The sequence below is a fragment of the Hyperolius riggenbachi genome, chromosome 7 (assembly GCF_040937935.1).
Source record: "Hyperolius riggenbachi isolate aHypRig1 chromosome 7, aHypRig1.pri, whole genome shotgun sequence".
Lineage (NCBI taxonomy): Eukaryota > Metazoa > Chordata > Amphibia > Anura > Hyperoliidae > Hyperolius > Hyperolius riggenbachi.
Genome location: NC_090652.1, coordinates 25,240,206 through 25,312,294, shown reverse-complemented (window position 1 = coordinate 25,312,294; position 72,089 = coordinate 25,240,206). Strand labels below are relative to the sequence as shown.

The 72,089-nt window shown below is 44.5% G+C and overlaps 2 protein-coding genes across 2 annotated transcripts; both read right to left on the bottom strand.

Moving 5' to 3' along the window:
• Nucleotides 1-14,632: 14,632 nt before the first annotated feature.
• On the bottom strand, nucleotides 14,633-33,096 carry LOC137525435 (indolethylamine N-methyltransferase-like). Its single transcript, XM_068246518.1, has 3 exons — nucleotides 32,881-33,096; nucleotides 16,971-17,178; nucleotides 14,633-15,151 (listed from the first exon to the last, which is right to left on the bottom strand). Exons 1-3 carry the CDS (start codon nucleotides 33,029-33,031, stop codon nucleotides 14,728-14,730), a joined length of 783 nt encoding a protein of 260 aa, XP_068102619.1. The 5' UTR covers nucleotides 33,032-33,096; the 3' UTR covers nucleotides 14,633-14,727.
• Nucleotides 33,097-48,639: 15,543 nt separating this feature from the next.
• Nucleotides 48,640-59,272, bottom strand: LOC137525949 (indolethylamine N-methyltransferase-like). The gene is made up of 3 exons (XM_068247158.1): nucleotides 59,161-59,272; nucleotides 58,032-58,239; nucleotides 48,640-49,063 (listed from the first exon to the last, which is right to left on the bottom strand). The coding sequence occupies exons 1-3, from the start codon at nucleotides 59,270-59,272 to the stop codon at nucleotides 48,640-48,642; spliced, it is 744 nt and encodes a 247-aa protein (XP_068103259.1).
• Nucleotides 59,273-72,089: the final 12,817 nt, after the last annotated feature.

Below are 72,089 nucleotides of genomic sequence, written 5' to 3'. Positions count from 1 at the left end.
CGTGGCTCAGAACGGGATGCTGCTGTGGATTTTCTGCCGGTGGTGGTTAGGGCCTGGGGTTGAGTGGTGCGGCTGGTGGTAGTCGTGCCACTGACAGATGGAGCAGCAGCCTGCGGGTCACGTATTCCATGCCCACTGCTGCTCCTGCCAATCCCTGAAATGCTCAACCTGCGTGCCAGACCCACTGACTCCTCCTCCTCAGAGTCAGAGCTGACATGCCCCTCCGGTCGCTGGTAGTCCGGGTCCTTCACCTCATCATCAAACTTCCCTTCATCAAACTGCTGGGATGATGAGCCCGCATCAAATTCCTCTTCTGCTGACACATCATGGACGGGCTCCCCCCCAACAATTACTGTCAGCATCTCAGACTCTTCTGAAAAGCCAATTTTGCAGAGAATATTTTCTCTAGGGCTAGGGCTGGTGGTGGTGGTGGCCTCACTGTCACTGGCTTGCTCCTCGTCATGCGCCATCTGCTGCATCACAGACGCGGCGTCCTTCTCCTCCAATCTGCGCCGCTGACCCTGCTTGAAAATGGACGCAACACGGTGCTGCGTCTCTGCAGCGTGACTGCCAGTGGGTAGCGGCGGAATGCCTGATGCGGCAGAACTGCTGCCAGAGGCCGTAATGTTGCTCACTCTCCTTCCGGCCTTTCCCCTCCCCCGTCTCACACTGCCAGTGCCAGACATAGTACTGTACAAGACTCACTGTCACTGATGAGTCGACGTCACAGATGATGTGTGTGGGGTACTTGGTGCACTTTTATTATTGGCGGCGGGCTTGGAAATGATCAGCAGATTGACAGACAGGAGTACAACAACTAAACACACTGACACTGCTCACTCAGTCAGCAGCAGCACAGCAGCAATAATCTGTAGTACTAGCACTGTCTGCAACTACACAATACAAAACCACAGTAGCAGTAGTAATAGCAGCCCAGCCAGCAGCAAGGAGCCTGGAGTGTGTGCACACAGACACAGCACACACAAAGACACAGGACCTAGTAGCAGGCACAGGCAGCGCAGCTGCTGCAGCTGAAAGACTGACTGACAAGACTGACTGACACTAACAAATTACACAGACTAGCTAAGCTAACTACAACACAGTACAACAGTAAAACCAGAAGGTGTTTTAGTGTTAAAACGCTGGGTTATCACTTGGATAATGTACTTGCTTCAGCCAAACACACTGGACAACCTATCACAGTGGCAGTCACAAAGCAAGGACGAGATTCTTAACATGGCCCCCTCCTTATATACAGGAGGGACTGGCCAAGGTTCTCCTCTGTGATTGGGTGCTTGGGCTTAGGCTGGGAGCGCTCTGATTGGCTGAATGACGTCATGGACATAATGTCCATGGTTACAGCACCCGGATTCGGATATCCGACCGGTATCCGCGGGTATCCGGGTTATGAGACCAACTATCCGCATAGAGCTATCCGGATTCCCATCCAGCTATCCGGAATCCGGATCCGATCGGATAGGCCTAAAAAGTTCGGATATCCGAGTCTATTCGGATATCCGGTATCCTGTTGAGCAGCACTGCGTGTATGCCCAGCATACAGGAAGCAATTAATCATTTACTTCACTTACAAATGATAGTTTATGCTCTGTTTTTATGCTAGTAGTCATTTCGACTTTAAAGGGGGTGGTAACATCCAAAAATAAAAATTGCCCAAAATAGTTGGTGTCCCAAATATATATGTAAATCCTTATTTTTCTAAAATACTTTCCTATATGACCACCATTTTTTTTTACTTTTAACCTGGTCTGGGTGTATTTGCCTTACTTTCAGAAACTGTGATGTGGCAGCGGGATTGCAACTTTGATCCTGTTGCATCCTCTGCATCCCCAAGTGCAGAAGCACTTACTGCACTTGCTGCAGTGTTTCTCCAAACCAGCTTATCCCCAGTCTGTTAGTTTTGTGACAGACAGATAGAGAGCATTTAGTTTTTTAAACAATACCACAACTCATTCTTCTTCCTACACTTCTGCCTTCACATCGACAAACAGAATTTACACTATAAAAGCTGGTGGAAAGCAGTGTGGAGTGCAATGGCTAGCAGTGGTGGGCCGAAATTTCGCTTCAAAGTTCGCATTTACGCATTGTAATCGTAATGTGAAATTTCAGGGAAAACCGTAATTAATTTCGTATGTAATAGTAATATTTCATAATTTTGCATAAAATTTCTCATAATTTCACGAAATTTTGTAACGACTTTAACCCATTCGCGTTCCGTCGTTTTCACTTGAGAATTGTTCACCTCTAATTCATTAGCCTATAACTTTATCACTACTTATCACAATGAACTGATCTATATCTTGTTTTTTCCGCCACCAATTAGGCTTTCTTTGGGGGGTACATTTTGCTAAGAGCCACTTTACTGTAAATGCATTTTAACAGGAAGAATAAGAAAACATTTGAAAAAATTCTTTATTTCTCAGTTTTCAGCCATTATAGTTTTAAAATAATACATGCCTCCATAATTAAAACTCACGTATTGTATTTGCCCATATGTCCCGGTTATTACACCGTTAAAATTATGTCCCTATCACAATGTATGGCGACAATATTTTATTTGGAAAGGTGCATTTTTTTCCGTTTTGCATCTATCACTATTTACAAGTTTAAAATCAAAAAAATATAGAAATATTTCATCTTTACATTGATATTTAAAAAGTTTAGACCCTTAGGTAAATATTTACATGTTTTTTTTTTATTTACATGTTTTTTTTTTATATTAAACATTTTATTTGGGTAGTTTTGGGAGGGTGGGATGTAAACAATAGGTTTATAATGTAAATGTGTGTTGATTTTTTTTTTTTTTTACTTTTAGTTGTAGTATTACTTTTTGGCCACAAGATGGCAGCCATGAGTTTGTTTACATGACGTCACTCTAAGCGTAACATACGCTTAGAGAGACGCATGGGGGAGGTAACAGCCAGAAAAGGCGCAGCTTCCGAGAGAAGCTGTCGCTTTTTCAGCGGGTGAGAGGAATCAGTGATCGGGCACCATAGCCCAATTCACTGATTGCCTGGCTAACGAACCGCGGGCCGGGAGCACGCGTGCAATTGGCCGCGGGAGCGCGCTATGGTTCCTGGACGTAGTTTCTACATCCAGGAACTAAAATAGGTTAATGGTTAATAGCAAAGCCCCCATACATGCTATTGCTACCAACATTTCTACATATGTTAAGGAGAATATTGAGTACAAGTCAGAAAAAATAATTTTTCAAAAAGACCTTGTAGTTTTTAAATATGCAAAGAAAAATGGTTTTTAAACTGTCATTTTTTAGTTAAAAAACAACACTTTTTCTTTGCAATTTTAAAATCTATTTTCTCAAAAACTATAAGGTCTTTTTGGAAAATTCTTTTTTTGACTTGTACCCACTATTCTCTTTAACATACGTAGCAATTTTGGTGTCACTACCATGTATGGGAGCTTTGCTATTCACTGCCAAATTCGGCACAAAATTATGTGCAAATTACGCGAAATTTTAGGCGAAATTACGAATCACTACGAAATCAATTGAATTTACAAATCGTAATTACGTATTAGCGTAAATGTGAAAATTTACGCAAAATTTTGCATAATCGTAAATTAGCTGTTTACAATCATCACTGGTGGCTAGAGACGGCGAGACAGGGAGGTCAACTCTCTCAGCCCCATCCTCCTCCTCCAGCACAGGCAGGTACAGTTCCACCTTTTGCATAACTGTGCATGCTCATTCTTAGCTATCATTCACCAAGCTTTACTGACAGTATAGTGTTTGTTTAGCTGTGTGTTTTGAAGGGGGTGATCTTTATCCATCTAAAACATTTTTCAAATGTTTGCCATTATATCTTTTTACTTGAATGCTATAAGTAAAGGGGCCCATACACCTAACGATTTTCCCGCCGATATACAGCCGATTCGATCACAGTGATCGAATCGGCTGTGAAATTGCCGCACACACCGCTGACCGTTTTCCGTCCGAAATCGATCGTTCCCGTCGATTCCCATCGTTCCGTCCATGCAGAAGATTTTTCTCGATTGCCGGCGGGTCGGGAGTGCGTCGATAGCGGCGTTCGAATGCCCGACAACCGACACAATACAGCGGGTATACATTACCTGTTCTGCTGGCGCGACTCCCCTGGTCCCCGCTGTCTTCTTTCCGTGCTGGGTTCCGGACCACTGCAGCTACACAGAACTTCCTGTCCTGGCAGGAAGTTTAAACAGTAGAGCGCCCTCTACTGTTTTAACTTCCCCTGGACAGGAAGTTCAGTAGCTGTAGGAACGGTCCAGAGCCCGTAGCGGAGAAGAAGACAGCGGGGACCAGGGGAGTCGCGCCAGCGGAACAGGTAATATATGCAGGGGGGGGAGGGGGCGGCAGCAGCGGCAGCTCCACAGATTGGGATCGGTTTCAGGCTGAAATCGATTCACAATCTGTTTGCAGTAAAGGTGGCCATACGATCCCTCTCTGATCAGATTCGATCAGAGAGGGATCTATCTGTTGGTCGAATCTAATGGCAAATCGACCAGTGTATGGCCACCTTAAGAATGAGGAGGTACTGATGGAAGCATTACTAATGCTAGCAAAAGTGTTCCCATTTTGGTAGGATTCCAACCCAGTGATGAGCACACATTTTGCAAAGTTGTATTTTCGCATAGAAATTCACAATTACGATGCAAAATTGTAATGAAAAATTTCAGGTAAATCGTAGTTCATTTTTTCTGTAATTGTATTGTAATCAGGAGGAACCATATTTTGCATTTTTTGCATGATTTCCACATAATTTTGTGCTGACTTTAGCAGTTAATAGCACAGCCCCCATACATGCTATTGTCACCATTGCTACATATGTTAAGGAGATACAAGGACAGATACAAGTAAAATTAAAAAAAAAACTTTTTAGGTTTTGAGAAGTGCAAAGGAAAAATGGTTTTAAACTCAGAAAAAAAAGACAGTTCAAAAAACATTTTTTTTCTTTAAATTTTTAAAAACGATTTTCTTAAAGAGACTCCGTAACAAAAATTGCATCCTGTTTTTTATCATCCTACAAGTTCCAAAAGCTATTCTAATGTGTTCTGACTTACTGCAGCACGTTCTACTATCACCATCTCTGTAATAAATCAACTTATCTCTCTCTTGTCAGACTTGTCAGGTCTGTGTCTGGAAGGCTGCCAAGTTCTTCAGTGTTTTGGTTCTGTGATGCATCTCCCCCCTCCAGGCCCCTCTCTGCACACTGCCTGTGTATTATTTAGATTAGGGCAGCTTCTCCCTTCTCTCTTATCTTTTACAAGCTGGATAAATCCTCCTCTGAGCTGGCTGGGCTTTCACATACTGAGGAATTACATACAGGCAGAGCTGTCTGCACTCTGCAGGAAGAAACAGCCTGACACTTCAGTGGAAGATAGCTGCAGGGGAAAGAAACACACAAATGATCTCTTGAGATTCAAAAGGAAGGGTGTATACAGCCTGCTTGTGTATGAATGTATTTTCTATGTGTGGACATACTGTACATCAATCTACTTCCTGTTTTGGTGGCCATTTTGTTTGTTTATAAACAAACTTTTTAAAACTGTTTTTAATCACTTTTAATGCGGCGGGGAGCGGCGAAATTGTGACAGAGGGTAATAGGAGATGTCCCCTAACGCACTGGTATGTTTACTTTTGTGCGATTTTAACAATACAGATTCTCTTTAAAAAATACAAGGTCTTTTTAAAAAAAATGTACAGGAGCTTTGTGATAAACTACTAAAGTCGACATGAGATTGCTCAAAAATTATGCAAAAATTAAGTGAAATTATGAAAGGATTACACTATCAACTGAATTTACAAATCATAATGACATATGGGCATAATTGCAAAAATGTACGCAAAATTTTGCATAATCGTAATTCGCTAATTAGGATTATCACTAGTGGAACCTACGCCTCAATTGCTCCACCGAAAGAAAGTGTGATGATGATGTATAGGGGGCGAATTGAACACGCCAAATGTACGCCGCAAATGCGAACAGCGGATGTTCGCAGAATACTGCTCACCGGCGAACAGTTTGGTCCATCTCTTCCTGTGAATATATTCACTATCCTGCAGTGCAACATCCAGATAAGAAACAATAGATCCATGCATATATTCAAGTAGAAAGTAACTCCTGATTCTCTTGGGTTTATCCATTTTTTTATTTAATTCAATATTTTTTAACCACCCTGGCGTTCTGATTAAATCGCCAGGGTGGCTGCGGGAGGGTTTTTCTTAAATAAAAAAAAAACTATTCCATGCAGCCAACTGAAAGTTGGCTGCATGAAAGCCCACTAAAGGGCGCTCCGGAGGCGTTCTTCCGATCGCCTCCGGCGCCCAGAATAAACAAGGAAGGCCGCAACGAGCGGCCTTCCTTGTTTTGCTTAGATCGTCACCATAGCGACGAGCGGAGTGACGTCATCGACGTCAGCCGACGTCCTGACGTCAGCCGCCTCCGATCCAGCCCTTAGCGCTGGCCGGAACTTTTTGTTCCGGCTACGCTGGGCTCAGGCGGCTGGGGGGACCCTCTTTCGCCGCTACTCGCGGCGAATCGCCGCAGAGCGGCGGCGATCAGGCAGCACACGCGGCTGGCAAAGTGCCGGCTGCGTGTGCTGCTTTTTATTTCATGAAAATCGGCCCAGCAGGGCCTGAGCGGCAGCCTCTGGCGGTGTTGGACGAGCTGAGCTCGTCCAGACCGCTCAGCAGGTTAATATTTTTTTTTTAAAGGGGGGAAAAGGCAATAACAAGTATGATAATCAATATGCACACAACATCTTGGGGTTGATCCATCAATCCCATGGTAATATTACCACGCACGTACATCACACTGCAATATTACCTGTAGTTATGTGCGGAAGTACCGAGAGATACGCTCATAGACCATAGAAAAGGTCGATCTACTATGGTACCGAAGGACATGCTACTAGCGTATCTCGCGGTACTTCCGCACACAACTGCAGGTAGTATTGCCATGCGCTGTGCGTGCAGAGTAATATTACCACGGACTGATGATTCAACCCCCTTATCTGTTCTTAGTTCAAGCAGAAAGAAATATATAGATTTGTAATGCTTATAATAACCGTATAGATATACTGTACAATCTATTGGTAGGTTCAGGAAGGTAAGAAGGGGTGGGGGAAGATATGAAGTATGAAGGTACAGATATCTCAATTAACCTCCTTGGCGGTAGTCCTGAGCTAGGGTCGGGGGCAGCAGATCTTCCTGGCAGCATGATTTTTTCCAGGTCTGAAAGGGTGCAAAAAAATTGCACCGCTTTTAGACGCTAAAATCCGGAAAGAATCATAACGCCAAGGGGGTTAAAGGAAACAAATCAAAACTTAACCCATGTCATTTATTCATAATCAAACATTAGAGGGAGGGACTATAGGAGTGTAGTGGCGCTTTATAACAGCTAATTAACCACTCTGTGACCGCCTAACGCAGGATGGCAGCGGCAGAGTGGCTCATAAATTCCTTGGTCACGTCATATGGCATGATCTCACGAGGAGTGAGATTTGCAGGGAGAGAGTGCTCACTTAAGCATGCGTTCCTTGCAGTAAACATAGCGGGGTTGCCGCGATCAGCCTGCCAGCTGCAATCGGAGCTGGCAGGCTGAATTTAACGCAAGAAAAGCAAATATGTATGTACACAGTACTGCGATGTAGCGCAGTGCTGTACAGAGGATGTCAATGGCCTCAATTCATTAAGTTCATGCTGGAGATAATAAGGCAAGAGAAAACTTACCTCCACACAGTAAGAGAGTTATCTTATCTCTTCATTCCTTACGTTACCTCTTCTGTAGTTAATTTACCTCCTCTGTAGTTATTTTCACACGCAGTTAATTAACAGCCTGTCTTTAACTCTGGAGTTATTGGCCTCAATTCACTAAGATCATGCTGGAGATAATAAGGCAAGGGAAAACTTACCTCCACACAGTGAGAGAGTAATCTTATCTCTTCATTCCTTAAGTTACCTCCTCTGTAGTTATTTTACCTCCTCTGTAGTTAATTTACCCTCTCTGTAGTTAATTTACCTCCTCTGTAGTTATTTTCACACGCCTGTCTTTAACTCTGGAGTTATTTTAAGGATTGGAGAGTTAACTTAAAGACAGAAGAGCTAACTTTAGGCTTGCCTGAGGTCAGGGCCGGATTTACCATAAGGCACACTAGGCACGTGCCTACAGGCGCCTGATTGGGCAAGGGCGGAGTTTTATTTGCCCCTTTCAAGTTTAAAAACCTTAAAGTGCGATCCTCCATGACCGCGCCGCTCGCCCCGCCCACTTTCGTCATAATGATGCTGCCGCCTCACTCTCCCCACACACAGTGACTGAAAGACAGGCTGAGGGCGGCTCTTGCAAGCACAGCTCTCTCCGCCCACCGCCGTATTCATGCCTGGCCTGCACGCAGCGCTGCAATTGACAAGCCTAGAGCAGCAGCTGCGTGCATAGGCTCTGCTGCCGCTGGGATGGGAGAAACCATGTGGGCACCTGGCAGGCATCGCTTACCTGCCAGTGAATTAAGCCTGCCTGTGCCCAGAGCCCTGAATGAGAGGGAGAGAGATAAGTACAGCGAAGGTAGGGAAAAAGCTCCGCCCCCTCTCTTGTCCTGTTCAGCAGCCACCAGCCAGCATGTTCACTAGTGTCAACAATGTGCAACGTGGTTTGTAGGTTTTCACTCTTCTGACTGATGTCACCGTTGTCTGCCCGCCCCCACCCCCCTCCTCTCCCTCTTCATCCATCCATCACCTGTGACTGTCAGGGAGAAGGGGTCAGGCCCGGGCACACTCAGTTCGGGGGTCGGGAGATTGCTGAGAGTGCAGAGCAGCTTTAGCTCCTGCTGCCTTCTCCCGAGATGGATTCCTCCTGCTTCGCTCTAGCCTGACAAAAAGTGTCACATGGTAAGGGAACTTCAAAGCTGCCGTGGATAGTACTTTCTGCAGTGAAAGTTAGCTAGCTATTTGAATGGGGGAGGGGGAGTGAGGGTTTTGTTTTGTGTGGGGATGGGGAGAGTGTGTGTGTGTGTGTGTGTCTGTGACCTATGTGTGAGGTGTCTGTGTGATCCGTGCGTCTGTCTGTGTGATCCGTGCGTCTGTCTGTTTCATCCGTGCGTCTGTCTGTGTCATCCGGGCGTCTGTCTGTGTCATCCGGGCGTCTGTCTGTGTCATCCGGGCGTCTGTCTGTGTCATCCGGGCGTCTGTCTGTGTCATCCGGGCGTCTGTCTGTGTCATCCGGGCGTCTGTCTGTGTCATCCGGGCGTCTGACTGTGTGATCCGTGTGCCTGTCTGTGTGATCCGTTTGCCTGTGTGATCCGTTTGCCTGTGTGATCAGTGTGTCTGTCTGTGTGATCCATGGGCCTGTCTGTGTGATCCGTGTGCCTGTCTGTGTGATCCGTGTGCCTGTCTGTGTGATCCGTGTGCCTGTCTGTGTGATCCGTGTGTCTGTCTGTGTGAGCCATGCGTCTCTGTGTGATCCGTGTGATCAGTGTCCGTGTGATCGGTGTGTGTGTGTGTCTGTGATCTGTGCGTTTGTGAGAACGAGAGAGATCTGTGGGTGCAACCTTCGTGTATGCGTGAGTGGCGTAAGTAATAAAAGGGTGTCTGGAAATTTGGGCGCCCAGGGAATTTCCCGAAATATTGGTGAATTTACCAATATTTTACTTTTAAAATGTAAAGGACGGTAATATTGATAAATTTACCAATATTTTACTTTTAAAATGTAAAGGACGGTAAATATTGGTTAAATATCATTATTTTACTATAGCTCAACCTAACTCTACTCTGAACACAACCCCCCCCCCCCCCAAGACTTAACCTTAACAGCCCCCCTTCCCCCAAACAACCTATTTGATGCTAACCCTATCAGTCTTCCCTCTCACAAACAACCTACCAACCACCAACCATACCCCCCCCCCCCCCCCCCACTATTTATCGGGCTCCACAGGCTCTCAAATTTCCCGATAATACCGCCATTTCAATGGGCACTTATGCATTACCTTGCATGTTTTTTTTTCCATAGCTAAAAGGGGGTGTCTTGGAGGTGTGGCCTGTGCTGAGGGGCGGAGCTTAGGGCGCAAGAACTTATGTGCCTATAGGCTCCTAAGCTCTAAATCCGGCCCTGCCTGAGGTAAAATGTTTCCTGAATACTACATGCCTTATCACCATGGTAACAACTCTAGAAGAGTTATTAAAGACAGGAGATAAGCTTAGTGAATTGAGGCCATTGTAAGGATTGGAGAGTTAACGTAAAGACAGAAGAGTTAACTTTAGGTTTGCCTGGGGTAAAATGTTTTCTGAATACTACATGCCTTATCACCATGGTGGTAACTCTAGAAACATTATTAAAGACAGGAGATAAGCTTAGTGAATTGAGGCCATTGGCCTCAATTCACTAAGATCATGCTGGAGATAATAAGGCAAGAGCAAACTTACCTCCACACAGTGAGAGAGTTATCTTATCTCTTCATTCCTTAAGTTACCCCCTCTGTGGTTAATTTACCTCCTCTGTAGTTAATTTACCTCCTCTGTAGTTATTTTCACACGCAGTTAATAAACAGCCTGTCTTTAACTCTGGAGTTATTTTAAGGATTGAAGAGTTAACTTAAAGACAGAAGAGTTAACTTTAGGTTTGCCTGAGATAAAATGTTTCCTTGCCTGAGGTAAAATGTTTCCTGAATATGACATGCCTCATCAACATGGTGATCACTCTAGAAACGTTATTAAAGACAGGAGATAAGCTTAGTGAATTGAGGCCATTGTCACTTAACTGTCCCCAGGAGTGGCTCACAATCTAATCTCTATCACAAACCCATGTAGTGTATGTAACACAATCTAGGGCTAATTTGAGGGGGGGGGGAGGATGGGGGGTTTGCATGTCATGGATCACTCCTGTTAAATCCTAGCCCCCCCCCCCCCCTCCCAGACAACAGTGGCTCAAATGGTGGAATCATTAAATCCACTAAAACTCCATGGTAATACATGTAGTCGAATAAACTAATAAACTGCAATGGTGCATTAACCTAAAAAAAAAACACATTTATTTAAAAAAAGCTGAAAAGTAGGGATGCTCATGCGGATTCCGCGGAAATGAAATTTCTGAATTTCCGATCGGAAATTGCATTTCAACATCAAAATTCAGAAATTGGTAATTGGAGTGCGGTAGACGAATATTCGCAGAAATCGTGGAAATTTCCCCCAAATTTAACATCAATTTTCTCAAAAACTACAAGGTTTTTTTGAAATATTTTTTTCCTCTTGTTCCTACTTTTCTGCTTAGCGTTCCTTGAAATTTGGTGTTTCTAGCACCTAAGGGGGATTTGCTATTAAACTCTAACGTCGGCATCATACCGCTTAGCGGTTCCAATGCGGATTTTCGCAGTAATTTCTGCCGATTTTAACATTGCTTTTCTCAAAAACAACAAGGTCATTTTGAAATTTTTTTTCCTCTTTTTTCCACTTTTCTGCTTCACAAATTCTGAAAATTTGGTGTTTGTAGAAACTACGGGTGCTTTGCTATTAACCGCCAAAGTTGGCCGATGTTGACTGTAATGTAAAATGCAGAAAATTTGCATTACCGATATGCTGTATTATGTCAACTTTAGAGGTTAATAGCAAAGCCTCCATAAGAGCTAGAAACACCACATTTTCAGGGAATGTTAAGCAGACAAATGGAAACAAGAAGAACAAAAATATTTGAAAAAGACTTTCAGAATCAGAATCAGAGAATCAGAATAGGTTTTATTCGCCAAGCACGACCCAAGTCATGCCCGGAATTGGGGTTGGCACAGAAGATGTAAATACAGTTCAGGAGGGAAGACAAATTTCTATGACAGATTAAGAACTATAGACTAAGACAGAACAGACATAATAAACATAAACAAATCATTTTTGTCCGTACAGAGCTGAGCGGCTAAACACTGTGATGCTGCAGCCTGAGGCCTCCGTTCTAGCAGAGCAGTCGATCTGACTGCAGGCCTAGGGTGGGAGCCATTTAATAGAGTTCAGAAGGTTGACACTTTTTGAGAAAATTGTTCAAGTCGGCAGAAATTACTGCAAAAATCTGCATTGGAACCGCTATGCGGTATGACAACGACTTTAGAGGTTAATAGAAAAGCCCCCATAGGAGCTAAAAACACCAAATTTTCAGGGAATGTTAAGCAAAAAAGTTGAAACAACAAAAAAAAATCTTTCAAAAAGACCTGGTAGTTTTTGAGATAATTGATGTTAAATTTGACGGAAATTACAGCGAAAATCTGTGTTTGTTTATTTTTTAATAAATATGCATTTCTTTATTTTTGTCTTATTTTTGACTGTTTATTTGTTTTGTGTTTTTTCAAAACCCCTCCCTCCCCCCAGCCGGCCAATCATGGCGAACGGCTGTCATAGGCTTCTGCCTATCAGAGCCGATCGCTCTCAAGTGCCCCAGAGGGACAGCCGTGTCACACAGCTGTCCCCAGTGCAGCGCTGCTGCAGATCGCAGCACTGCACATGTAAATAGATGGCGGGTACGCCATCTAACAGTCTCCCGAGCGGCGATTGCCACTCGGAGACTGAAGGCGGGGCTGGCGGAGCTCCGCCTCCCGAGCAGGAGATGCGCACGCAGCCTGCGTGCGATCTCCTGCAAACTGCAGCTCCAGGACTTGACGCCAATTGGCGTTAGGCAGTCCTGGGGCTGCCGCCGCGGCCACGCCCATGGGCGTGGAGCGGTCCTTAGGTAGTTAATTGACTATGATAAACCGCCGGTACAATACAATTCAGACTGTCAGTGGATGAGATAAGTCATCTATTACTTTGGCGGCTACTAAGCAAAACTTTTGAATTCCATAGCGCACTGGGGCCCATATGCAATTCCCTTTTTCTCCCCAGTTTTCTCCTAGGTGATATTTTCACACCTTGTCATAAAATGCCTTTCAAATCACCAACAAGCAAGAAAATGCTCAACATAATTTTGATACTACTTTTTCACCAACTTTTGGGTACTTTTTCTATTGCAAAATGCTGAAAAGTTATTTTAAAGAGGATATGAAATTGATCTCCTAGGAGAAAACGCAGGAGAAAAAGTGAATTGCATATGGCCCCTGATGTCGATAGCATTAGATGGAGTTAGCGTTATCCTCGACTTCTGGGGGTTGACTTTCTCTGGGGTTTATCCTCTTAATGTGATCACAGTGATGCTTAAAGGGAAGGTTCAAGCAAAATAAAAAAATGAGTTTCACTTACCTGGGGCTTCTACCAGCCCCATGGAGCCATTCTGTGCCCTCGTAGTCACTCACTGCTGCTCCAGTCCCCCGCTGGCAGCTTGCCAACCTCGGAGGTCGGGGGCCGCATTGCGTAAATTTTTACGCATTCCCGCTAGTGCAGGAACATTAACACATACATTTTTACGCATTACTGGTTCAATGCGTAAAAATGTACACATTGAACCAGTAATGGGTAAAAATGTATGTGTTAATGTTCCTGCACTAGCTGGAATGTGTAAAAATGTACGCAATGCGGCCCCCGACCTCCGAGGTCGGCAAGCTGCCAGCGGGGGACTGGAGCAGCAGTGAGTGACTATGAGGGCACAGGATGGCTGCATGGGGCTGGCAGAAGCCCCAAGTAAGTGAAACTCATTTTTTTTATTTTGCTTGGACATTCCCTTTAACTACTTTAGTAACGCAGTGATTGAAATCTATGCCCTGTTTTGGCGGGCTCCTGGCTGGCAGGACGTAGATTTTAATCACCGCCCGCAGCGCGTATCCGCCATTTCTGTCGCTCCCCGCCCATCTCGCCGCTGAATCCCCACTGTGTCTCATTACGGATCACTAGCTCTGCATGTCTCTATGACGGCAGAGCCAGGTAAGCCGGTCAGGAGATGATTTCATTGGCTCCTGGCCCTGTCTATCAATGTAAGCTCCTCCCATTGGCTTACATTGAATAGACATGGTCAGGAGCCAATGAAAGTGGCTCCTGACTGGCTCACGTGACTCTGCCGTCATAGAGACAGGCAGAGTCTATGTCAGGAGGATGACGGTGGTTGCATCAGGTATGCGTGGCGATTCATCAGGATTCCGTCGGTATTGTACCAGTGGTCTCTGTTCCATAAGGGGGCAGAGACCGCTGGTACTTAAAGCGGAATATAACCCTGCATTTCAACTTTGCTTTAAAATATTATTTACAGCATATTATATGCAAAAAGCATTTTTTTTTTTTACTAGACCACCATTGGAAGGGTTAAACACAGAGGTTTAAAGTTCCGTGGAGAGATATGCAGAAGTTCAGATAGATACATTCTATTTAGTTGAATGTATCTATTGATAAATGTTACACACTCTTTGGCTGTCCTCCAACTCCTTCTCAGTGAGAGAGAGTGAGTCACAGTCAACACTTAGATACATTTATGTAAACAAAATGTATCTATTTCAGCTTCGGATGCGTCTGCAGAAATCTCCAGGAACTTTAAAGCCCTGTGTAACCCTTCCAATGCTGGTCTAGTAAAAAAAAAAAAATGCTGGTTGCATATAATATACTGTAAATAATGTTTTAGAGCAAAGTTGAAATGCAGGGTTATATTCTGCTTTAAGTGGTTAAGGCAACCTTTACTGTGTCCATTGGGCACACAAATAATAACTCTGTTAAAAAAAGTAAAAACTCTTCAAGCAAAGTCATACTCTTTATTACATTTTACAGATTATAGCTACAGATATCGGCACACCAGCACACGTTTAGGGGTGACGGTTGGCAGCTATCTCAACCTACTCGGCCTTGCAAGCTGTGATGAACATAACAGCTTCATAATCAATTATATTGCTGTCACTCCTCCTCCTCTGTACGGCATAATAATCAATGACAAAGCCCAGCTTGCAAAGAGCATTTTTCACAAAGTTTTCATCAAAAGTGAAAGCATGAAACTTCTCTCCTCCAACCATATAATAAGATACATTTAATACCAAAAATAGTATCAGGTGGCCTCCGGGTCTCAGCAGCTTTGAGATTTTTTCCAGGTTCCTCATGTAATCATCTTCATCTTTGCTGATGGCAGTCGTTAGAAACAAACTGGTGACACAGTCAGCGAGGGGAAGCACAACAGGATAAGTTATATTCTCATTTTTAAAATCGCATGAGATGATGTGACCGATGGCTGTCTTCAGACGCTGATCCTTGTCCTCAATTTGGCCACTGAGGAAAAAATAAAAGAGGCTTTAAGATTATTATTATTTAGTATTTATTTAGCACTAAGATCTTCTACAGTTATGTACAGAGTATATTGTCTTATCACTTAACTGTCCCTCACAGGGGCTCACAATCTAATCCCTACCATAGTCAAATGTCTATGTATGTATACAATAATACAATACAATAACATTTCTATAGCGCTTTTCTCCCATAGGACTCAAAGCGCTTAGGCTCTCTCAGATTCAGTAATTAGTAGGATGAAGTATTCACACAACAAAAGTTACATTTCTGCAAATGCCAGACTGAACAGGTGGGTTTTCAGTCTGGATTTAAACACGTCCAGGGATGGGGCTGTCCTGATCTGTTGAGGTAAGGAGTTCCAAAACGTAGGGGCAGCATGACAGAAGGCTCTGGGACCAAAAGTTTCCAAGTGGACTCTGGGTATGACTAGATTATTAGAACCTGTGGATCTGAGAGTGCGGGGATTGCTACGCAGCTGTAACATATCTTTCATGTATCCAGGGCCTAGATTATTCAGGGATTTAAATGTCAGTAGGCCGATCTTGAATAGGACCCTCCATTCTATAGGTAGCCAGTGAAGGGAATGCAGGACTGGCGTTATGTGGCAGTGACGGGGTTGGTTGGTATCTTGTAGGGCATGTATCACATCAATTTAGGGGGACACCAGTTAACTTATCTGTATGTTTTTGGGTTGTGGGAGGAAACCGGAGTGCCAGAAGTAAACCCATGCAGACTCAGGGAGAACATTCAAACTCCTTGCAGATGTTGCCCTGGCTGGGATTTGATTTGGGAATCCAGGGTTGCAAGACAAAAGCGCTAACCGCTACACCTCCGTGCTGCCCTGACGATCTTACAACACAGCAAAACTGAGCAAATAAGTTCTAAACAGATCCTGGCATTGTCCTATCACATGAACCTTGGACCTCACTTAACCCTCCTCCTGTGAATCCTCTGTGCTGCTGGAGGACTCTGCTCCTTTCAGATCGGGATCAGTGAATAATGGCGCACAGCGCCTATGCATAAAAATGGCGCCGCATTAAAAAGATACGCTTATCGCTATTTATCGTTAGTAATGCAAAATAATGGCGCACAGGGAAAAAAAGAAGAAAAACGGCACACACTAACGTTATTTATCAATAGTGGCACACACTAACGTTATTTATCAATAGTGGCACACACTAACGTTATTTATCAATAGCGCCCTACATAAGCCAAACTGCAGACTTAATTTAACTGCAAAACGGTAAATGGATTTAATGTAACACTGTCAAGGTTAGGGTTAGGCACCACTGGGGGGGGGGGTCTTAGGGTTAGGCACCACCAGGGGGGTGGTTAGGGTTAGGCACCACCAGGGGGGTGGTTAGGGTTAGGCACCACCAGGGGGGTCTTAGGGTTAGGGATAAGTACAGGGAGGGCTCTGTGTGAGAGTAGGGTTAGATTACGTATAGTTACAGTACAATATACACCACCAGGGGGGTGGTTAGGGTTAGGGTTAGGCACCACCAGGGGGGTAGTTAGGGTTAGGCACCACCAGGGGGGTGGTTAGGGTTAGGCACCACCAGGGAGGGGTTATGGGTTAGGGATAGGTACAGAGAGGGTTCTGTGTGTTAACGCTAAATAACGATAAGGCTTTAACGTTAAATAGCGATAAGCGGCAAATGGATTAGCGGCAACACTGTGCGCCATTATTCACAGGCGCCATTTTCAGATGGATGCTTTCAGATCTCTCCTCGACTGAAACAAAAGAAATGGATATGACGTTTGTTCCTTCATCATGAATTGCCTTAACAAAACATCTCACCTCTTTCCTTCTAACTTGGCGGCATGGGCTGATGTGTGCTGCCAATTATAAGCACCAGTACGAGTGTCTTTCCATTTGCTTGTCTCCATGTTACAATTCTCATTGACCTTCAGTATAATGATGTCCTTGAAGATATCACAAGCTGAGTAGAGATGATGGATGAGGGAACCAACACTGAGATCAATCAAAACATCTCCCTTCACAAAACCTGCAGGGTTATATAAGGACAAATAAAGTAAATTATTATAGCCGCTTAGTAAGGAAGCTGTTATTAATGTATTATTATTATTTATATAGCACCAGCATCTTCCCTGGCGCTGTACAATAGCATATGGGGTATATAAAGTATACAATACAACAGTCGCTAGTGGGCAGCACGGTGGTGTAGTGGTTAGCTCGCCTTGCAGCACTGGGTCCCTGGTTCGAATCCCAGCCAGGGCACTATCTGCAAAGAGTTTGTATGTTCTCTCCGTGTCTGCGTGGGTTTCCTCCGGGCACTCCAGTTTCCTCCCACATTCCAAAAACATACGGATAAGTTAATTGGCTCCCCCTAAAATTGGCCCTAGACTACAGTACTTACACTACATAATATAGACATATGGCAATTGTAGGAAGTAGATTGTGAGCTCCTTTGAGGGACAGTTAGTGACAAGACAATATATATATACACTGTACAGCACTGTGTAATATGTCGGTGCTATATAAATACTAATAATAATAATAATAGTTGCTACAATACAAGAGTAGATAAGAGCTGATGCAGTAAAAAAAATAACTACATATTTTTACACAGGGGATGCTGTGCAATGGGTGTGCATTGCACACCCATTGCACAGCATTGAGCCATGCACACCCATTGCACGGCATTGAGAAAAAAAAGGGAAGAGAGCCCTAAGCTCTAAAGGCTTAAAGAGGAACTTCAGCCTATACAAACATACTGTCATTCAGTTACATTAGTTATGTTAATTAAAATAGATAGGTAATATAATCGCTTACCCATCCTGTTTTAAAAGAACAGGCAAATGTTTGATTTCATGAGTGCAGCCATTTTTTTGGTTGAAAGGAGGTGACAGGGAGCATGAGACACAGTTCCAACTGTCCTGTGTGCTGATCACCCCTCCCAGTTGCTAGGCAACATGAATAACAACATAGGAAATCCCATCATGCTTTGCACAGCATCAGGGTAAAAAGGCCCAGGCAGTTTCCTTTGATGGGTGGAGCTTAGCTAAAAATGCAGCTAAAATGATGCTTTGGTAAGAAATACAAAGTTCTGATGCTGTGAAGCTGTTAAAGAAACACCAAGCCTTTTCACTTCTGCTGAGTAGATTTTTAGTCCGGAGGTTCACTTTAAGGTATAGGACAGTAGGCAAAGGGAAGCTGTGTGTGGAGTGGTAGAAATGATGGTTAGTGGGCCGGGTCCTAGGTAGGGCAGTATGCTTGCCTGAAGAGGTGGGTTTTCCGATTGCGCCTAAAAATAGTAAGTGTGGGTGAGTGGCGGATGTGTTGAGGAAGAGTGTTCCAGAGTAGGGGTGAGGATCAAGAAAAATCTTGTAAGCAGGCGTGAGAAGAGGTGATCAAGGAGGAAGACAGTAGGATATTGTTAGGGGAGCGGAGATTGCATGTAGGATGGTATCTGGAAATAAGTTGATTTAGATAGTAAAGAGCTATGTTGTGGAGAGCTTTGTAGGCGAGAGTAAGGATTTTAAATTGTATCCTATGTGTAACTGGCAGCCAGTGAAGGGAGTGACAGACGGGGACTGGGCTGGAGAAGCGGGAGGAGAGGTGGATGAGTCGTGCAGCAAAGTTCATGATGGACTGTAGCGGGGTTAAACGGTTGGCAGGGAGGCCGCAGAGCAGAGAGTTGCAATAGTCTAGTCAGGAACTAATCAGGGCAAGCACTAGAAGTTTGGTAGTGTCCTGTGTTAGAAAAGGTTCAGCTATAGCAGATTTAAAATAAATAAATTACTGATATGAGCAGACCTACAGAGCTGAGGTTGTAACTAAAACCATGAGGCCTCCAAGCTAAATATTTATGACCCCCAATATACAAACATTTTTCTTTCTTGGGCACAACAAGCTGTTGTGCCCATCTGCATTGGGTCATCTAACAAGTTTGCTCAATATAATCCCACCTCTATAACAAGTAACAACTGTTACCATAACAACACCGGATCTGGATGATGGACCTGTGTATAAAAGGGATAGAGGGAGAGACTGAACAGTTCATAGCGAAGCAGCTCAGGGCCGGGCACCAAGGTTGGGCACCATTATAGCAGCAATGTTATGCTGCGCACCCCCCCCCCCACACACACACACACACGCATAACAGTGATTTGGGGCTCCAGAAGTTGCAACTTGCCAGACCCCAAATTACTTCTTGCAACAACTTAGAGGGGGAATAGTATTTAACGCTGCCGTGGAGTTTAGGGAGCTGTAATTTTGGCTTGCCCTGTGCCGAACTTCCCGGTGCTGGCATAACATATACTCAGGGCATGGACACCTGAATTAATGTAATACTTTGAAAAAAAGAATCAATATTTTAGTGTATACATATTTTATGCAAGCAAAGATTTTAGATATAAATAAAGACAAATTCAAATGTTCTGGACACGATTAAGTGTAAAAGGGATGTATTTACGGGCTTGAAGCATGAAGAGGACTAGTAAAATTTGAAGCTTAAAACAGCCCACTAGTGATAAGACCATCGACAAAAAACACCAAACTACCAAGCCAGTATATGTCGCACACTAATAGTATAGAATAAAATTCATAGCAATTTGTTTATTGCAAAAATATATAAATTGTTTATTGAATTTTTTTAGAAAAAAGATTGGTAAAAGCTAATCCAAGCTTATATATCAGTGATCACCAAGCCACCCTTAGAATGCACCTGTATGCCCCATCCCTTAATATAAAAACCCTCGCCTTATATAACATAGACCATGGTGGTACCCCTCAAAGCCTCCAGTAAGAAACGTGAGGTATCCTGAGTATACTGTCGAAATGACAGTCAGGTAAACATATTTAATACTCTCACAGAGGCAGACAAGTAGGGACCAATATCATCATGTATATATTGCCGCCGGTTGCATTTTCAGAACATATTACACATGGTATCCTCATCACATATAATTCATATACTACTTGGGCCTTTTACAAACTTTCAGTTTGTGAAAACTTGAGACCTATTATTCTCATGGTATCCATACACACAAACTGAATTGTCCATACGAAAAGACTGTGGTACCATCAGAAAAAAGAGAGACGTTAGCATGCTTTCAAAAAAATACACCACATAATGGAATTGATTCCGGGTCTAAATTGAGAGCTGCAGCATAGATAGCATACATAGGTGTCTTTGTTGAAATAACATGTTCATAGTGACCACCATCTGATCAGACCACCTTATGTCTAAGACTTATCTGATATCTGAAAATTTTTTCATTGAGATTATGTTCCATTTCCGCCTCAAAATTTTAAGCGCAAGATCTTCATAATTTTTAAATAACTGACACACTGTGTCTAATTGGTTATCTTCCTGTATGGGAGTGCTACCTTGATTTTTTATAGGGTTTCCACACTCTTTAAATGCCTCTTCCACCTCATGTACTATATTTAACATTGGGATATATGCCATGGTGTTATCTATATCCGTCATTTTTAAAAAGAAATGTATATTGTTAGACACATTGTGTCAGTTATTTAAAAATTATGAAGATCTTGCGCTTAAAATTTTGAGGCGGAAATGGAACATAATCTCAATGAAAAAATACATAAAGGTTAAAATTATCCCTCGGGGGTTACGGGAAAGGATTATCCCTGCTGAACATCTCAGAAATGATAGATTCTTGCCTCAATGGCAGGAACACTGCATAAGCAATGGAGTCTTTGTGATGACAATGATGGTAGAAGAGGAAACAATTCAGTTGATAGAGATGGAAAAACTTCAACTTAAATTGCAGAATGACCTTGAGAAATATAAGTCTTTTGATGATTTTGCAATGTACAATGGCAGAATTAAAAAAGCTCTAGACCTTGAAAATGAAAAAATCAAGGCCAATAAACAGAGAAAGTATCAGAGAGACGTGGACGATTTTTCCACGGGCAGTGTGTTTGTAGATTATCAGAATAATCCACGCGGTAGGAGTCGTTCAAGGCGGCGTAAGATCAGCTGGGCGTCTTCGGGAGAATCACAGGTCGAGGGACTAGTTGGGGGTCCATCTCCTCGCGGCCAGAGTAGAAATCGGTCACAGCAACAGAAAGGAATTTTGAGGCGCACTGAGGGAGTGGTTACGCGCCAGAGCGCTTTTTTAGAAAAAAATCCCCCCAAAAAATACGAAGGGGACAAAGGAAACAAGTACAAATAGATGAAAATGATGAAAAGGAGCAGGAAAAGAAAAATGGCAATATAATAAATTTATCTCAGCTACCTTTAAACAAAGATGATATTTCCCTGTTGAACAAAGGCTTAACTTTCTGCCCCACAAACACAGTACACCAGTTTGAAATCTTTAAAGATGTACAATTATATTTGAGAAAAGTACTGTTAAAGGAAAAGTACTATAAGGATGAGAAAATAGATTTAAATGATGATCTTAAGGGACAAACAGACATTGATGATTTTGATTTGATTGAGGGGATGGAGAGGGAGGAGATGGGTTCACAGGAACTAAAACTACCATTACATACGAATATGCGTCCCAAATCAGTCTTTATGCCTTCTATTCAGCAGAACAAATATATATCAATTTTTAATGAATGTCTAATGAGCGAAATTACATCATGGGGTGAGATGGCTTTAGAATATGATAATTTAACATATGGAGAAAGACAATCCCTAAAAAAATTACAGAGTCAGAAGGATATAATCATTAAACGTAGTGATAAGGGAGGAAATATAGTACTGTGGCCATGGGAGATGTACCTGGACGAGGTCTAGCGACAGCTCAATGACAGTGAATGTTATAAGCGTGTAGTAATAAATCCTTTTACTAACCTTAAGGAGAATCTGAACAGGAAATTACAGTGGGGATATCTAGACAATATCCTCACTGAGCGTGAATACAGAGCACTGTCCGTGGATCAATTTGTGGTACCTGTACTATATATGCAGCCTAAAAGCCACAAAAATATCGTACGACCTCCTGGTCGCCCAATAATTGCCGCAATTAACGCACCAACCGAGAAAGCAGCGCAATATGTCGACCAAAAACTTAAACCTATGGTAGAAAGATTGCCTTCATTTGTACTCGATACTATGCAACTGTTGGAGAAATTGAACAAAGTTCATGTTCCAGAGGGAGCCCTTATGGTAGGCTTAGATGTGGAATCACTATTTACCTCCATCCCCAACGAAGTAGGTTTGAGGGCAGTAGAGAAATTTCTCTACAAATATTATCCATGCGAGGATGTTTATAACGACTTTGTAGGACAATTGCTAAAATTCATTTTAAATAATAATTTTTTCTCATTTGATGGCAAATACTACAGACAAAAGAGAGGTGTGGCCATGGGGGCGGCGTGCTCTCCGGCATATGCGTGTCTCCATTTGGGCGCATGGGAGGAGGAGATGGTCTATGGGGACCCGCGTTTCAGGGAACACGTCCCCCTATGGCTCCGCTATGTGGACGACATTTTTATGCTATGGACAGGGAATCAAAGTGATTTGCAACAATTCATAGACTCTCTGAATGCCAATAATTATAATATCTATTTGACATATAAAATTCATCAACAAACTATTGAATTCCTTGACGTAACTATTAGAAAAGAGGGTAATAGGTTGATTACCTCGACTTATAGAAAGCCAACGGCATGAAATTTATTACTTCACTATGACAGTGCACACTTGGAGTCCCAGAAAAGAGCAGTCCCAATTGGACAGTTTTTGAGACTCCGCAGGAACTGCAGCGATATACAACAATTTAAGAGAGAAGCACATGATTTAAAGGAAAGGCTGAGAGCCAGGGGGTATCCCCACAAATTACTAAAATTTGCCTTGTACAGAGCATTAAAAACTGATCGAAACATGCTATTGACTAAAAAGCATAGAGACCATTGTAATTCTTCACCAAGACTAATTACTACCTATGGACCACACAAGGAACAAAAACATATGACATTAGACATGCAATGACCTGTAAAACCAAAAATGTGATATATCAGTTGACCTGCCCATGTGGTAAATTCTATATAGGAAAAACTAGAGATGGGACGACGAATCCGGCGAATCCACGAATCCCTCGAATATTGGGAAATATTCGAGATTCGTGGATTCGAATCCCGACGCCATTTTCCACTTTACGAATCCGCCGAATCCCGATGCTGCATCGCCGCGCATCCGCCGCTCGCACTCGTCCTCCTCCGACCCGCGCCTCCTCCGACCGCCCCGCGCCTCCTCCGCCCGGCCGCCGCATACTTTGTATCAACTCACCCGTCCAGTGGAGCGCAGACAGAGCGGCAGACCTCTCGCTGACTTCCTGGTTCCCTCTAGTGACGGCTTTTACAATGACGTCATCAGTAAAAGCCGGTCCGGCCACTAGAGGGAACCGAGAAGTAAGGACGAGGTCTGCCGCTCTGTCTGCGCTCCACTGGACATGTGAGTTGATACTTATGCAGGGGTGAGCGAGGAGGCACGGGGGACGGAGGAGGCCATGGGGGTGAGCGGAGGAGGCACGGGGGGGGGGGGGGGGTGAGCGGAGGAGGCACGGGGGGGGGGGGGGGGGGGGGTGAGCGGAGGAGGCACGGGGGGGGTGAGCGGAGGAGGCACGGGGGGGGGGGGGGGGGCGAGCGGAGGAGGCACGGGGGGGGGGGGGAGAGCGACACCTACCTACCTACCTACCTACCTACCTACAGGCCCCTATACCTACCTAAAGGCCCCCTATACTACCTACCTACCACTATACCTACCTACCTACAGGCCCCTATACCTACCTAAAGGCCCCCTATATGTACCTACCTACCTAAAGGCCCCTATACCTACCTAAAGGCCTCTATACCTACCTACCTAAAGGCCCCCTATACGTGCCTACCTACCTAAAGGCCCCTATACCTACCTACCTAAAGGCCCCTATACCTACCTACCTACATACCTACCTATACTTAAGGCCTTATACCCTGCTACCTATACTGAAGGTCCCTTTAACTACCTACCTACCTACAGGACACTATACCTACCTACCTACCTACCGGCCACTATACCTACCTACCTACCTACAGGCCACTATACCTACCTAAAGGCCCCCTATACGTACCTACCTACCTACCTAAAGGCCCCTATACCTACCTACCTACCTAAAGGCCCCTATACTTACCTACCTACCTACCTACCTACCTAAAGGCCCCTATACCTACCTACAGGCCTCTATACCTACCTACCTACTTAAAGGCCCCCTATACGTGCCTACCTACCTAAAGGCCCCTATATCTACCTACCTAAAGGCCCCTATACCTACCTACCTACATACCTACCTATACTTAAGGCCCTATACCCTGCTACATATACTGAAGGTCCCTTTAACTACCTACCTACCTACCTACAGGACACCATACCTACCTACCGGCCACTATACTTACCTACCTACCTACAGGCCACTATACCTACCTAAAGGCCCCCTATACGTACCTACCTACCTACCTAAAGGCCCCTATACCTACCTACCTAAAGGCCCCTATACCTACCTACCTACATACCTACCTATACTTAAGGCCCTATACCCTGCTACCTATACTGAAGGTCCCTTTACCTACCTAAAGGCCCCTATACCTACCTACATACCTACCTATACTTAAGGCCTCTATATACCCTGTTACCTATACTGAAGGCCCTATACCCTGCTACCTATACTGAAGGTCCCTTTACCTACCTAAAGGCCCCTATACCTACCTACATACCTACCTATACTTAAGGCCTCTATATACCCTGTTACCTATACTGAAGGCCCTATACCCTGCTACCTATACTGAAGGTCCCTTTACCTACCTAAAGGCCCCTATACCTACCTACATACCTACCTATACTTAAGGCCTCTATATACCCTGCTACCTATACTGAAGGCCCATATACCCTGCTACCTATACTGAAGGCCCCTATACCCTGCTACCTATACTGAAGGCCTATATACCCTGCTACCTATACTGAAGGCCCATATACCCTGCTACCTATACTGAAGGCCCATATACCCTGCTACCTATACTGAAGGCCCATATACCCTGCTACCTATACTGAAGGCACATATACCTTGCTACCTATACTGAAGGCACATATACCCTGCTACCTATACTGAAGGCACATATACCCTGCTACCTATACTGAAGGCCTATATACCCTGCTACCTATACTGAAGGCCCATATACCTTTCTACCTATACTGAAGGCCCATATACCTTGCTACCTATACTGAAAGCTACCAATATTGAAGGCACCCATACCTAGCTAGCTATACTGAAGGCACCTTTACCTCGCTACCTATACTGCGGGCAACTATACCACGGATCGCACAATTCGTATGTGCAGGATTCGTTAGATTCGGGATTCGAAAGGTTCGAGATATTCGAGAACCTTTTTAGATTCGGATCCGGATTCGGATTCGAAGAAATTGTGGATTCGTCCCATCCCTAGGAAAAACTAAACGAGAAATGAGATCACGCATCCAGGAACATGTAAGGAATATAATAGATGCAAAGAAAGAGGAAAATGCAGAAAAAGAAAAAAACTCCAGTTGCTTTACACTTTATGGAGCATCACAATTCAGATCCCTCCAGCTTAAAGGTGAAGGCCATCTATCACCTGAACCCCAGCACTAGATATATGAACACAGATGTACAATTATATAAAAAGGAAAGCTATTGGATTTATGTGTTAGATACATTGAGCCCAAAGGGCTTGAATACTGACCTCAATTTAAAAGTGTTTTTATAGTATGGGCTTGTCTGTTCCTTGGTACTGTTTTCTTTGTATTGTTAGGGGCTATCGGCTCTCCTGGAGGGTGAGGGGAGAAGGGCGGGAGAATAATTAGGTGTTCCGCCTTAAAAATATTGTTCCCCTCTATTAAGGTACTTATAGCCGTAATTTGGGAAAATATGGTCATTTTTTAAAATAAATATGGGTATCCTGTCCAGCTAAAGGCTAGTATTGGAGTAGTTAGGCTACATACTTTATAGGCATTCTAAAAATGATATATATCTATTTGATTGGTTGGCAAGGCAATGAGTATGAAGTCTATTGGCCTATTACACAAGCTGTGAATAAAATGTGGGACCTTGATAGCAATAATATATATGACCACAAGATGGTGACAGAATATATCAATGGAAATCTTTTTTATAAATAGAGATGCGACCACAAGATGGTGCTAAAATACCATTACTTGAAGAATGGATGCATAGACCTAACTCACCACAACGATGGAGATATGCCATAGACGTCACGTCTTCCGGCTATAAATACGGAACCCATGTGGAATTACGTAATACACGCTCTGACGAAGCTCCGGGGGCGGGGCGAAATGCATTAGCGCGACTTACAGACATACCCGCACGCCGAGCCGCCATGTCAGCGTGGTAACTATACTGCTGAACTACAGAAAGAGTCTGGGCCCAGTGAAATACTATGGAGACACACAGCGCAACAACAAGCTGATAAGTATATATACAAGCTACATATCTGTGGATATCAATCTGTGTAGAAGTCCCTGTTGCGAGTGGACAGGTGGACGAGCGCTTTGCTGTTCCAGCGCTATCTCTGGAAATGTATAGATTTTGCTAATCAAGAGGACTATACAGATAGTTTCAGACATCAGATAAGTCTTAGACATAAGGTGGTCTGATCAGATGGTGGTCACTATGAACATTGTTATTTCAACAAAGACACCTATGTATGCTATCCATGCTGCAGCTCTCAATCTAGACCCGGAATCAATTCCATTATGTGGTGTATTTTTTTGAAAGCATGCTAACGTCTCTCTTTTTTCTGATGGTACCACAGTCTTTTCGTATGGACAATTTAGTTTGTGTGTATGGATACCGTGAGCATAATAGGTCTCAAGTTTTCACAAACTGAAAGTTTGTAAAAGGCCCAAGTAGTATATGAATTATATGTGATGAGGTTACCATGCGTAATATGTTCTGAAAATTCAACTGGCGGCAATATATACGTGATCATATTGGTCCCTACCTTTCTGCCTCTGTGAGAGTATTAAAAATGTTTACCTGATCGTCATTTCGACAGTATACTCAGGATACCTCACGTTTCTTACTGGAGGCTTTGAGGAGTACCACCATGGTCTATGTTATATAAGGCGAGGGTTTTTATATTAAGGGATGGGGCATACAGGTGCATTCTAAGGGTGGCTTGGTGATCACTGATATATAAGCTTGGATTAGCTTTTACCAATCTTTTTTCTAAAAAAATTCAATAAACAATTTATATATTTTTGCAATAAACAAATTGCTATGAATTTTATTCTATACTATTAGTGTGCGACATATACTTGCTTAGTAGTTTGGTGTTTTTTGTCGATGGTTTGATGTTGCCAGTGTCTGCACCTATTGCTCTGATATCATTTTTCAGATACAATCTTGTATAAATTGAATCTATATAATTTTTGTAGCACTAGTGATAAGAAGTTACATTTTAACAACAAATTTTACAAATATAGAAGTTCTAAAAGAAAAAAGAGCATAGGATGTCTAAAAGAACAGACTGGGAAGTTGGGAACTCGATTGCGAATGATTAAACTAAAGCTGAGATATTAAATCTGTTTTTATCAAAGGAGTTGTGTTCAGTTAGTGACAGGCCACTTTGTTTTATTTTCTGTGACTCTATTTCAGGCTCAGTTCCCTATGACTGGTGTACAGTGGATGCATTCCATGATTCAAAAAAAAAAAAAAAACAGAACTGGGAATCTGTAGACCTGTAAGCTTAACCCTTTGGGGACCGACTGCCTAATCCCCCTTAAGGACCAGGCAAATTTGCATGAGGGGGGGAGGGCATTTGGGAGGGTCAGGCAGCTGGATTCCCAATGTGGCTTTCTGGGCTGTGTGCCCCCCCTGTAGCCAGATGTCCTGCCTGTAGCCAGCAGCCTTTACTCACCTTCCAGGCTCCAGCAATGAGCCGCAGTGGACCCCTCAGCTCCGGCCAGCATCCCCGCTTGCACTGCCACTCAGTTCCAGGTCGCGGCTTGATGACGTCATCAAGCTGGAACCCGGCACTGACATCAGAGATAGCGGGGATACCGGCCAGAGTGGCGGGGGGCGCCGATCTCCGGGGAATGGCAGGAAGGTTAGTGGATTCTCTTCTTTCCTCCCACTATCGCCGCATCACTAACAGTGATCACTATGATCTGCCGGCGATCGTAGTGATCATGTGATCAGAAGCCATTCGCAATGGCTTTTAATCACTGGACGGAGATGTCAGCTGTCATATGACAGCTTAATCTCCCCTCTCGGGTGCGCATGATCGCATCTGGAGCAGAAATGGCGGGTAGCGTAGATCCTATGCCACATTAGCCTAGAGCAGCCACAAGTGCGGTGTAGGCTCTACATGCGTGGCCCCAAAAAGGTTAAAGTGAACACGAGGTGAAAATAAACGCATGAGATAAACAATTGTATTATTCCTCCTACTCTTTAAAATGACTTTTTAGCTATTTCATGGTTTTATTTTATATTTAAACATTCACAAAGTAGATTGAGTGTTTTCTGGCTCAGGTATACAAAGAAAAGAGAAGTAGAAATATCTCTTGCTTAAAATTGGAAGCTGCTAGAAGTGGGTCCCACAAGGGTCAGTCTTGGGCCCACTTGTCTTTATCTATTTAGCAATGCCATGTAGATGGAAGACAAAGTAATTTTGCAGATGAAACTAATAGTGATATTATTTATCAAAACTCAGTATGGTGGTGACATGCCTACATAAGGAACTTGAAAACATGACTATATGGGCAGGTCTTTGAGAGGTGGAATTTAATGTAAATAGATGTATGCTCATACATCGCAGATAAGCCAGTGCCTGAACACCATATAAACTAAATGATTTACAGCTTGAAACTTCAGACTTAGAGAAGAACTTGTTTGATAGTGATTGACTAGTCATCAAGATGGCGCCGGATTCGGACGCCACGGCCAAAGGGCTCCGGCTTTTTCCCTTTTTTTCTAGGTAACCTCTCACCTTTGCTCACTTCTGAGCCCATCTGCCACCGGGGTGAGATGTGAGGATCACAGGCATGCTCGTCTTCTCTTCACCAGCCATCGGCTCCAGCTGATCGGGACATCGGCGTACGGGACCCGCGTGCTCTCCGGAATAGGAGGCTCACCACGTAGTCGGCTCAACTGATGGTCCACATGGTTCCAGGTCTGCCATCGTTTCTGCCGGCACCAGCCGTTCCAACTTTTCGCCTCCACCGCTGCCCTGTTCTCCGCTGCTGCCTGGGGACATCTTGCAGCTTGGGGATGTGACGTCGGGCCCACTGGCACCAAAGGGCCCCCCACTGCGTCTGCACCCTCATTACCCAGCCGTGCAGACTTTGAAATTAGGAGCGCTTCTCCTCAAGCAACCTGGCTCAAGCGAACTCTGCTGTCCGCCTCCATCATGATCCCCTTCAGCTTTCTCTCTACTTTCGTGGACAATCGGTAGCACCTGTCTTGGTGGGAGCGTGTCGCTGGGTAGCGTCCAGTGCCGAAAATGGCAGCGCTCACTGCTCCTCCAGTCCCACTCTTTTCTGTTCCTGCTATCAGTGTATGTTTTTTGCTATGTTTGTATTACGTTAACTGTATGTGTATGCAGAAATGCTCTCTGTTTTTGCTTTTTATTTTTTCTTTTATTGCTTATATGTATGTACCATGCTTAATTGTATACGTCGCTCTGCTTAATTGTACGCACAAGCTGCAATGTTGTCCTATGTATGCCTGTCCCATGTCTACGTATGTACCATGCTTAACCGTGCTCTTTCTTGTTTTTCATCAACGACCCTGTATGCGCCAAAACCAATTCCGGGTACAACCCACCAAAAACAGAGAACATTTCAGCATACACATACAGTTAACTAATACAAACATAGCAAAAAACATACATGGTTGTTTTACTTTTTATCAATCAGAATCAGAATCAGAATCAGAATTGATTTGTGTAAAGATTGAGAACACTGCCATTAACAGTGTAAAAAAGCTGCAGTTTATATTTTACCATGTAAAAAGTGTAGTTATTGGCTCCGCCTACTTTTTCTGACCTTGACATGCAGTCACTCAATGACCAAGTTTATGAGCTTTGGGGTCCTTGGTATCAATATTTGTATATTCCCATAGAAATTAAACAAATCTGATTTGCTGTTTGTGGCTCTGCCCCCTTTCCAGAATTCTGCCATTAAGAGTGTAAGAATGGCAGCAATGTAAATATTCCCCTTGAAAATTAATATGTGTTTTTTAATTGGCTGTTGTAGGCTCCACCCACTTTCTTGAATATTAATCCCATTCACCAAGTGACCAACCTGGCAAAGTTTGAAAACCCTGTGTAAGAATGGCTGCAGTTTATATTTTCCCTGTGAAATTTGTTTTTGGCTCTGCCCACTTTTTGTAACCTTGACACATAGTCACTCAATGACCAAGTTTGCGAGCTTTCAGGTCCTTGGCATCAATAAAAACAAATCTGATTGGCTGTTTGTGTCTCCGCCCCTTTAGTGAATTTCAACCCCAATCACCCAATGACCGACTGTAGCATTGTAGTTTGAAGCCTCTGCCATTAACAGTGCAAGAATGGCTGCCGTTTAAATATTCCCCTTAAAAATCAACAGGTGTTTTTTGATTGGCTTTTGTAGGCTCCTCCCACTTTCCTGAATATTAATACCATTCACCCAGTGACAAACTGTGCAAAGTTTGAGACCCGTGAGATTAATAGTCTAAGAATGGCACCAGTTAACATTTTTCTATTTAAAATTAATGGCTGAAATTGGATTGACTCTTTTATGCTTCGCCCACTTATCTTGGATTTGTAACCTCAGTCAGTAAGTGACCAAATGCGCCAAGTGTGGAGACTGTGGCTTGATTACTGTGAGAATGGAAGCCTTTTACATTTGGGGAAATCTGATTTGCTGTTTGCAGCTCCACCCAGGTAAGCAGGGGGGACGCGAGACCCCAGAACATATCATCCCAGGTAGTAAGGGATCTGTATACCAAGTTTCGTTCAAATCGGTCAAGGCGTTTTCGAGTGATCGCGGCGCATACACACACACATACATACATACATACACACATACATACATACATACACACATACATACATACATACACACATACAGTGGTGTGAAAAACTATTTGCCCCCTTCCTGATTTCCTATTCTTTTGCATGTTTGTCACACTTAAATGTTTCTGCTCATTAAAAACCGTTAACTATTAGTCAAAGATAACCTAATTGAACACAAAATGCAGTTTTAAAATGATGGTTTTTATTATTTAGTGAGAAAAATAACTCAAAACCTACATGGCCCTGTGTGAAAAAGAAATTGCCCCCTTAACCTAATAACTGGTTGGGCCACCCTTAGCAGCAATAACTGCAATCAAGCGTTTGCGATAACTTGCAACGAGTCTTTTACAGCGCTCTGGAGGAATTTTGGCCCACTCATCTTTGCAGAATTGTTGTAATTCAGCTTTATTTGAGGGTTTTCTAGCATGAACCGCCTTTTTAAGGTCATGCCACAACATCTCAATAGGATTCAGGTCAGGACTTTGACTAGGCCACTCCAAAGTCTTCATTTTGTTTTTCTTCAGCCATTCAGAGGTGGATTTGATGGTGTGTTTTGGGTCATTGTCCTGCTGCAGCACCCAAGATCGCTTCAGCTTGAGTTGACGAACAGATGGCCGGACATTCTCCTTCAGGATTTTTTGGTAGACAGTAGAATTCATGGTTCCATCTACCACAGCAAGCCTTCCAGGTCCTGAAGCAGCAAAACAACCCCAGACCATCACACTACCACCACCATATTTTACTGTTGGTATGATGTTCTTTTGCTGAAATGCTGTGTTACTTCTATGCCAGATGTAACGGGACACGCACCTTCCAAAAAGTTCAACTTTTGTCTCTTCGGTCCACAAGGTATTTTTCCAAAAGCCTTCCCAATCATTGAGATGGTTTTTTTTTAGCAAACTTGAGACGAGCCTTAATATTCTTTTTGCTTAAAAGTGGTTTGCGCCTTGGATATCTGCCATGCAGACCGTTTTTGCGCAGTCTCTTTCTTGTGGTGGAGTCGTGAACAATGATCTTAATTGAGGTAAGTGAGGCCTGCAGTTCTTTAGATGTTGTCCTGGGGTCTTTTGTGGCCTCTCGGATGAGTTTTCTCTGCGCTCTTGGGGTAATTTTGGTCGGCCAGCCACTCCTGGAAAGGTTCATCACTGTTCCATGTTTTTGCCATTTGTGGATAATGGCTCTCACTGTGGTTCGCTGGAATCCCAAAGCTTTAGAAATGGCTTTATAACCTTTACCAGACTGATAGATCTCAATTACAGTACTTTTGTTCTCATTTGTTCCTGAATTTCTTTGGATCTTGGCATGATGTCTAGCTTTTGAGGTGCTTTTGGTCTACTTCTCTGTGTCAGATAGCTCCTATTTAAGTGATTTCTTGATTGAAACAGGTGTGGCAGTAATCAGTCCTGGCGGTGACTACAGAAATTGAACTCAGGTGTGATAAACTACAGTTAATTTATTTTTAACAGAGGGGGGGCAACCGCTTTCTCACACAGGGCCATGTAGATTTGGAGTTTTTTTCTCACTAAATGATAAATAGTTAATGGTTTTTGATGAGCAGAAACATTTAAGTGTGACAAACATGCAAAAGAATAAGAAATCAGGAAGGGGGCAAATAGTTTTTCACACCACTGTACATCCGATTTTATATATATAGATTGCCTATAAGCTGTGATTTACATACCAGAGCTGAACACGTAATGGAAATTCATCATAGGACATTTCAAACCATCATCTGTAAACACCATGTCTGGCTTGTCCGAGAAATATGTATCAAGGAAAGTCCTGCAATCAAATGGATCTTCATGGTAGAATTTCCTTCGTCCACAATCCATCTTGCAAGGATCTTCTTCACTTTAGTTTCCCAGTTTCTACTCTGCTTATTTGACATCGGTGTTCCCTTTATAGTCATACAGATCCAGGGAGTCACACCTATTACTGTGTGATCATTATTTTCACAGAAGTGTTTGTTACATTCACAAGCCAGTCACAGGGTTTCAGCTGACTGAGCTGTGATGATTACCAACCTAACTTGTCAAAACGAATACATTGATCATTTACATCACTTTCATATGATAGTTATGCTCTGTCTGGGCCATAAGGCATGACCTTTTTCTCCAGTTTTCCCCAAGAGGTATTTTCAGAACTTGTCAATAAAATGTCTTTAGAGCAACTAGCAAGAAAAGAAAAATACTCAAGATAATTTTGATAGCACTATGTTTTCACCCACTTTTTAGTATTTTTTTTTAAATTGCAAAGTGCTAAAAAGTTGTTTGAAAGAGAAGATGATGAAAAATGATCTCCTAAGGGTAGATTCAACTTTAAGGGGGAAAAAAAAATACTAATAAAATACTACCTTTGGTTATGAATTGTTTTTATGGTGCATTAGGAATCGGATTCAACTCCAGCTAAAAGGAGCACAATAGTGAAAATAGCACAAAAAAATAAATAAAAAAAAGAATCTTACTGTACAGTAATTAACCACTTGCCGACCACCCACTACCAATGGGCGGCGGCAAAGTGGCACCCCCAGGACCGCATAACGCCGGTCATCGGCGGCTCCTGGGGGACTGATTGGCTGGGAATCGCGCTCAGGGATGCGCATGCATCCGCCGGCATTAGGCTCCACCCACCCGCGACGTCAACCCGACGGCCATTTAGCAGCGCCGGCGGGTTGTTAACTCCCGATCTGCTGCATAGCAACCGTATAATACACTTTGTAATGTATACAAAGTGTATTATACAGGCTGCCTTCTCCCCTGGTGGTCCCAGTGATCGAGGAACCACCAGAGGAAGAGGCAGCTGTGCATGTAAACACACACACTGATCCCCCCTGCCCCCTGATCGCCCACAGCACCCCTCAGATCCCCTGATCACCCCCTCAGACCCCTGTTTTCACACAATCACCCCCTTAATCACCCATCAATCACTCCCTGACTGTCACTCTCTTTCAACGATATATTTTAGATTAGGTCCTAAACTGCCCCCTGGGGGCTCCTGATCACCCCCCCCCACACCCTCAGATCCTCCCCAGACCCCCAATCACCCATCAATCACCCCCTGTCACCACCTGTCACCGCCACCCTTCAGATCAGACCCTAACCTGCCCCTTGCGGGCACCTGATCACCCGCCAACACCCTCAGATCACCCGCAGACCCGCCCTCAGATCACCTCCCAAGTAGATTGTTTACATCTGTTCTCCCCTCTAATCACCCACTGATCACCCATCAATCACCCCCTGTCACCACCTGTCACTGCTACCCTTCATATCAGACCCTCATCTGCCCCTTGTGGGCACCCAATAACCAGCCCACACCCTCAGATTGCCCTCAGACCCCCCCTGATCACCGCGCCAGTGCATTGCATGCATCTATTCTCCCCTCTAATCACACCCTGATCACGTATCAATCACCCCGTCACCCCCTGTCACCACCTGTCACTACTACCCATCAGATCAGACCCTAATCTGCCCCTTGCGGGCACCCAAACACCCGCCCACACCCTCAGATCGCCCTCAACCCCCACCCCCCCCCTGATCACTTCCCAAGTGCATTATTTACATCTGTTCTCCCCTCTAATCGAATTTTTTTTCTGATCACTGCTGGACTCTACGACTTAATTGTGGCTGAGACCAACCGTTATGTAACACAATACGCAACCGCCAATCCAAGCCTTTTCGGTGGAAACCACCCCAAGTTTCCAAATGTAACATTTTGTGGGGCCTTCTCCTTAACATGGGTCTAGTCAAAAAGAATGTATTGCGGTCTTATTGGTCTACGCACCCAATACATCACATGTCCATGTTCCACAAAATTCGGCCCCTCATAGACCACCTGTCATCAAAATTTGCAGATGCTTATACCCCTGAACAGTCATTTTGAGGCATTTGGTTTCCAGACTACTCCTCACGGTTTTAGGCCCCTAAAATGCCAGGGCAGTATAGGAACCCCACAAGTGACCCCATTTTAGAAATAAGACACCCCAAGGTATTCCGTTAGGTGTATGATGAGTTCATAGATTTTATTTTTTGTCACAAGTTAGTGGAAAATGACACTTTGTGAAAAAAAAAACAATAAAAATCAATTTCCGCTAACTTGTGACAAAAAATAAAATCTTCTATGAACTCACCATACTCCTAACGAAATACCTTGGGGTGTCATCTTTCTAAAATGGTGTCACTTGTGTGGTTCTTATACTGCCCTGGCATTTTAGGGGCCCTAAACTGTGAGGAGTAGTCTAGAAACTAAATGCCTCAAAATGACCTGTGAAATCCTAATGGTACTCATAGGCCTTTGGGCCCCTTAGCGCACCTAGGCTGCAAAAAGGTGTCACACATGTGGTATAGCCGTACTCAGGAGAAGTAGTATAATGTGTTTTGGGGTGTATTTTTACACATACCCATGCTGGGTGGAAGAAATATCTCTGTAAATGGACTATTGTGTGTAAAAAAAAATCAAAAAAATCTTATTTACAGAGATATTTCTCACGCCCAGCATGGGTATGTGTAAAAATATACCCCAAAACACATTATATCATTTTTCCTGAGTACGGCGATACCACATGTGTGACACTTTTTTGCAGCCTAGGTGCACTAAGGGGCCCAAAGTCCTATGAGCACCTTTAGGCTTTACAGGGGTGCTTACAATTTAGCACCCCCCAAAATGCCAGGACAGTAAACACACCGCACAAATGACACCATTTTGGAAAGTAGACACCTCAAAGTATTCACAGAGGGGCATGGTGAGTCCGTGGCAGATTTCATTTTTTTGTCACAAGTTAGCACAAATGGAAACTTTTTTTTTCTTTGTCACCAAGTGTCATTTTCCGCTAACTTGTGACAAAAAATGAAATCTTCTATGAACTCACCATGCCTCTTAGTGAATACATTTGGGATGTCTTCTTTCCAAAATGGGGTCATTTGGGGGTATTTATACTATCCTGGAATTCTAGCAACTCATGAAACATGAAACATGACAGGTGGTCAGAAAAGTCAGAGATGCTTCAAAATGAGAAAATTCACTTTTTGCACCATAGTTTGCAAACGCTATAACCTTTCCTCAAAGCAATAAATATACACTTATTGGATTTTTGTTTATCAAAGACATGTAGCACAAAAAATGTATATAGAACATTTACTTTATTTGAAAAATGTCAGCACAGAAAGTTAAAAAAAATCTTTTTTTTTTTTTTTTTACAAAATTCATGACTTTTTTCATGAATATAATAAAAACTAAAATCACAGCAGCAATCAAATAGCACCAAGAGAAAGCTGTATTAGTGACAAGAAAAGGAGGTAAAATTCATTGAGATAGTAGGTTGTATGAGCGAGCAATAAACCGTTAAAGCTGCAGTGGTCTGAATGAAAAAAAGTGTCTGGTCCTTAGGGGCCCGTTTCCACTATCGCGGAAATCGCCGCGATTCCGCAGAGTTTCCCCGCACATGAATCGCACGGGGAAACTCTGCCATAGGGGAGAAAGGCACCGCCGGCCGAATCGCTTGCGGTAGCGATTCGGCCGGAACCCCCCACAGAATGCACGGCGGAGGCTGCGATTCCCATAGCCGTGCATGGCACGGCTCATGGGATTCGCCTGTGATCCCGCCCACCCGCTCAGTGCCGGCATGCGTCTCGCAGACGCACGCCGCACAAGTGGAAACGAGGCCTAAGGGGTTTTAAGACTGCAGTCCTTAAGTGGTTAAAGGGAACCTGTACTGAGTAAAATTATTTAAAATAAACACATGAGGTAACTTCAAATGAACATTACATAGTTACCTTGCCATCAGTTCCTCTCAGAAGCTCACCATTTTCTTCTGACAATGATCCCTTCCAGTTCTGACAACATTTTGTCAGAACTGAAATATATCAGTTGCTGTCAGTTATTTATCAGTTGCTGTAAGTTACAGCTGAGAGGACAACTGCTGTGCCAAGTAATGTCTATGTTTTCCTATGGCTCAAGTGGGCGATGTTACAGTCTAACAGTGTGCTGACCAGAAAGCTGTTACAGGCCAGGGTAATGGCCATTTTTAAAATGGAGGACAGAGAATTCCATTGATCGCAGTGGACAAACAGGATGCGGTAGAGGAGAAAGAGATTGAGAAGTAGACTGCACGGGAGGTAAGCATGACTTGTGTATGTTTATTTTGACTTTTAATTTCCAGTTCAGGTTTTCTTTAAAGAGGAACTCCAGTGAAAATAATGTAGTAAAAAAAGTGCTTCATTTTTTACCATAATTATGTATAAATGATTTAGTCAGTGTTTGCTCATTGTAAAATCTTTCTGCTCCCCCATTTACATTCTGACATTTATTACATTCAGACATTTTTACTGTGGGCAGGTTATGTAGCTGCTCCTAGCTGTTTTGGCTGTTAGAGACAGCTGTAAACAGCTAATTCCTCTCTGTGAACATTGTTACATTGTGGCAGTTTGCCCAGAGTACCGCGGTCCCAGAGCTTCTTGTGGGAGGGGTTTCAGCACAATATCAGTCATACAGCGCCCCCTGATGGTCTGTTTGTGAAAAGCATTATATTTCTCATGTAAAAGGGGGTATCAGCTACTGATTGGGATAAAGTTCAATTCTAGGTTGGAGTTTCTCTTTAAGTAGTAACGGTTCAATAGTAAAAAAAAAATTAAAAAATAATCAGTTTAAAATGGTTAAATTGAAAATGAAGATAGTCCGATATCAAATCCACTTACTGACAGACCTTGTCTGAGTTTATTCTGAGTACAGGTGAGGAAACAAGCAGGCTTTTCTAATCAGAATTGTCACTGGATAATCCCAACGGCATCTTTGGCTCCCACGAGTGCAATAGTGTAACTGCCATCTCTTGTTGAAAGCTACACTGCCCATACAGCAGCATAGCACCTAGAGGACCCCTGTCTGATACTCACAGGCACAGCTGCGGACAGAGATCGAATCACAAAAGCCGGTCAAGTGTATTGCTCATGTGTAGTGGTGAACAGCTATTATGCCAATGCGTAATTACGCATCGTAATTCTAGAAGCACCAAATATGTAGGGTATGATAAGAAGAACAGCAGGAACAAGAGGAAAAAAAAAATCAAAAAGACCTTGTAGATTTTGAAAAAATCAATTTTAAAGTTAGAAGGAAAAAGTAGCAAGGTTACTGTGCTAAAATAACAGATAATGTATTCACATGTATATCAATGTATTTTTTTTCTATATGTTTACAGCGTGGAAAATATTAAAAAAATGATGTGGGGTCCCGCCTCCTGAGCCTCTTTAACCCTTTGCCCCCATACAGGCTGGGATAGCCAGAATGAGGAGCCCTGGCCGCATGGAGATTCGCACCCTGACTTCTACCAGCCTATATGGACCATGTTATGGAGGAGCTCTGGGGAGAGGGGTGGCCAATCCTTCCCCTCCCCCCATGGACAAGGGCCTCTTCTCCACCTCCGGTACCCCAGGAGGAAGTGGGGGTCGATGACGCCGGGGGGGTTCATGGTGGCATCTGGGAGTCTCCTATTAGAAGGGGACCCCCAGATGCCAGCCCCCCTCCCAGGAGAAATGTATATATGGGTACATATTACGCCTTACCCATTTCCGCACAGGGTTAAGTGAAATGAAAACATAACTACATCGAAGTCCTTTAATATTCTTAATTAACTTTAATTAACCAGAAATACTTTCCTGTACCTTTAAAAAAATGTTTCACCCAAATTAATTTTATCTCCTTTTCTTCCCACTAATTTAGCTTTCTTTTGGTGGTCTCTGATTGCTGATATGATCTATATTTTTTTTATTCATGAAAGATGATCTTTAAAAAAACCACACAAAATATACATATATTTTTCCACTTGTTCCCACTGTCCATCCTTAATTTACCGTGCAAATTTGGTGTTTCTAGCACGTATGGGAGATTTGCTATTAACCACTAAAGACGGCGGCCAGTGACTGATGTAAAAAAAATGCGAACACAAATTTTTTTATTAAAAAAATTGCGTTAAGTGGGAATGGCGAACAGCCCATGTTCGCCAGAAAATGTCCGATGGCGAACTATTCAGGTAATCTCTACTTACAAGCCCTTATTTGCAAAAATAAAAATAATATACCTTCATGACATACATATTAAAAAAGTTCAGTCTTAGGGTAACCATTTATGTATTTTCTTTAATTGTCATTTTTTTTTTTAAATATGTTAATTTTAATTGTATGTGTATGTGTTTAATGGGAAAAAAAATGTATGTAGGTTTAATTTTACTATTTGGCCACAAGATGTCCTCGCACTTATTCTTCCTGCACATGCTGTTAGTACGCAAACAGGAAGTAACACGTATATGTGGTATTTAGTTTGTTACAATGACTGCAGGCATCTCATTGATGTAGGCGATCATTGACACGGGGACGTAGATCAATGAATGGGAACTGCAATCACATTCAATGAATGGAAACAGCATTCCCATTCATTGATCTCCCCACTAACGGGTGGTGATGAGAATGTGCGCAAGAGCGCATGCAGTGGCCAGCAAGGAAACCGCGCACAGCGGCAGACAAATATCTACGTTCCTGAGACTTCAGATGAAGTCCTGCAGGGCGTAGATATACTGCATGCTGTGCAGTAACTAGTTATAGAGAATCTGTATTGTTAAAATCGCACAAAAGTAAACATACCAGTGGGTTAGGGGACATCTCCTATTACCCTCTGTCACAATTTCGCCGCTCCGCTTTTTAAAAGTTTGTTTATAAACAAACAAAATGGCCACCAAAACAGGAAGTAGGTTGATGTACAGTATGTCCACACATAGAAAATACATCCATACATAAGCAGGCTGTATACAGCCTTCCTTTTTAATCTCAAGAGATCATTTGTGTGTTTCTTTCCCCCTGCAGTTCTCAAGCACTGAAGTTTCAGGCTGCTCTTTTCTTCCTGCAAACAGCTTTGCCCTTGTCTGTAATTCCTCAGTATGTGAAAGCCCAGCCAGCTCAGAGGATGATTTATCCAGCTTGTAAAAGAGAAGAGAGAAGAGAGAAGCTGCCCTAATCTAAATAACACACAGGCAGTGTGCATAGAGGGGCCTGGAAGGGGGAGTTCATAGCAGAACCACAACACTGAAGAACTTGGCAGACTTCCAGACACAGGCCGACAAGTCTGACAGGATAAAGATACATTGATTTATTACAGAGACAGTGATAGCAGAAAGTGTTGCAGTAAGCCAGAACACATTAGAATAGCTTTTGGAACTTGTAGGATGATAAAAAACAGGATGCAATTTTTGTTACGGAGTCTCTTTAATACTAATGTTAAAGCACTCCTTATGTACACAAGTTAAACTTGGATAGTCAAACAATCCTTTACCACAAAAATCCAGACTTTTGTATACTGGTGCCTATGGAGACTTATAAATATTAAATGGCTGAAGAAAATAAAAAATGAAGAATTGTGGAAAATCACCAACCACCTACCAATAGAAATTCAGTTGTGGAAAGGAAGTGGGGTTGGGTGGGCCACACTCTCAGGAAGGGAGCCCAAATTAGCTTGCAGCACTTTAAACATATGCCTTGTTTAGGGATGAAGAGGCTGCCAGTCATCTTAACCTAGACAAAACACTCAAGGCGTGGGTGTCAGGTAAAGAGTCAAGATAAATCTCCAAAGCCTGAGGCCTGAATATAACACTTTGTGGAACTTAAAAAAAAAAGAAAATGTATTTTATAGTTAAAGAGAACCAGAGATGAAGCACCCTCATGTATTTTACCATATATATCAATGGGAACATGACCGTAAACACCTACTCTGCTCTTTGTTTCATCTTTCACTGCTCAGTCTGCCTGTTATCAGCTCTGATAAGACTCCCTGACTGAGCATTCAGTCTAGTTTTGCCCTGGAATGATTATAGCTGAGTCAGTCTTTTGTAATGTCTTTTCAAGCCCAAGCCTGCCCCCTCCTGGCTCTGCTTTCCTGCTATGTATGCTCGTAGCAGGAAAGCAGAGCCACAAGTAGGTGTTTACTGCAGTAATGAATAGGTGTTTACTGCAGTAATGAACTCTGACATAATCTATATACTGTATATTCTGATGTATAAGACTACTTTTTAACCCTTGAAAATCTTCTGAAAAGTCAGGGGTCATCGCCGGGTGTCATTGATGCCGAGTGATACGCCCTATCCTGTTACCGACTCTCAGTTCTCGCTGCTGAGGCCTGTAGTGAAGGCGAGCATGTGTGTGAGATCTGAGATGCAGAGAAGGAGGTAAATGGGATACAAGGGCGGGCCAGATGGGTGAAAGAGGCGTGTTTTATGTGTACAGCGCAATCTATTCTTCCATACCGCTCTGATAAACAGGGAGACAGGGAGAGCTCAGCTGACCAATCCACTAAGGACCTGTTTCGCAGATAGGATGCAGAATGGATGCATTCTGTATGCAGAAAAACTGACTCCAATGAATGCCTATGAGCCTGTTTCCACTAAACGCAATTTTTCTGATGCTGAATTTCCCGTAGGCATTCATTGGAGCCAGGTTTTCTGCATCCAATCTGCGTGTAGTGGAAACAGGCCCTTAGGTAGGGAGAGAGCTGACCAATCCAACTAGTCAATCGCCTGTATACTGTTACATACTGGGTACCACATACAGTACAGCACCAGTATCTGTTCATACATAGCACCAGTATATGATTTTTAAAATGTTTTATTTGTTATGCATTGGAAGAGGGGTAGTCTTATACGGCGAGTATATCCCAAACTCTATATTTTACTCAAAAAGGTTGGGACCAGCACCATGCCAAAACACAAGTGATATTGAATAAGGTTGTTATATTAGAATGTGCTAGGGGGACCAGAGGATTTGCCAATGAAAAAAGAGAGAGACATCCCCATATACAGCACCAGACTAATGGAATGAAATTGTATAACAAACTTTATTATGTACCAAAAGACCATCAACAGTACTAAAAACAATTAAAAAGGTCATATACAAATGACCAACCGGGTTCTCTCAATCCCATTCAATAGTAGAAAATAACATATATTTTTTATATTATTAAAATAACATCAACTGGAAACTGGCACAGTATTAGCCTCAATGTGTATAAACTATATAGTACTGGATAATATGACCCACAAGGATGGGTGAAAATGACACTATATGTAAAGGTTAACAATATGCTGAATTAAGATGTGTATGTGCATTGAAGCCCATAATAAGGTGCAAAGTGTGAAGCAATGATATGAATTGCGTAAAGTAGGGAGGGAGTGGGGAGGTAGAGTAACTACCTGTAACATAAGGGAATAATTGCACAATGCCCAAAGTGGAAAATATGGGTGACTTACGTGAAGGTGAGAGAGGCCAGGAACAGCGGACCAGCGCCAGATGAGGGAGAGAAGAGAAGACCCGTCAGGCAGCCTTAGTGCACCACGCGGGCTCAACCCGCTTCAGAGGAGGCTGCTTCAGCCTTAGTGCACCACGCGGGCTCAACCCGCTTCAGAGGAGGCTGCTTCAGCCTCCTCTGAAGCGGGTTGAGCCCGCGTGGTGCACTAAGGCTGCCTGACGGGTCTTCTCTTCTCTCCCTCATCTGGCGCTGGTCCGCTGTTCCTGGCCTCTCTCACCTTCACGTAAGTCACCCATATTTTCCACTTTGGGCATTGTGCAATTATTCCCTTATGTTACAGGTAGTTACTCTACCTCCCCACTCCCTCCCTACTTTACGCAATTCATATCATTGCTTCACACTTTGCACCTTATTATGGGCTTCAATGCACATACACATCTTAATTCAGCATATTGTTAACCTTTACATATAGTGTCATTTTCACCCATCCTTGTGGGTCATATTATCCAGTACTATATAGTTTATACACATTGAGGCTAATACTGTGCCAGTTTCCAGTTGATGTTATTTTAATAATATAAAAAATATATGTTATTTCCTACTATTGAATGGGATTGAGAGAACCCGGTTGGTCATTTGTATATGACCTTTTTAATTGTTTTTAGTACTGTTGATGGTCTTTTGGTACATAATAAAGTTTGTTATACAATTTCATTCCATTAGTCTGGTGCTGTATATGGGGATGTCTCTCTCTTTTTTCATTGGCAAACTCTATATTTTAACTGGAAAAATTGGGGGGTTGTCTTATACGCTGGAATATATGGTATATAAAATTGTATGTATGTATGTACAGTATGTGTGTATGTGTGTATGTCTGTGCCGCGATCACCTGAAAATGCCTTGACCGATTTGAACGAAACTTGGTATACAGATCCCTTACTACCTGGGATGATATGTTCTGGGGGTCTCGCAAATCAGATTTCACCCATTCATGTCAATGGAAAAAATTTAAAAGGCATTCTCACAGTAATCAAGCCCCACAGTTGGCACAGTTGGTCACTTGGTGACCGAGGTTACTAATCCAGTAAAAGTGGGCAGAGCACAAAACAGCCAATAAGCTTACGCATACACTACGCTTTGCACTACGCTTAATTGCATATTTTAACGCGTAGTCTACGAAATGCATGCGAAGCGAATATTTGATTTCGAAGCCGTACCTTGGCAAAGCGTAATTGCGTAAAACTACGCGTAGTTCCAGCGTAGCGAAGTTGGCTGACTACGACCACCCTGAATTGAGTGACTGTTTGTCAAGGTTAGAAAAAGTGGGCAGTGCCAACAACTACATTTTTTACATGGCAGGGTTCCCAAACTTGACACAGTTGGTCACTGGGTGACTGAAATTAATATTTAGAAATGTGGGTGGAGCCTACAACAGCCAATCAAAATTCACCTATTGATTTTCAAGCTGAATATTTACATTGCTAGCATTCTTACACTGTTAATGGCAGAGGCCTCAAACCTGATATAGTCAGACATTGGGTGTCTTGGGTCCAAATTCACTAAAGGGGCTGGAGCCACAAACAGCCAATCAGATATGTTAGATTGATTTTAGCCATTATGTTATCGGCAGGGTTTTCAAACTTCACACAGTTGGTCAGTGGATGACAGGGAATAATATTCAGGAAAGTAGGTGGAGCCTACAGCAGCCAATCAAACTTGGTAATTGAGTGACTGTACAGTCAGTCGTTAAGTGACTGGGGTTCAAATTCACTAAAGGGGTGGAGCCTACAACAGCCAATCAATATTTCACCTGTTTAAATTGCTGCCATTCTTACACTGTTAATAGCAGATGCCTCAAACCTGGTACAGTTGGTCACTGGGTGAATGGGATTGATATTCAGAAATATGGGTGGAGCCTTCAACAGCCAATCAAAATTCACCTATTGATTTTCAAAGGGGATATTGAAACTGCTGCCATTCTTACACTGTTAATGGCAGAGGCCTCAAACCTGCTACAGTCTCTCATTATGTGACCAGGGTTCAAATTCAGTAAAGGAGAGGAGCCACAAACAGCCAATCAGATTTAATTGCTGGATAAACTGCTTCCATTCACACAATTTTGATGCCAGGAACCCAAAAGCTCACAAACTTAGTCAATGAGTGACTGTGCGTCAAGGTTACGCAAACTGGGTGGAGTGAAAAACAGATTTTCCTGGGAAAATGAACTGCAGCCCTTCTTCACTGTTAATGGCAGGATTCTCAAACTTTGCACAGCTGGTTACTGGGTGGCTGGGATTAATATACAGAAAAAGTTGGTGGAGCCTAAAAATGCAGATCAAAATTAACCTGTTGATTTTCAAGATTGCTGTCATTTTTGCACTGTTAATGACACAAGCTTCAAACCTGGTAAAGTTGGTCATTGGGTGACTGGGTCATTGGGTTCAAATTCAGAAAGGGGGGCAGAGCCACAAACAGCCAATCAGATTTGTTTCATTTCACTGGGAAAATAGAAATTATTGATGCCAAGGACTCCAAAGCTCACAAACTTGGTCATTAAGTGACTGTGTGTCCAGGTTACAAAAAGTGGATGGAGCCAAAAACTAATTTCACTAGGAAAATATAAACTGCAGCCCTTCTTACACTGTTTATGGCAGGTTCTCAAACTTTGCACAGATGGTCACTGGGTGACTGAGATTAATATTCAGGGAAGTGGGTGGAGCCTATATTAGCTAATCAAAATTAATCTGTTGATTTTCAAGGGGAATATTTAAATTGCTGCCATTTTTACACTGTTGTTAGCAGATGCCTCAAACCTGCTGCAGTTGGTCATTGGGTAACTGGGGTTCAAATGCTGGAGAGGGGCATAGCCCCACATAGTATCTGATTTGTTTAATTTCTATGGGAATATATAAATTATTGATGCCAAAGACCCCAATGCTTACAAACTTGGTCATTAAGTAATTGTGTGTTAGGGTTAGAAAAAGTGGGCAGAGTCAGCACCAGCCAAATACATACCCGGGCAACGCCGATTCATCAGCTAGTATTCAACAAAAATATGTTTTCCTACTTTTTATAACCCATACCGTTATCATATTTGCTCTTGTGCAAAAGTATTATTATTCATTTAGAAATTACAAGTTCCCAATGTACAGGTTTTTTTTTTTGCTCTGAAAGCTGCCATTGCATTTCATTCATTGCTACAGTATTTATATACAGTATTGTAATGTATCCAGGGATTATTTCTGAGCTACTGTCTGCTGATCTAGACATGAAGGAGTTATGTTCCACAACTGCCAAGGAATGTTTACCTTCTTCTCCTGCTACAATTAAGAAATCACAAGATAATGTTACCACCTCTTCAGATTCGAATCTCACTGCAGGGAGCTTTCTATTGAAAAAGTAAAGCCTCATACAAACGCTCAACTCTAAAGTTGTCCAAAATTTTTAAATGCACAATTATCAAACAATTATCAAAAAAAGTTGGACAACTTTTTTTCTAAGCGTTGTCACTGATAAGAGGCAACCAACAACTGATAAGACGCAACTCAAGTTAATCCAACTGTTGGATTGACTTGACGGACAACTGAGAGAAGTTGTATCCAACATTGCAATGTGTACAGAAGTCTGCTATGACTTTTCAATCAATAACTTCCATTACTAACTAGAACATATTAGTCAATCACCAGTTGAGTAAAAATATGTAAATTTGTAGATGTTCGTCAAGTTGTCTGTCAAGTCGTTTTGTGTGTATAATAGTTGTTTGCACGCCAAGACATTTCTTTCCAACTTTTTTAATCGTAGTTGTTTGTAAAGTTGTTTGTAGTAAAAGACTTTTTGAGCATGTGTATGTGGCTTAATACCTGTGTTTAACTATTTGAATGCTGTTCTGTACAACCACTTAAGGACCGGGCTTGTTTCTTCAGATCTGTGCTGCGTGGGCTCTCCAGCTAACAGCACAGATCGTGTGGCAGCCAGGGCGACCAGACTTCCCCCTTTTCTCCCCACTAGGGGGATGTCTTGCCGGGGGGGTCTGATCGCCGCCGGCTAATTGTGGTTAGCGGGGGGGGGGGGATTCTCAAAGCCCCCCTCCGCAGCGATATCGAGCCTCCCTCTCTTTCCCTCCCTCTGCTCCGTCCCCTGGGCGGCACAGGATGGCGATGCATCCTACGCCGCCTCTGATAGGCTTCGGCCTATCAGATGCCGGCGATCCCTGGCCAATCAGAGGCCGGGGATCGCCGATCTGCTTTACGGCGCTGCTGCGCAGCAGCGCCGTATGATGTAAACAGCGGGGATTTCTTCCCCGCGTGTTTACATTACGCCTGCGAGCCGTAATCGGAGGCTCGCAGGCAGTTCACGGAGACACCCTCCGTGAACTGACATGGAAAGGCCACTCGAACGAGCGGCCATTTCCATGGGAAACCAATTACGACCTGCCGCCGCCTATCGCCGTTAGGCGATCGTTAAGTGGTTCAAAGAAATGTGGTAGTACATTATACAGTATGCTATAATATTTTAGAGCAAAGAAGAAATACTGTGTTTCATAACGCTTTGTTAATGATAATAATAAAAAAACTTTATTGAAATTTACAATCCACAAAAATGAAATGAATCACATATGAATGTATATTGAAAGCAGAGAGACACAAGCCTGTGGCAGAGGATTACACAAGCAAGTACTCATTGTAAATCATACATTATTTCATTGGAATGGTGATAAGACAGAAAGAGGAGCCCCATAATCAATAGGACCTCCTCTTTGTCAAGGATTAATATTGCAAAAAAACTGAATGCACACACAAAATATCATGCAAATCTTATGAGAGATAGTGAAAATTCCAAGAGAGAAACACATTTATTAACAGACAAAAGATGAAGTTTGCCAAAAAATAGTCCTTTATGCAGCACATGAGTCCTGGGGGAGGAGATTAGCGGACATCACGCGTGAGGATGTGCACACATCCCCACAGAGTGACGGAGCAAGCGCCAACATCAGCCTGCTAGCGATCGTGGCTAGCAGGCTGTCCCCTCGATTGGCCTGCAGTGTCACCCCCTCTCATAGACTGATAAGCACTGATTGGATCTCAGGGGCAGGGGGGCAGGAGGAGATAGAAGGAGTCAACTAAAAGGGAAAAAAAGGAACATTTATTAAACAGTAAATAATAAGATTATAAAAAAAAAATGCAGAACCAATTAGATGCTACCAACAGAAAGCTTTTGTTGGTGGCAACAAAAGGAGGCAATAATCATTTGTGTGCTGAGTTGTATGGCTCTGCAGCCAGGGCCGGCGCTACCATAGAGGCAATCGAGGCAGCTGCCCCAGGGCCCCAGAGCTTGTAGGGGCCCCCAGTGGCTACAAGAGGAAAAAAATTTCAAATTTCAAATCGGCCTTATAGTTTTTGAGAAAATCGATTTTAAAGTTTCAAAGGAAAAAAAAATACACATTTAAAAACCTGCCGACTTTAATGGTTAATAGCAAATCTGCAGGATATGTTAAGGAGATCATTAGGAATAAGAGGAAAAAACAATTTTTCAAAAAGACCTTATAGTTTCGAAGGAAAAAAGTATACTTTTAAATGTGGTAAATGTCACTTTTAGTAGCTAACCTAACGGTAGTGTAATTTTACATGCATCAAACAAAAGCGCAATAAATTTCCTGACGGGGTTTCCAGGGGGTCTATACGCAGCCGCATCGCTTTGGCCAGGGATCGCTATACAGCCGCAATATGGCTGTATGAAGATCCCTGGCATTTTTTCCTATTTTCCCAATTTTTTTTTTTATGTTTAGAGTGTGGAGAAAAAAAATTATGTGAGGTCCCCCGTCCTGAAACTTTTTAACCCCTTGTCCCCCATGCAGGCTGGGATAGCCAGAATGTGGAGCTCCGACCGATTGAGACTTCACACCCTGACTATACCAGCTGCAGAAAAGGTCCCCTAATGCTGATTTTTGTTCCGTAGTATATGTTGGGGGGGGGGGGGGGGCCCAGGTTTATTTTTCCCTGGGGCCCCATTGTTGCTTAAACCGGCCCTGTCTGCAGCAAACTGTGAAACGCGTAAGCCTGTGATCTGCAATTGGTTTTCAAAATGTTATCGGCCCGAGCCAGATTCAGGCATAGATTGTGTTCCATCAGGGAGAGTAGGCCTCAAATTTATCCCAAGTCATCTTCACCTACTTGGCCTTACAAGCTGTGACAAACATAACAGCTTTGTAATCAATAAGTTTGCTCTTATTTCTCCTCCTCTGCACCGCACAATAATCAACAACAAAGCCCAACTTGCTGAGGGCATTTTTCACAAAGCGGTCATCAAATTGAAAGCCATAAAACTTCCCTCCTCCAACTATATAATAAGAGGTATTTAAAACCCCTATTAGTATCAGGTGGCCTCCAGGTTTCAACAGCTTTGAGATCTTTTCCAGGTGCTTCATATAATCATCTTCATCTTTGCAGATACCCTCCATTAGAAATACACTGGTGATGCAGTCGGCAAGTGGAAGCACAACAGGATGAGTTATATTCTCATTTTCAAAGTCACATGATATCACGTGACTGATGACTGCCTTTAGCTGCTCATCCTTGTCCTGAATTTGGGCACTGAGGAAAAATATATATATAACAGAGGCTTTAAAATGATCTTGCAAAACTGTAAGCAGTAAGTTCTGAACTAAAATTGGCACTGTACCACATGTGGCCTGCACCTCACTCAACCACTTCACCTTGCAGGGTTTTTTCCCCTAAAAAAAACCAGAGCAATTTTCACCTGTCCGCACTCCTTCCATTTATTTTCCTAGTTTTTTTGCACCACCAATTAGGCTTTCTTTGGGGGTACTTTTTGCTAAATTTTTTTTTATTGTAAAAGTGTTTTATTTGGAAAAAGAAGAAAACAATTGAAAACATTCATTATTTCTTAGTTTTCGGCCACTACAGTTTTAAAATAATACATGCTACTGTGATTTAAACCCTCACATTTTATTTACCAATGTGTCCCGGTTATTGCAACATTTAAAATGTTTCCCTAGTACAATGTATGGTGCCAATATTTCATTTGGCAATAAAGGTGCATTTTTTCAGTTTTGCGTCCATCCCTGATTATAAGCCCATAATTTATAAAGTAATAGTAATATACCCTTTTGGCATATATATTAAAAAAGGTTAGTCCCTAAGATAACTATTTATGTATTTTTTTGTTTGTAAATTATCCCCCCCCCCCCTCAAAAAAAAGAAAAAGTGCAGAGGTTTCATAGAGAAGGATTTAATGTAGAACGTAGATTATATATCCTAGAACACACAGGGGGACTAATTAGGATGTAGAAACTACATCCTGAAACCTTACTCACGCTTCCTGTGACCTTGGATGTCTCGTGCGGCACCAAAGGGATTGTCCTTTAGCCATGTGTGAACTGTATCCACAACCGGCTCACCACGAATGATGTTTCCCCGCAGCTGTATGCTACTACACGGCGTTGCACTCCCCACGCTCGGGTACTTGTCCTTTGTGACAGTCCATTGCCCTTTACCTCCGGCTTAAATTTACTTTTTGTGCGGGCGTCCCCGCTCCTCCAGAGGCTCGCGGGTGGCTCTGTTTCCCCCTGCGTGTATGTGGATCAGCAAACGCCGTTGTAACCAAGATGACAGGCAGCTTACAGTTTGTATCCTCCGCCTCTTCGCTGCTACGGTGGCTTGGCTGGGCTAAAATAGGTCAACGCGTTCCAACAGTTCCTTCTGACTTTCTCAAGACCAAAACTTTGTGTTCCTCAGTACTCCCTCTTGTGGTTCCTTGTACACTAGCAATTTTATTTCCATTCACTTTCATATCATTGTCATTCGTTAGGTGTCCACCTACTCCATCCTTTGTTGGTATTGCACCTTTAATTTTTATTATTGGTTTTCAACTTATGAATTTTATGGAATTTTATTGCTTTTGTAATATTTATCCACTTAGAATGTACTACTGTCATTTCACTTAATCTTTCCCCCTTAATACACATCACACCTATTTTGCAGAGAGAGAAGGGACCCCACTGGAAAAAAGCTGTAACCCCCCCACACACACACATACCCAACAATTTTCCTTTGTTTTTCAATTTGACCTGGGAGCACATATTTACAGAAATACTCCTAAATTACAATCCACATTGAGTCCCCTAGGGGTTAATGTTTTACATTTATATATCCACATACACTCCTTCTGAAGGAGTATCCTATCAAAATCCCCCCTCCTGGGGCTTATTTTTAGTTGATAGATTCCCCTAAATTTGAGTCCCCTGGGGTCACTATTATGGGTTTCCATGAAATGTTGTGCTACTTTGCTTTCCTCTTCCTTTTTTACCTATTTGTCATTTCCCGCCAACAATTACTTGCTGGTTGAATAAAAGTAAGTAAAAATTTGCCAGGGAGATGAAGAATGAAGAATTATGAGCAGCACTGTATAAGTGAATAATGTACAAAAAAATAAAGATAAAAATATATATACATACAGTGGGCAAAAGTATTCGGCCCCCTTGAAGTTTTCCACATTTTGTCACATTACTGCCACAAACATGCATCAATTTTATTGGAATTCCACATGAAAGACCAATACAAAGCGGTGTACACGTGAGAAGTGGAATGAAAATCATACATCATTCCAAACATTTTTTACAAATCAATAACTGCAAAGTGGGGTGTGCGTAATTATTCAGCTCCCTGAGTCAATACTTTGTAGAACCACCTTTTGCTGCAATTACAGCTGCCAGTCTTTTAGGGTATGTCTCTAACAGCTTTGCACATCTAAAGACTGAAATCCTTGCCCATTCTTCTTTGCAAAACAGCTCCAGCTCAGTCAGATTAGATGGACAGCGTTTGTGAACAGCAGTTTTCAGATCTTGCCACAGATAGAGTTGGGCCGAACGGTTCGCCTGCGAACGGTTCCATGCGAACTTCAGTGGTTCGCATTCGCGTCCCGCAGGCGAACCTTTGCGGAAGTTCGGTTCGCCCCATAATGCACATGGAGGGTCAAGCACATGGAGGGATCACAGTCAGCAGGCCCAGTGTAGCCAATTAGGCTACACTAGCCCCTGGAGCCCCACCCCCCCTTATATAAGGCAGGCAGCGGCGGCCATTACGGTCACTCGTGTGCTGCCTGCGTTAGTGAGAGTAGGGCGAGCTGCTGCAGACTGTCTCTCAGGGAAAGATTAGTTAGGCTTAACTTGTTCCTGTCTGGCTGCATACCTGTTCTGTGAACCCACCACTGCATACCTGTGCTGTGAACCCACCACTGCATACCTGTGCTGTGAACCCACCACTGCATACCTGTGCTGTGAACCCACCACTGCATACCTGTGCTGTGAACCCACCACTGCATACCTGTTCAGTGAACCCACCACTGCATACCTGTGCTGTTAACCCACCACTGCATACCTGTTCAGTGAACCTGCCACTGCATACCTGTTCTGTTCAGTGGACCCGCCACTGTATACCTGTTCATTGAACCCACCACTGCATACCTGTTCTGTGAACCCACCACTGCATACCTGTGCTGTGAACCCACCACTGCATACCTGTTCAGTGAACCTGCCACTGCATACCTGTTCTGTTCAGTGGACCCGCCACTGTATACCTGTTCATTGAACCCACCACTGCATACCTGTGCTGTGAACCCACCACTGCATACCTGTTCTGTGAACCCACCACTGCATACCTGTGCTGTGAACCCACCACTGCATACCTGTTCAGTGAACCTGCCACTGCATACCTGTTCTGTTCAGTGGACCCGCCACTGTATACCTGTTCATTGAACCCACCACTGCATACCTGTGCTGTGAACCCACCACTGCATACCTGTTCTGTGAACCCACCACTGTATACCTGTTCAGTGAACCCGCCACTGCATACCTGTTCTGTTCAGTGGACCCGCCACTGTATACCTGTTCAGTGAACCCGCCACTGCATACCTGTTCTGTTCAGTGGTCCCGCCACTGTATACCTGTTCAGTGAACCCGCCACTGCATACCTGTTGTGTTCAGTGAACCTGCCACTGCATACCTGTTCTGTGAACCCGCCACTGTATACCTGTTCTGTTTAGTGAACCCGCCACTGTATACCTGTTCTGTTTAGTGAACCCGCCACTGCATACCTGTTCTGTTCAGTGGACCCGCCACTGTATACCTGTTCAGTGAACCCGCCACTGCATACCTGTTGTGTTCAGTGAACCTGCCACTGCATACCTGTTCTGTGAACCCGCCACTGTATACCTGTTCTGTTTAGTGAACCCGCCACTGTATACCTGTTCTGTTTAGTGAACCCGCCACTGCATACCTGTTCTGTTCAGTGGACCCGCCACTGTATTCCTGTTCAGTGAACCCGCCACTGCATACCTGTTGTGTTCAGTGAACCTGCCACTGCATACCTGTTCTGTGAACCCGCCACTGTATACCTGTTCTGTTTAGTGAACCCGCCACTGCATACCTGTTCTGTTCAGTGGACCCGCCACTGTATACCTGTTCAGTGAACCCGCCACTGCATACCTGTTGTGTTCAGTGAACCTGCCACTGCATACCTGTTCTGTGAACCCGCCACTGTATACCTGTTCTGTTTAGTGAACCCGCCACTGTATACCTGTTCTGTTTAGTGAACCCGCCACTGCATACCTGTTCTGTTCAGTGGACCCGCCACTGTATACCTGTTCAGTGAACCCGGCACTGCATACCTGTTCTGTTCAGTGGACCTGCCACTGCATACCTGTTCTGTGAACCCGCCACTGTATACCTGTTCTGTTCAGTGAACCCACCGCATCAGTGCGCATACCTGTGCAGTTAAGTGAACCCACCTACCTACGTGAGTGCACGCAGTGTGATATACCATTCCGTGCATACCCGATATGGACAAAACAGGTAGAGGAAGAGGTAGTGCCAGAGCCAGAGGAAGGCCACCCGGCAGGTCTGCGCGAGGTCGTGTAAATGTAATTTCGTGTGGACCTGGCCCACAGTACAGTGCTCGGAAGAAGGCACGTCCCATCACCTCCAAAGATTGTCAGGACGTGGTTGAGTATTTAGCGACACAGAACACCTCATCTTGCTCAGCCACCAGCGCTACTACTAGCACCACTTCCGCTGCATTTGACACTTCGCAAGAATTATTTAGTGGTGAAATCACTGATGCACAGCCATTGTTGTTACAGCCAGATGAATTTTCACCAGCTCATATGTCTGAGTTACGCGGCAACACTATGGATGTAACGTGTCAGGAGGATGAAGGACCTACTGATGGTGCAAGTTTGGATTTGTCTGAAGCAAGCGAAGCTGGGCAGGATGACTACGATGATGATGGTAATAGGGATCCTCTGTATGTTCCCAATAGAGGAGATGAAGAGGGGGACAGTTCAGAGGGGGAGTCAGAGAGTAGTAGGAGGAGAGAAGTTGCTGAAAGAAGCTGGGGCAGCTCTTCGTCAGAAACAGCTGGTGGCAGAGTCCGGCACCATGTATCACCACCTATGTACAGCCAGCCAACTTGCCCTTCAGCATCAGCTGCTGAGGTCCCCATAGTGCCCACATCCCAGGGTGGCTCAGCGGTGTGGAAATTTTTTAATGTGTGTGCCTCAGATCAGACCAAAGCCATCTGTTCGCTCTGCCAACAAAAATTGAGCCGTGGAAAGGCCAACACTCACGTAGGGACAAGTGCCTTACGAAGGCACCTGGAGAAAAGGCACAAACAGCAATGGGATGGCCACCTGAGCAAAAGCAGCAGCAGCACACAAAAGCAAAGCCACCCTCCTTCTCCTCTTCCTCCTCCATCAGGTGCATTATCTGCTTCTGCCGCTTTCTCCCTTCCACCTTCACAGGCACCCTCCTCCACTCCGCATCTGCCCTTGAGCGGTTCCTGCTCCTCTGCCCACAGCAGCAGTCAGGTGTCCGTGAAGGAAATGTTTGAGCGGAAGAAGCCAATTTCGGCCAGTCACCCCCTTGCCCGGCGTCTGACAGCTGGCGTGGCGGAACTGTTAGCTCGGCAGCTGTTACCATACCGGCTGGTGGACTCTGAGGCCTTCCGTAAATTTGTGGCCATCGGAACACCGCAGTGGAAGATGCCAGGCCGCACTTATTTTTCGAGAAAGGCCATACCCCAACTGCACCGTGAAGTTGAGAGGCAAGTGGTGTCATCTCTTGCGAAGAGCGTTGGGTCAAGGGTACACCTGACCACGGATGCCTGGTCTGCCAAGCACGGGCAGGGCCGCTACATTACCTACACAGCCCATTGGGTGAACCTGGTGGTGAACGATGGCAAGCAGGGCGCAGCGGACCAAATTGTGACACCTCCACGGCTTGCAGGCAGGCCTCCTGCCACCTCCTCTCCTCCTGCTACATGCTCTTCGCTGTCCTCCTCCTCCTTGGCTGAGTGGCAGTTCTCCTCTCCAGCTACACAGCCCCAGCTCCGCAGGGCCTATGCTGCATGCCAGGTAAGACGGTGTCACGCCATCTTAGACATGTCTTGTCTCAAGGCGGAGAGTCACACTGGAGCAGCTCTCCTGGCTGCTCTTAAGAAACAGGTGGTTGAGTGGCTGACCCCGCACCACCTGGAGATAGGCAACGTGGTGTGCGACAACGGCAGTAATCTGCTTGCCGCTTTGCATATGGGGAAGCTGACACACATACCCTGCATGGCACATGTCATGAATCTAGTGGTTCAAAGATTTGTGGCAAAGTACCCTGGCTTAGCGAATGTCCTGAAGCAGGCCAGGAAGTTCTGTGGGCATTTGAGGCGGTCTTACACAGCCATGGCACGCTTTGCGGAAATTCAGCGCAAAAACAACATGCCGGTGAGACGCCTCATTTGCGATAGCCCGACTCGCTGGAACTCGACCCTGCTCATGTTCTCCCGCCTGCTAGAACAGAAGAAAGCCGTGACCCACTACCTCTACAACTACAGTAGAATGAAACAGTCTGGGAAGATGGGGATGTTCTGGCCCGACAACTGGACACTGATGGAAAATGCATGCAGGCTCATGCGGCCGTTTGAGGAGGTGACCAACCTGGTGAGCCGCAGTGAGTGCACCATCAGTGACTTAATTCCCTACGCTTACTTCTTGGAGCGTGCTGTGCGTAGAGTGGCGGATGAAGCTGTGAATGAGCGTGACCAGGAACCGTTACGGCAGGAACAGGCATGGGACCAATTTTCATCAGACCCAGCTGTTTCCTCAACACCTGCGGCAGCACAGAGGGGGGAGGAGGAGGAAGAAGAGAAGTCGTGTGCAGAAGACGAGTCAGACTCAGAGGATGATGAGCAAGGTGTTTCTTTGGAGGAGGAGGAGGAGGAGGAGGAGGAGGGGACAGCGGCAGGAGAACAACCTCAGCAGGCATCGCAAGGGGCTTGTGCTGCTCAACCTTCCCGTGGTATTGTTCGCGGCTGGGGGGAGGAGGTTGACTTACCTGACGTCACTGAGGAAGAGCAAGAGGAGATGGAGGGTACTGGATCCGACTTTGTGCAGATGTCGTCTTTTATGCTGTCCTGCCTGTTGAGGGACCCCCGTATAAAAAACCTCAAGGGGAATGAGCAGTACTGGGTGGCCACACTACTAGACCCTCGGTACAGGCACAAAGTGGCGGACCTGTTACCAACTCACCGGAAGGTGGAAAGGATGCAGCACATGCAGAACCAGCTGTCAACTATGCTTTACAATGCCTTTAAGGGTGATGTGACGGCACAACGCCAGCAAGGTACCACTGCCACTAATCCTCCTCCCGTGTCCACGCAGTCAAAGACAGGACGCTCCAGCGATCTCATGGTGATGTCGGACATGCGGACGTTCTTTAGTCCAACGCCTCGCCGTAGCCCTTCTGGATCCACCCTCCACCAACGCCTGGAACGGCAGGTAGCCGACTACCTGGCCTTAAGTGTGGATGTAGACACTGCTGTGAACAGCGATGAGGAACCCTTGAACTACTGGGTGCGCAGGCTTGACCTGTGGCCAGAGCTGTCCCAATTTGCCATCCAACTTCTCTCCTGCCCTGCCGCAAGCGTCCTGTCAGAAAGGACCTTCAGCGCAGCTGGAGGCATTGTCACAGAGAAGAGAAGTCGCCTAAGTCACAAAAGTGTTAAGTACCTCACCTTTATCAAAATGAATGAGGCATGGATCCCGGAGGGCTGCTGCCCACCCCAAGACTAAGTCAGTCCCCGCACACACAGCATCTCTGCCTGCACGCCGTGTGACTGGCTGCCTGGCCTGCCCCAAGAAGACTAAGTCGCTCCCAGTCCCTCCACACAGCATGTCTGCCTGCAGGCCGCTTGACTACCTTCTCCGCCACCACCAACAGGGTCCGGGACTCCAGGCGGATTGCTGAATTTTTTAGGCCGCTGCTAGCAGCGGCCGCTGTAATAATTTTTCTGGTGCGTGAACATGACTGCCTAATTTTTCTGGCTGCACTGCGGGCAGCTGCAACAACAAAAGAAAAGGCATGTACATGCGCCCATTCCCCTTCGTGATCATTACCTTGCCGTGGTGAAGGGGCTTGCGTATCACAATGAAGCAATGACCGGCGCCTAGATGAGTGTCTCGGGGGGCACACCCACGATAATAAGATCGTTGCCTCATTGTGGTCAGACCAAATTTGATCAGCTGGACAGTCACTGTTCTGTCATTCAGCTACATCAGCCAGGCGACCATATGGGCTGTAAAGCCACCAAAACCTGCACTCTCGCCATGGTGCGCACCAGTCCAGCACGGCCGTCACTACACAAACAGCTGTTTGCGGTGAGTTACACGGTGAGTTTGGTGTGTCAGTGTGAAGCAGTACCTTAATTACACTACCTGATTGATGTATACACATGCAAGATGTTTGAAAGCACTTTAGGCCTGTCATTTAGCATTCAATGTGATTTCTGCCCTTAAAACGCTGCTTTGCGTCAAATCCAGATTTTTCCCCGGGACTTTTGGCATGTATCCCACTCCGCCATGCCCCCCTCCAGGTGTTAGACCCCTTGAAACATATTTTCCATCACTTTTGTGGCCAGCATAATTATTTTTTTTTTCAAAGTTCGCATCCCCATTGAAGTCTATTGCGGTTCGCGAACTTTAACGCGAACCGAACCTTCCGCGGAAGTTCGCGAACCAGGTTCGCGAACCTAAAATCGGAGGTTCGGCCCAACTCTAGCCACAGATTCTCGATTGGATTTAGATCTGGACTTTGACTGGGCCATTATAACACATAGATATGTTTTCTTTTAAACCATTCCATTGTTGCCTTGGCTTTATGTTTAGGGTCGTTGTCCTGCTGGAAGGTGTACACCACTTTGTATTGGTCTGTCACGTGGAATTCCAATAACATTGATTCATGTTTGTAGCAGTAATGTGACAAAATGTGGAAAACTTCAAGGGGGCCGAATACTTTTGCAACCCACTGTATGTATGTATATATATATATATATATATATATATATATATATATATATATATATATATATATATATTCATTATGTTATTTTCACAATTGTTCTTCAACTCTCCACTTTGTCTTCTCCCACCTAACTCAGTTTACATGGGGAAATGGACATGAAATGCTTCATTTCTTTCTGCATTTACAAGACATCTCACCTCTTTCCTTCTAACTTGGCGACATGAGCTAATGCATGATTCCAATTAAAAGCTCCAGTACGAGAGTCCTTCCATTTGCTTGTCTCCATATTGCATTTCTCATTGAGCTTCAGTATAATGATGTCCTTGAAGATATCACAAGCTGAATAGAGATGGTGGATGAAGGAACCCATGCTGAGATCAATCAGAACATCTCCCTTCACAAAACCTGCGGGGATAGTTAAAAGGTCCTGTTATCATCGTCATATCTATGAAGTTGTTGTAGCAACATTAATGCATGTCCGTCCTGTGCTGAAACCAAAAAGAACAAAAATAAAAGATAGTCCCTGTTCACAGTGGGATATAGGAGAATGACTTTTTCAACAAGCATACCCTCTAACTTAATCTCCCTGGCGGTAAGCCCGACCTACGTTCGGGCTCACCGCCGGAGAGGATCGCATGGCCCCCAGAGTATATTTTTAAATAAAATTTGTTGCAGATGGTTGAGCTAGCACTTCGCTAGCTAAATATGCCTCCCAAGTGCCTCCGGTCCTCCCCCCCCCCCCGATCACCGCCACAATACATACCCCCCAGGGATCCCGCTATGGCGCAGCCTCCCAATCAGCTCCAGGCTTCGCTATGGGGAGAATCGGGACTGTGCATGACGTCATGACGTAGATGACGTCATGAGCGTCATGTCCCGATCGTCGCCATAGCGATGACCAAAGCTAGATACTGAAGCTGCTGCTCTTGCGGACGGATAAATATTGCCGGCGGAAATCGGGGGGATCAGAGGGGTGCCGGAGGGCTTGGGGGGCATATTTAGCTAGCGAAGTGCTAGCTTAGGCATTTAAAACAACTTTTATTTTAAAAAAATCCTCCCGCGGATGCAGCATCGGAAACTGCGTACTGCCAGGGAGGTTAAGCTATTCCCATTTCAACTTCAATCTCTGGCCAAGTTGTACTCCTTACAAAATCAAGATGTTTTTAATCAGGATGATACCGTTTATTGGCTAACTTAAAAGAATAAGAGTAAGCTTTCTTAAAAAAACAAAAAAAAACAAAACAAAACATAGAAAAAAACCCTGTAAATAAAAAAGCAACTTACTCTTAGTTTTTTAAGTTAGCCCAGGGCCGGATTTACTGGTACCCTTAAGGAGCTTGTTGGCACAGATATTGTAGCACCCTAATCTCCGCCCATCAACACAGGCCACATCCCCAATTCCAGGGCTCGCTACATGATAGCCACTGTGCAGCGGCATCGCCCTCCCGCTTCGATCGCTTCCGGCGATCTGTGATCAGGAAATCCCGTTCAAGGAACGGGATTTCCTGGAGGGCTTCCCCCTCGCCATGGCGACGGGCGGGATGACGTCACCGACGTCATCGACGTCCTGACATCATTGGGAGTCCCGGGGTTACCGCCAGGAAGGTTAAGAGTGGCAGTGAAGCATACTTCATTTCAGTATGCTTCACTGTATGTGATGCATTGTTGGAAAGGAATGCAGCTCTCATTGTGAATAAGGGCATTAGCATAAGTCACACCCTGTTACTTCTAAACCCCTTGCAGTCCATTTCTCAGTACTTAAAGAGAATCTGTATTGTTAAAATCGCACAAAAGTAAACATACCAGTGCGTTAGGGGACATCTCCTATTACCCTCTGTCACAATTTCGCCGCTCCTCGCCGCATTAAAAGTGGTTAAAGAGAAACTCCAACCAAGAATTGAACTTTTTCCCAATCAGTAGCTGATACCCCATTTTACATGAGAAAGACAATGATTTTCACAAACAGACCATCAGGGGGCGCTGTGTGACTGATTTTGTGCTGAAACCCCTCCCACAAGAGGCTCTGAATACCGCGGTACTGCTGGCAAACTGCCACAATGTAACAATGTTCAGAGACAGGAAATAGCTGTTATTAGCTGTCTGTAACAGACAGAGCAGCTAGAAACAGCTAAATAACCTGCCCACAGTAACAATGTCACCATGTAATAAATGTCAGAATGTTAATCTGGGAGAGGAAAGATTTTACAATGAGCAAACACTGACTAAATCATTTATACATAATTATGGTAAAAAATGAAGCACTTTTTTTACTACATTATTTTCACTGGAGTTCCTCTTTAAAAACAGTTTTAAAAAGTTTGTTTATAAACAAACAAAATGGCCACCAAAACAGGAAGTAGGTTGATGTACAGTATGTCCACACATAGAAAATACATCCATACACAAGCAGGCTGTATACAGCCATCGTTTTGAATCTCAAGAGATCATTTGTGTGTTTCTTTCCCCCTGCAGCTATCTTCCACTGAAGTGTCAGGCTATTTCTTCCTGCAGAGTGCAGACAGCTCTGCCTGTATGTAATTCCTCAGTATGTGAAAGCCCAGCCAGCTCAGAGGAGGATTTTTCCAGCTTGTAAAAGGTAATAGAACAGAGAGAAGCTGCACTAATCTAAATATCACACAGGCAGTGTGCAGAGAGGGGGCTGGATGGGGGAGTTCATAGCAGAACCACAACACTGAAGAACTTGGCAGCCTTCCAGACACAGGCCTGACAAGTCTGACAAGAGAGAGATAAGTTGATTTATTACAGAGATGGTGATAGTAGAACGTGCTGCAGTAAGCCAGAACACATTAGAATAGCTTTTGGAACTTGTAGGATGATAAAAAACAGGATGCAATTTTTGTTACGGAGTCTCTTTAATGTCCTTCTACAAGAAAGAAAGTGTATCATGTAATGACTCTGGGTCAATTCCAACAGGTCTGCATCACTACCTATCTCTGACTGTAATTGAAATTCAGGCATCAGCTCACACTTACATCACAGGAGCCTATAGGTACAGATGTCCTTGAACCCTAGACTTCACCCTCCATAAAACTAGAAACCCAAACTGCACCGCAAGTGTGCTGGCTGTCGCAGGTGTTACTTCTTCCTTTGTTCCCTTGCCCATCATAGGTAGCTACAGGTGTCTCTTAGTAGACACAGAAGATTTATATTGTGCTTTTCTCCGAGTGGACTCAAAGCACCAGAGCTGCAGCCACTAGGACACACTCTATGGGCAGTAGCAGCATTAGGGAGTCTTGCCCAAGGTCTCCTACTGAATAGGTGCTGGCTTACTGAGCAGGTAGAGCCGAGATTTGATAACAGGCCGCCTGTGTCAGGGGCAGCCCTTAACCATTACACTATTCAGCCACTTTTACACTATCCAGCCACTTAGGTAGATAGAAGTACTCTCAGTATTAAGGAGCTAGAGGTGCCCCTTAGTATTAGGTAGCTAGAGGAACTTCAGTATTCAGTACCGTAGCTAGAGGTACCCCCAAGTATTAGGAAGCTAGATGAACCTCAGTATTAAGTAGCTAGAGGTACCCCCAAGTATTAGGAAGCTAGATGAACATCAGTATCAAGTAGCTAGCGGTACCCCCAAGTATTAGGAAGCTAGATGAACCTCAGTATTAAGTAGCTAGAGGTACCCCCAAGTATTAGGAAGCTAGATGAACCTCAGTATCAAGTAGCTAGAGGTACCCCCAAGTATTAGGAAGCTAGATGAACCTCAGTATTAAGTAGCTAGAGGTACCCCCAAGTATTAGGAAGCTAGATGAACCTCAGTATTAAGTAGCTAGAGGTACCCCCAAGTATTAGGAAGCTAGATGAACCTCAGTATTAAGTAGCTAGAGGTACCCCCAAGTATTAGGAAGCTAGATGAACCTCAGTATCAAGTAGCTAGAGGTACCCCCAAGTATTAGGAAGCTAGATGAACCTCAGTATCAAGTAGCTAGAGGTACCCCCAAGTATTAGGAAGCTAGATGAACCTCAGTATTAAGTAGCTAGAGGTACCCCCAAGTATTAGGAAGCTAGATGAACCTCAGTATCAAGTAGCTAGAGGTACCCCCAAGTATTAGGAAGCTAGATGAACCTCAGTATTAAGTAGCGAGAGGTGCACACAAGTATTAGGTAGCTAGAGAAACTTCAGCAATAAATAGCTAGAGGTGCTCCTGGGGAAAGGGAGATCTCGTCAGTGGAATGCCAAGAGCTGGGTGAGTATTCTCTCATTTACACTCTCATCAGGACTGCATAAGGATGGAGGAAGTCCCTAGGGGAGGGGGAGTGAGTTGCCTTTCTATCAGGCGCCTGTAGTCATGTGCCTACAGTGCCTTATGGTAAATCCAGGCCTGCATCGGCTACACATATTTGCAATCATATAAGCCACTGAGATTCTGTCAAACTCCTGCATGACCCATAGTTCCAACTGTAGTGTCTCAAAGCAGAACATGCATAACACCACGTAAACATGGCCGAGGCTTGGAAAACTCATTGGGCTGTCTAACCTGCTTCTTTCTCCTGGAGCAAGTTTACAAGTAAGCCTATTACACTATGAAGAAATAAAATCAATTGCAGGCAGGCTGCCTTATACCTTCTGAAAGTATAACAAACCCATCACATTAGTGGTTGTAGAGGGCACACATATGAACAAGCATCAGTTGCAGGGGCATTCCTAGGGTCCTTGGAGATCAGTGGCACCTGGGGGCACTAGGTGGGGGCTATGTGCGGCGCACGCAGCACGCCGCGGCAAAAATGGGCGTGATCATGCAGTGAGTGGGCGTGGCCATGCGTGGGGCCAATCGTACATTAGATTAGGACAGTGGTGGCGAACTTTTTGGAGGCCCAAACTGCAACCCACAACTAAATACTATACAAACGTTTTAACACATACATGAACATTATGGAAAATCCAAGTTGAAAAACTGAAAAGATAAACAATTTCATCCATCCTACTCCTGAAAAAATATATTCATTTTTTTAGAACCTCCCAGTTTTATTTTCTGTTTTAAAAAGCTAAAAAAGTAGGTTTAAAGCTATTGGGCCTGATTCACAAAGCGGTGCTAACAGTTAGCACCGTGGTGAAAAGCCCTTTATCACGTCTAAACTCTGTTTAGGCATGATAAGTTTAGGTGTGATAAGTTTAAGTGTGATAAGTTTTTAGGTGTGATAAGTTTAAGCACCAACTGGGTTAGCACCGCAGTGCACAGCTGATCAAAAGTTTTGCGCTAGCAAAGTCTGGTGCACTTTGCATAGAGTTTAATGGCGCTGCTTTGCGTGCGGGACTTTGCACGCAATCTAAACTTATCTAAACTTATCATGCCTAAACTTATCATGCCAAAACTTATCATGCCTAAACTGAGTTTAGGCATGATAAAAATGGTTATCACGCCTAAAGTCTTTAACTGGGTTATCACCGCTTTGTGAATCGAGCCCATTGTCTCATATGATGATGATTCATTTTTTTTCCCATAGTCTCGCAGTTAGCAATCATGTGACCCCCAACAAGACAAATTGAGCAATCATGAGACCCCCAACAAGACAAATTCAGCAATCTTGAGGCCCCAAATGAGACAAATTCAGCAGTCAAGAGGCACATAAATAGACAGTATTTCACATAAATAGGCAGAATGCCCCCTTAATATGGTAGACACATCTCACCTGGCTTCTGAATTCTCCTCTACTGGCTGCTGTACCTGGCAATACTGTTTTTGGCTGGATTGGGGATTAGGGTTGCCAGGTCGGCTGATGGAGAAAACCGGACAGGGGGTGGAGTTAGGGGCGGAGTCAGAAGCACACTTTTATGTAGAGTGGGGCTAAGCAATGGGCTTTTTAAAAAATGTTTTTTACAGTATTTATATCGCACTGACATCTTCTGCAGCACATTACAGAGTACATAGCCATGTCACTAACTGTCCTCACCAGTACATGCACATAAGAGACCACTTTTCACCAGTAAATGCACATAATAAGAGACCGCTTTTCACCAGTAAATGCACAAGCATTACACGTAGCAACGTCGGGAAGCGCGGGCTCGGGGGCGGTACTTAAGCTGGCGTAACTTACGCCGCGTAAGCTGGCTGGCTGTGCCTTTGACTGACAGCCAGGCAGCGAATCAGCGGTCGTGCAGCGCTGGCGGACGGGTGGCGGGCCTGTTACCCAAAACTGTATTTCAATTGCTGTAATCATGTTGAGAGACAGCAGTAACATAAGGTTTGACAAGCATGATGTGTGACAGCGTGCTGCTTCTATACAACACCCCCCGAGCTTTGTGTCCCCATCTCTCACTATCTTCCTACCTGTTAGTGCTGGCCCCTGTAGCAGATCCGAAGTTGAACACCATACTGCTGGTGACGAGTCCTGCACAGTTTTGCCGAATTACAAACTGCAGGAAAACCCCGCTCCCACCATCAGGAGACAGCCTCACTACAGACACTGCGCATGTGCACACAAGTTAGCGCGGCATGTCGTACATCACCATGTCGCAACTTCGGAGCCGTACAGGCCGCCATGTTGGAGGCGGATCTCAGTATTGTGATGTGATGACAAACAGGGGCGGTGCCATATCCACAGTAGTGCTTCCCGTATCCCTATTGCTAATCGGGCAGAATGATTTCTGTGACTCCGAAACGGCTGATGAACGGATGTTTCGGAGTTACTGGCGGCAAGTGGCAAAAGGCATAAAACCGGACATCTTAATTGTCCGGTTTAACATGCCTTTTTGGACAGGACACAGCGGCCAAAAACCGGACTGTCCGGTCTAAAACCGGACACCTGGCAACCCTATTGGGGATGATGTGTGAGCTGAAAGGCCTGGCAGTAATGCTGTGGCCTGGCTGGAGGTGATGCTGTGGCCGATGTTGTGGCTGGGTTGGCTAGCAGTGATGCTGGGCTGTGCTTGGCTGGTTGAAGTAAATGCTGGCCTGACTGGTGGTGATGCTGTGGCCTTTTTGATAGTGATTTTGGGCTGGTTGGTTGGTGGTGATGCTGGGCTGGCTGGCCTGGATAGTTTAGGTAGCGACAGGTGCCCCCTAGTTAAGGTAGCGCCAGGAGTACCCCAGTTTAGGTAGTGACAGGAGCCCCCCCGTGTAGGCAGTGACAGGCACCCCCCAGTTAGGTAGTGACAGGGACCCCCCAGTTAGGTAGTGAGTGACAGCAGGGACCCCCAGTTGGGTAGTGAGTGACAGCAGGGACCCCCAATTGGGTAGTGACTGACAGCAAGGACCCCGTTTAGATAGTGAGTGACAGCAGGGACCCCCGTTTAGATGTGAGTGACAGCAGGGACCCCCGTTAGGTAGTGAGTGACAGCAGGGACCCCCGTTAGGTAGTGAGTGACAGCAGGGACCCCCGTTAGTGAGTGACAGCAGGGACCCCCAGTTAAATAGTGAGTGACAGCAGGGACCCCCAGTTAAATAGTGAGTGACAGCAGAGACCCCCAGTTAAATAGTGAGTGACAGCAGGGACCCCCGTTTAGATAGTGAGTGACAGCAGGGACCCCCGTTAGGTAGTGAGTGACAGCAGGGACCCCCAGTTAAATAGTGAGTGACAGCAGGGACCCCCGTTTAGATAGTGAGTGACAGCAGGGACCCCCGTTAGGTAGTGAGTGACAGCAGGGACCCCCGTTAGGTAGTGAGTGACAGCAGGGACCCCCGTTAGTGAGTGACAGCAGGGACCTCCGTTAGGTAGTGAGTGACAGCAGGGGCCCCTAGTTAAATAGTGAGTGACAGCAGGGACCCCCAGTTAAATAGTGAGTGACAGCAGGGACCCCCGATTAGATAGTGAGTGACAGCAGGGACCCCCATTAGGTATTGAGTGACAGCAGGGACCCCCGTTAGGTAGTAAGTGACAGCAGGGACCCCCGTTAGGTTGTGAGTGACAGCAGGGACCCCCGTTAGGTAGTGAGTGACAGCAGGGACCCCCGTTAGGTAGTGAGTGACAGCAGGGACCCCCAGTTAGGTAGTGAATGACAGCAGGGACCCTCGTTAGGTAGAGAGTGACAGCAGGGACCCCCGTTAGTGAGTGACAGCAGGGACCCCCGTTTAGGTAGTGAGTGACAGCAGGGACCCCCGTTAGGTAGTGAGTGACAGCAGGGACCCCCGTTAGTGAGTGACAACAGGGACCCCCGTTAGGTAGTGAGTGAGTGACAGGGACCCCCGTTAGGTAGTGAGTGGCAGGCGCGCTCCCCACCCCACCTACCTTGCCGCTTCAGACATAATGATACAGACAATGATATACATCAAATATAAACACTGATATAAGATACAGCACTGCTGATTACAATTTGATTTAACATGATGACTAAAATGTATAAATGTCTAACAGTGTGCAAGCAATTAAATTAATAACAGTCCATGACACAAAAGGGTGAGAGCCCTGCCCTTGCGAGCTTACAATCTAAAGGAATGGGGTGGAAACAAGAGGTGGGGATGTATACAGTATATGTACAGGCAGTGCTAATTAGGTTATTTAGTGGGTGCATGGCCTAAGCTAGAGAATATGCTTGTCGGAAAAGGTGGGTTTTGAGGGAGCGTTTAAAGATTTCAAAGGTGGGAGAGTGGCGGATGTGTTGTGGAAGGGCATTCCAGAGGAGGGGTGAGGCACGTGAGAAGTCTTGTACACGTGAATGTGAGGAGGTAATTGTAGAAGAGGATAGAAGAAGCTCATGTGCAGATCTGAGATTGCGGTTGGGTTGGTATCTGGAGACTAGTGAGGAGATGTACAGGGGAGAGAGATTGTGGAGAGCTTTGTAGGTTATGGTTAAGAGTTTGAACTGAATCCTCTCATTAATTGGTAGCCAGTGAAGAGCTTGACAGAGAGGGTCAGCAGAGGAAGAGCGAGAGGAGAGATGAATGAGTCGAGCAGCAGAGTTCAGTACAGAATTGAGCGGTGTTAGTCAGTTAGTTGGAAGTCCACCAAGCAATATATTGCAATAGTCCAATCGAGATATAATCACATTGTGTGTAGATTACATCAATACATGATTCAAGATTTATATAAAATCCCCCATATTAGCCATCATCCCTCCCATATGGTAACTCCACCCCACCAGTGTGGTAATCCCTCTCCCCTTTCCATGTATACGCACATATAGTGCATTCCACAGTCCCATGCCATCTAGTGTTCAAAACCCAGATTGCATGTCACAACTATAGTTAATCATTAGAGATAAAGCAATTTAGATCTATTTTAATATTTAGACCCTCTGGTGTTAAAGTATGGAGGTTGTATATCCACCGTGTCTCCATTTTGGATAGTTCACGCACTTTGTTGCAACCTCTCCATTGTGTATTAAGTTTCTCAATTGCTGTAAACTGCATGTGAGTGTGATCACAGTTGTGCTGTTTTTTAAAATGTGCAGATACGCTGTGATTATCGTGACCCTTTTTGATCTTATATATATGTTCATCTATACGCTCTTTTAACATTCTTGTAGTCCTTCCCACATATTGAAAGCCGCACCCGCACCACATCATATACACTACATATCGCGTTGTGCAGGTTATAAATGACTTAATTTTATACTGCAAGACATAGACATATGGCAATGGTAGGGATTAGATTGTGAGCTCCTTTGAGGGACAGTTAGTGACAAGATATATATATACACTGTACAGCGCTGCGTAATATTTCGGCGCTATATAAATACTAAATAATAATAATAATAATAATACTGCTTTTTAGTTACATATGATTCAAAAGTTTGTTTTACCTTCTTGTTCTCAGTACTTAATCTACATCCCTGACACATTTTGCATGGGTAAAACCCTGGTTTTTGCCACATATTATCCCGTCCCGTTTTTGGGGGTTCCACACAGCTTGGTACCAGACTGTCCCTTAAAATGTAACTGCAATGGGCTGTTCACAGTGCCCACGTTGCGTTACATTGTAACGCTGCACGTCAATCTAAAGTGCAGCATGCTACGGCGTTAGAGCGGCTTTGCCGCGTTAGCCTGCTTGCACAGGCGCAGTGATTAGCCACATGGCTAATTAATATTCACTGCACTGTGCTGACGTCACTGGCGGGACCACGTGATGCGGAGTGTTCCGCTCACGTGGTCTCCACCAGCGCATGCATACTATAGTACGCATCACGGACACATCAAAGAGCCACTTAACGCGGCTCTTTGCTAACGTCCTCTGCCACCACCACCATGCGTTGCGTTAGGTGCACGTTATGCGACCTTAACGTAGCACCTAACGCAACGTCTTAGTTTGAAAGAGGCCTAAAAGATACAAAACAGCATAATAACTTCCAGAGCTGGTGCACACCTATAATCGCTAGCGTAATCTCAAACGCTCAGCGTTTTTAGGGTTGATTTTGCTGAGCGATTTCAGGCATGTGCCTTATGATTTTCTAGTTATGCCTAGTGATTTCTGGAGTGTTTTGGTGTAACAATTTTTATTTTTTGCACAATAGAGCTTTTGTAAAAAAACAAAAAACAAACAAAAAATGCATGGAAAATAGCTCTGTTCTAGCACTCTTTAGAGTGATTTTCCTCTTTCCTATACTTAAAGGGACACTTAAGTCAAACAAAAAAAATGAGTTTTACTCACCTGGGGCTTCCAATAGCCCCCTGCAGCTGTCCGGTGCCCTCGCCATCTCCCTCCGATCCTCCTGGCCCCGCCGGCAGCCACTTCCTGTTTTGGTGACAGGAGCTGACAGGCTGGGGACGCGAGTAATTCTTCGTGTTCCTGGCCACAATAGCGCCATCTATGCTGCTATAGCATATATCATATACCATATAGCAGCATAGAGGGTGCTAATGTGTCTGGGAACGCAAAGAATCACTCGTGTCCCCAGCCTGTCAGCTCCTGTCACCGAAACAGGAAGTGGCTGCCGGCGGGGCCAGGAGGATCGGAGGGAGACAGCGAGGGCACCGGACAGCTGCAGGGGGCTATTGGAAGCCCTAGGTGAGTAAAACTCATTTTTTTTGTTTGACTTAAGTGTCCCTTTAACATTGAGGCTGAATCACCTCAGAAATCAGCAGGAATGCTGCAGGACCCACGTTTGCGCTGGGGAAAAAAATCGCATCGCTCTAGTGTGATCCTTCCCATTCAAATACTGTAGCCAAGCACTTTTTAAAGCACTAGCATTTTGAAAAGTGCTCAAAAGTGCTCCAGATGTGCACCAGCCCTTAAAGAAAAACATTTCTGTGTTACAGCTGAAACAAATCCTGTAATACATCTGCAGTGTGTCTGCTGCTTGCTTTCATAGAAGCAGACATAGGGTTAACATCCTGTGTTTGCAAATTAGCTGTTCTGCCACGGCCTATGAGTTTCCCGAGCTGACTCAGCTGAGAGATCAAATTACAGTAGTGATTAGTTACTGATGAGCGGGGAATTAGACAGTCTACAGTGGGTTTGCAAAAGTATTCGGCCCCCTTGAAGTTTTCTACATTTTGTCATATTACTGCCACAAACATGAATCAATTTTATTGGAATTCCACGTGAAAGACCAATACAAAGTGGTGTACACGTGAGAAGTGGAACGAAAATCATACATGATTCCAAACATTTTTTACAAATAAATAACTGCAAAGTGGGGTGTGCGTAATTATTCAGCCCCCTGAGTCAATACCAGCATTTCACAAAATAGTAAATTGCTCTCTGCAAGCAGGAAGGTTTCCTACCTCTCTAAAAGAAGGAATCATCAAGCCCCTTCTTAAAAAACCTTCCATGGATCCAGATGCTATGAGCAGCTACAGACCTGTCTCCAACCTCCCCTTCTTAGGTAAAGTTATTGAAAAGGCTGTCTATCTGCAACTTGAAACCAGGCTGTCAGTAAACAACATCCTGGACCCTCTACAATCTGGCTTTAAGAAACACCACAGCTGTGAAACAGCCCTCATCCAAGTCTGCAACGATCTGCTCATGGCAAGGGACAGAGGGGAATGCTCCATCCTAATCCTGTTGGATCTCTCAGCTGCTTTTGATACAGTTGACCATGAAATCCTGCTTAACAGACTGCAGGAGTACTGTGGCATCAGTAGATCAGTCCTCCAGTGGTTCAGATCATTCCTGACTGACAGAACACAGAGAGTATGCCTAGGACCTATAATGTCCAAACCTGCACCTCTACAATTCGGAGTGCCACAAGGATCAATCCTATCCCCTCTGCTGTTTGCAATCTACATGTTGCCACTCGGTACACTTATCCAACGACATGGCCTGACGTACCACTGCTACGCCGATGACACACAGCTATACCTGTCCTTCAAACCTGGTGGAACAGACCCTACCCCAAAAATAAACTCTTGCTTAGCTGAGCTACAGGCGTGGATGAATGATAACTGGTTGAAACTGAATGCTGACAAAACTGAGGTCCTGTTTGTCCAAAGCCAGTGCCCGCCATCAAAACAGCTCTATCCTAAAGCAACACCAATCAGGATTGGGAATTCAGACATAAACAGCTCCAACCTTGTGCGCAGCCTTGGCGTACTAATCGATGGGGAGTTGAGTTTCAGAAACCAAATTTCATCTGTAGTTAAATCTTCCTTCTTTCATCTGAAGAACATTGCAAAGATTAAACATCTGATTCCCCCAGAGGATCTTCAAACCCTAGTCCACGCCTTCATCACATCACGGCTGGACTACTGCAATGCCCTTTATGCTGGCCTCCCCAAAAAGGACCTGCGTCGCCTGCAATTAGTGCAGAATGCTGCTGCCAGATTGCTAACAAACCAGCCTCGCCACTGTCACATTACACCGATCCTTCACTCACTGCACTGGCTACCAGTAGAATGGAGAATACTCTTCAAGATTGGACTGCTGACATTCAAATCCCTGCACAATCTGGGCCCTGGATACATGAAGGACTTGCTGAAGCTGCACCACACCTCTCACAACCTCAGATCAGCAAGTTCTATAAACTTGGTCACTCCCAGAGTGCACCTCAAAAAATCTGGAGACAGAGCCTTCTGTCATGCTGCCCCTACTCTTTGGAACTCCCTACCACACCCGGTAAAGACAGCACCATCCCTGGAGCTATTCAAATCCAGACTGAAAAGCCACCTGTTTAGCCTGGCATTTCCAGATTTATAAAATTCTTCCTCTGTACCACGATGGTCGGAGCCATGCTTATGCGCTTTGAGTCCCACGGGAGAAAAGCGCTTTACAAATGTTATTTGTTGTTGTTGTTGTTGTTGTAGAACCACCTTTTGCTGCAATTACAGCTGCCAGTCTTTTAGGGTATGTCTCTACCAGCTTTGCACATCTAGTGACTGAAATCCTTGCCCATTCTTCTTTGCAAAACAGCTCCAGCTCAGTCAGATTACATGGACAGCGTTTGTGAACAGCAGTTTTCAGATCTTGCCACAGATTCTCGATTGGATTTAGATCTGGACTTTGACTGGGCCATTCTAACACATAGATATGTTTTGTTTTAAACCATTCCATTGTTGCCCTGGCTTTATGTTTAGGGTCATTGTCCTGCTGGTTGTGGCTCCATCCATCTTCCCATCAACTCTGACCAGCTTCCCTGTCCCTGCTGAAGAGTAGTGTTGGGTGAACACCTGGATGTTCGGGTTCGCGAACGTTCGCCGAACATGGCCGCGATGTTCGGGTGTTCGCGCCGAACTCCGAACATAATGGAAGTCAAATGGGGACCCGAACTTTCGTGCTTTGTAAAGCTTCCTTACATGCTACATACCCCAAATTAGCAGGGTATGTGCACCTTGGGAGTGGGCACAAGAGGAAAAAAATATTTGAAAAAGAGCTTATAGTTTTTGAGAAAATTGATTGTAAAGTTTCAAAGGAAAAAATGTCTTTTAAATGCGGAAAATGTCATTTTTCTTTGCACAGGTAACATGCTATACAGTGGTGGGTGAGCGGTGTACTACTATTCCCAGCAGCGACACAGAGCACAATGCTATACAGTGGCGGGTGAGCGGTGTACTACTGTTCCCAGCAGAGACACAGAGTGGCAGTAAACACAATGCTATACAGTGGTGGGTGAGCGGTGTACACAGAGTGGCAGTAAACACAATGCTATATAGTGTGGGTGAGCGGTGTACTACTGTTCCCAGCAGCGACACAATGACTGGGGGAACCCTGGCTAGCCTGGCTGGAGAGAGAACTACACTGCCTGCCTACCCAAAGCTAAACCCACAGACAAATGGCGGAGAAATGACGTGGATCGGGTATTTATTTACCCGAACCACGTGACCCGTTCAGCCAATCAGAGCGCGTTCGGATCCGAACCACGTGACCCGTTCGGCCAATCACAGCGCTAGCCGAACATTCGGGGAACGTTCGGCCATGCGCTC

What these genes read in the sequence shown, in the direction of transcription:
- LOC137525435 (XM_068246518.1), bottom strand. Translation starts at nt 33,031, where the DNA reads ATGGATTGTGGACGAAGGAAATTCTACCATGAAGATCCATTTGATTGC. An exon ending in CCATTACGTGTTCAGCTCTG is followed by an intron (nt 17,179 to 32,880) that starts GTATGTAAATCA and finishes ATAACCCTGCAG; the next exon opens with GTTTTGTGAAGGGAGATGTT. An exon ending in GCCAAGTTAGAAGGAAAGAG is followed by an intron (nt 15,152 to 16,970) that starts GTGAGATGTTTT and finishes TTTTTTCCTCAG; the next exon opens with TGGCCAAATTGAGGACAAGG.
- LOC137525949 (XM_068247158.1), bottom strand. Translation starts at nt 59,272, where the DNA reads ATGCCGCTGCACAGTGGCTATCATGTAGCGAGCCCTGGAATTGGGGAT. An exon ending in TGCCAACAAGCTCCTTAAGG is followed by an intron (nt 58,240 to 59,160) that starts GTACCAGTAAAT and finishes CTATCCCCGCAG; the next exon opens with GTTTTGTGAAGGGAGATGTT. An exon ending in GCCAAGTTAGAAGGAAAGAG is followed by an intron (nt 49,064 to 58,031) that starts GTGAGATGTCTT and finishes ATTTTTCCTCAG; the next exon opens with TGCCCAAATTCAGGACAAGG.